Raw genomic sequence first — 71,602 nt, forward strand, 5'->3', positions numbered from 1 at the left:
TAATATATCCCCTTTATTAACACACACTCGCATTCATTTTAACATTAATATACATTATTTGTGAGTCTCACTACCCACTCATTCCTTTTTTTAATTTTATATTAAATAAATAAATACATTAACTATGTTCAAAAAATTAAATGTTGATGTGTGTGTTATAACACTTACTCACATTGATTGTAATACTATTTGAGTGTAATAACACCTACACATTAATATTAATACACATCCATATATTCATTTTAATATTAACATTCATTTTGCGAGTTCCACTATCTATTCATTAATCCTTATTTTTTATACCCACAATTAATTTGCTCATTATTTATTTATTTTTATTTAAATATATTCATTAAGAATGTTTAAAGAATTGAACATTGTTAATGTGTTGGTGTTATAACTGTAGGATCGATGCACATGAGAGAGAGGGGTGAATCATGTGTATTTAAAAATATTTCTTTATGATTTTGAAATAGAGTTCGTAGTGGAAATGTAACTAAGTGTGAAAAAGGAAGTGAGACGACAAAGGAAAACAAATACTAACACAAGTTCGTTTTACTTGGTTCAGAGCCTTCGATGACTTCTATTCCAAGACTCATACTCATTGAGTATTTTCATTGAGCAATCACTATAAACTCGAAATGATTACACAAATTTAAGTACAATGCAGTAAAATTAATATCTTCCGATAACAGAAAGAAGTAGGAGCCTGGTCATTGGTTGTCAGAGCAACCTTTTAGTGTTGTAGAAGTCTTCTCGGAGCAGTGCACGAGTACGAAAGTCGGAGTGGATGATGTTCTGAAGCTTCTGGTCGAAGTCCTTTTTATAGGCCTTTTTTAGGCACCCGGACCACCCCCCGGGTAACTCCAACGAGGTCTATCTGATCCTGAGACTTCGCTGACTTTTCCATGTTCGGGCACTTGGACTCGATCCAGACCCCCAAACCGCTGACATGTCTGCACCTCATCGAAGCTCTATCTCTGAAACTTCATCCATCTCTAGGCGTCCAAACCAGTCTGAGTGCTTGGACCTTGACTGATCCTGTCCGAACGGCTGACTCAACGGACGCTGGGCACGTGGCGCTCTCCGGTTGCTGATGTGGGTCTCCGACTGGTCGTACGAAGCTCCGGCGACCCTGCACAGAAGTCGGGCCGGGAAGGGGTTCCCAGCGGCGACCCTCCGACGCTCAAGTCAGGCAAGCAAGCGGTAAAGAAAGGGGCTCCAAAGCTTGTAGAATGCGTACCTCCGGCGAAATTTGCGACTCTTTATATAGAGCGGTGAAAGAGCCTCTACACGCCTACCGAGGCACGTACGTGTCCGCAGCTCATGCCTCGGTATGTACTTGTCAGAAAGCTTACCTGACGCCGTACTGCAACAGTCCCATCGCGCCTTCGATGGGACAACAAGACACCCCGTTGTCAGATTAGGAGTATGGCTTAGCCATATGACTTGACGGCTGTCAGAAGATGTTCCTATCCTTCATCCACCGCCCGGCCGGGACGTCCGTTCGGACGGCTTTAATTCCCTGCGCCGGCCGGCCGGAGGGCCCATTATATCCTGCCTTCTCTTAGGCCTTCCGCTCGGTCATTACTTACTGTTTTCTTGAGCGTCGGAACCCCGACCCCTGTCAGGGCGTCTTTTACTATCAGACGTTTACGGGCAAACCGATCTGCCTGCCCTCTTCTCATGTGTCCGGTCGACTCATCCTTCTTCGACGGACCACCTGGCCCTTTGACCTCCACATGGCGTTGACCCCTCGTTAGGGGGTCCCGGGCTCTTACCACCGGATCACTTGTCTTCCCCTCGAGTCTAGTCGAAGGAGGCGAAGTCCGACTGACTGGACTGCCGATCTGACTGAGCAATGATCGCTGCATTGGGCCGCTCGGCCAGGCATAAGGATGCTCGTCCGTTCGGCGGTATCTTGTCCATGCCTTTGTGTTTTCTTGGAATCCAGATCCGATGCTCTCCCCTACCACCCATCACGTGCGCTGCGCACGGTAAGGGGAGCTCATTAAATGCGGCCAGTATCCCACTGACACGTGGCGATCGTGCGTTTGTCAGCGTATGACGGTGGCGTCAATTCCGATGGGACAGCCGTCGTTTGAAATGAACGGCTGGATGACGACCTTGATATCAACGACCTGGATCGGACGGTGGAGGTTGCTCCCGGGCGGCGATATAAAGCCCACGACTCCGTTTCCGCCGCATTGTTGCTTCATCCTCCTCCGGCGCTCCTCTGCCTGTTTTTTTCTCCGGCGACCTCGCCCCTCAACTCTTCGGCAACCCCAGGCCCCCGTCGATCTTCTTTCTTGCTCGTAAGACCCTTTTTCTTGCTCCCAACGTTTTCTTCTTTCTGTTAATCGTCTCCTTCAGTCGGTTTCCATCCATTACTTGCTTGAACCTTCCCCTTTTGTCCCGCATTCCTGTCTTTCGATCATGACTAGTACTTCGCAGTCAACCGGCGGTGCTCCGGGTCTTTGGTATTTGACCATGGAAAGCCGGTTCGACGAGGAGGACGCCTTGCGCCTCACTCGAACCTATGACCTGCCGACCGACCACCAAATAGTGTTAGCCACACCGGCCGATCGGCCTCATGAACCGTCGCCCGGCACCGTTCTTTTCTTCCGAGACCAATTTCTGGCTGGACTGCGTTTTCCTCCGCACAAGTTTTTCTTACAAGTTTGCAATTATTTTCGCATTCCGCTCGGCCAGGTAGTTCCCAACTCTATTAGGCTGCTGAGCGGAGTGATAGTTTTGTTCAAACTGAACGGCATCCCCTTAGACCCAAAAATTTTCCACTACTTCTACTATCCCAAGCAGGCCGAGTGGGGTACTTTTGTTTTTCAATCTAGGATAGGTTTCGTCCTCTTCGATAGCATGCCGAGCTCCAACAAACATTGGAAGGAGCATTTCTTCTATATACGTTTTCCCGAACGGCCAACTTTTCGTACCAAGTGGCAGACGGCGATGCCGGCGCAACCGGAGCTCGGCAAATTTAGAGGCGACGCGGCCTACCTTCATGCAGCCGAACGGCTAGTTGGCCAGCGCTATCATATTGACAAGCTACTCCTCCCGGGAGTAATGCACATATTCGGCTTGTCCTCTACCACAGCCGATCTGCCCTGCAGTATGAGTAAGTTCCCTTATCTTCCCGTTTGTTTTGTTCTAACTGATTTATTTTTTGCTTCTGCAGCTGAAGTCATGTGGCGTGCCAAGGCGACTGAGAAGCTCAAGTTGAAAGCGGCTCAGATTGAGGCGGTGACGAACAAAGAGGTCGCCGAGTGGGGCCTTGGTCTAGCTGATCCGACCGGCGAAGCAAGTGAGGGGACTCAGAATGCCCCTGAAGCAGTGGCAGCTACTACCTCCCACGAGGAGGCAGCGGGCGACACAGAACCTCCTACCCAAACCGAGGTGGAGGACCGCTCGGCCGACGAGGTTCCGCTAGTCACTCGGAAGCGCCGCCGACAGGAATCTGCGTCTGCCTCCACTCCACTTGATGAACCACCGCCCGAGCGGGGCGCTGATGCTCCGGTGTTGTCCGGGACGGTTTCCCTCGAGAGCACTCCGACCCCGCATGGCTCTCCGAGGGCCAGCTCTGAGGTGCCGCCATCCAGCCCTTCTAGAACTCTGCGCCGTATCAGGCGTTTGGGCGAGCTTCCCTCCTCGTCCACCGGTAAGGCCGAAGCCTCTCAGAGCGAGCCGAGCGGCTCGAATTTAATTAAGACCGTTCTGCGCCTCCCCTCAGAGGCATACATGGCTGCTGCTGATCGGCCAGTGGTCCCCGAGCAGCAGATCACCTTGACGGGCCCTCTTGCACAAGCTTGGGAGGACGCTCGACGCCGCATAAAAGTGATGACTCCCGGGCAGCTCGGCGACAGCAACCTCCAACAGGCCACCGGGGTATGCTCTTCTTCTTTATTCGTGTAATTGAATTAAGTTGTTAACCTATTCCCCTTTGCTCGCAGAACTGGGTGGAGCAGATTGCCATTAGCAATCGGTTGGCCGAGCTGGAGGATGAACTGAGAAAACTTAAAGCCGCCGGGGACAATCAACAATCGACGGCCGCTCTGGAGAAGGCCAAAAAATCACTGGAAGCCGAACGGAAAATGGCTTCCGAGCTAGCGAGCAAGGTCGTTCGGCTTGAGGCGATGATCAAGCAATGAGATAAGGAGATCAAGACGGCGACCACCCGGAAGCTCCAGGCCATCGATGATATGGACCGGATGAAGGTGGAGATCCGAGGGCTGGAGCAACGCATCAAGGATCTGGATGCTCTGCTGGCTACCGAGAAGGAGAGCCGCTCGGCAGATCTCCAAAGATTTGATGGAGACTTGAAGGATCTCCAAGCCGCCAGCGACGCTGCCCACGCCGCGCTCAAAGAATATCAAGAGGGGGAGTCGGCCCGTTCTGACGAAGTGAGGAAGGCGTATCTCCGCTCGGAAGATTTCGGAGAGAAGTTTACCGACAAGATATCCCTCACTTTCGAAGAGGCGATCAAGGCGGCGGTGGATTACCTGAAGACCAAGGGCCACCTGCCCGCCGAGCTGGCCATCCCTCCCGAGGACCTCGAGTCCGTGATGGGCACCATCCCAGACACTCTTTTTGACTTTGACGCGTGATAAACGTTTTTTCTTTTTATGAACTTTTTTGTATTCCAGCCGTTCGGCCCAACTTATTTCTGTAGTAACTTTTTTGGTTCACCCAGTGCATAATAGATAATCTTTTCTGTTCCATCGACTTCTGTTTTGGCAAGAAATTTTTCTCTCGTCATGACTGAAGTGTTCTTTAAAACTCTTCCGCTCGGCACCACACTCGACACCACGCTCTACCAGACAAGTCGATTGTTTTTAATGTTTTTTATCATGCGACTGAGCAGCCGCTCGGCGTTCTATCGAAGTCGCTCGGCGTTTACACGCTAATATCTTTTAACTTCTACTGACCAACTTTTGCTCTGTGCCTTACCCCCAAAGGGGTTTTCCGTACACATTGGATAAGCGAGCCGCTCAGCCGTATGTTGGTCTTAACGACCAGGCTGTCGTTGATCGTATCATGTGAATGGCTATCCGCTCGAACGTTTATAGACGCCGGCTCGTCTCTCGATATTTAACGTCGGAGCTCGACGGTCTTCCGCTCGGACATTTATAGACGCCGACTCGTCTCTCGATATTTAACGTCGGAGCTCGACGGTCTTCCGCTCGGACGTTTATAGACGCCGGCTCGTCTCTCGATATTTAACGTCGGAGCTCGACGGTCTTCCGCTCGGACTTTTATAGACGCCGGCTCGTCTCTCGATATTTAACGTCGGAGCTCGACGGTCTTCCGCTCGGACGTTTATAGACGCCGCTCGTCTCTCGATATTTAACGTCGGAGCTCGACGGTCTTCCGCTCGGACGTTTATAGACGCCGGCTCGTCTCTCGATATTTAACGTCGGAGCTCGACGGTCTTCCGCTCGGACGTTTATAGACGCCGGCTCGTCTCTCGATATTTAACGTCGGAGCTCGACGGTCTTCCGCTCGGACGTTTATAGATGCCGGCTCGTCTCTCGATATTTAACGTCGGAGCTCGACGGCCTTTACGGCTAACTTCGACATTGCCGATCGGCAGAACCCTTGGCAATCCTTTGAATTAATTTTGCTTCCTGCATTACAAGGACACGAGCGACTAACATATACAAAAATGATTTGCATTCGTGCACCTTTCACCCCCGCTCGAAAAGGTTGGAGATGATTCGCACTCCACGGTCGATCTAGCTGCCGCCCGTCTTCATCCTCCAAATAATAAGCTCCCGAGCGGAGCTTTTCAATAACCTTGAAGGGGCCTGCCCAAGGAGCTTCAAGTTTGCCGACGTCGCCGACCGGCTTGACTTTCTTCCAGACAAGATCGCCGACCTGGAATGATCTGGGGATTATACGGCGGTTGTAGTTTTGCTTCATCCGTTGCCGGTATGCCATCAGCCGAACGGACGCCTTGGCTCGCTCCTCGTTGACCAAATCCAGCTCCATGTTCCTCCGTTCGGCGTTGCCATCATCATAACTCTGAATTCGGACGGACTCGATGCCGACTTCAACCGGAATAACTGCCTCGCCACCATACACCAAATGGAATGGTGTGACGCCCGTCCCTTCCTTCGGAGTCGTCCGGATGGCCCACAAGACGGCCGGCACTTCATCCGGCCAACTTCCTCCCAAATGGTCGAGCCGAGCGCGCAGAATACGAAGAATTTCCCGATTGGCTACTTCGGCTTGACCGTTGCTTTGGGGATAAGCCACGGATGTAAAGTGTTGCTCGATGCCGTAGCTCTTGCACCAATCCTCCAGCACCTTCCCTGTGAATTGCCGTCCGTTGTCGGAAATCAGTCGGCGAGGGATGCCGAACCGACAAATGATGTGTTGTCATATGAACTTTTTGACCATTTGTTCAGTGATCCTGGCTAGCGGCTCGGCCTCCACCCACTTGGAAAAATAATCTACCGCCACTAGTATAAATTTCCGCTGTCCGGTCGCCATAGGAAATGGACCAACGATATTCATTCCCCACTGGTCGAACGGACACGAGACTGTAGATGCCTTCATTTCCTCTGCCGGTCGGTGGTTGAAGTTATGGTACTTCTGACATGAAAGGCACGTTGACACGGTCCGAGCGGCGTTTGCTTGTAAAGTCGGCCAAAAGTACCCGGCCAGGAGGATCTTCTTGGCCAACGATCGTCCGCCCGGATGCCCTCCGCACGCTGCCGGTATGCCATCAGCCGAACGGACGCCTTGGCTCGCTCCTCGTCGACCAAATCCAGCTCCATGTTCCTCCGTTCGGCGTTGCCATCATCATATCTCTGAATCCGGACGGACTCGATGCCGACTTCAACCGGAATAACTGCCTCGCCACCATACACCAAATGGAATGGTGTGACGCCCGTCCCTTCCTTCGGAGTCGTCCGGATGGCCCACAGACGGCGCCAAATTGATCCTGTCCGAACGGCTGACTCAACGGACGCTGGGCACGTGGCGCTCTCCGGTTGCTGATGTGGGTCTCCGACTGGTCGTACGAAGCTCCGGCAACCCTGCACAGAAGTCGGGCCGGGAAGGGGTTCCCGGCGGCGACCCTCCGACGCTCAAGTCAGGCAAGCAAACGGTAAAGAAAGGGGCTCCAAAGCTTGTAGAATACGTACCTCCGGCGAAATCTGCGACTCTTTATATAGAGCGGTGAAAGAGCCTCTACACGCCTACCGAGGCACGTACGTGTCCGCAGCCCATGCCTCGGTATGTACTTGTCAGAAAGCTTACCTGACGCCATACTGCAACAGTCCCATCGCGCCTTCGATGGGACAACAAGACACCCCGTTGTCAGACTAGGAGTATGACTTAGCCATATGACTTGACGGCTGTCAGAAGATGTTCCTATCCGTCATCCACCGCCCGGCCGGGACGTCCGTCCGGACGGCTTTAATTCCCTGCGCCGGCCGGCCGGAGCGCCCATTATATCCTGCCTTCTCTTAGGCCTTCCGCTCGGTCATTACTTACTGTTTTCTTGAGCGTCGGAACCCCGACCCCTGTCAGGGCGTCTTTTACTATCAGACGTTTACGGGCAAACCGATCGGCCTGTCCTCTTCTCATGTGTCCGGTCGGCTCATCTTTCTTCGACGGACCACCTGGCCCTTTGACCTCCACGTGGCGTTGACCCCTCGTTAGGGGGTCCCGGGCTCTTACCACCGGATCATTGACGTATGCCGACTTATTAGAGTTTACCACCTCAACTCAGTTAGTCACATGTTCGGCCCCTTTCTGGAGCGCTTAGACCAACTCCGGCTGTCTAGAGATGATCCAAGCACCTGGTGCCCTTTTTTAGCAATATGTTTTCCTACATCAAGGTAATTAGTACAATCAAGTATAACTTACAAAACAGAGTTATCATAATATAAAATAAATTAGTTATTAATTAGATTCTGTCTTATCAAACCAGGATCTATTCATGATTCTCAGCTTAAACTTCTAAAATGGCTTAAACTGAATCAGCGCCTATAATCTCACTGGGACTCGTCCTCACTGAATCTCTCTCCTCTAGTCACTTACCTCACTTACCAGTTGCAATCATTTGACCTGCCTCTTGACCCACTAGGTTTTCTTGCCAGTTGTCAGGTATGTAAACCCAATTGGACTTGAGTCAATTGTCAGGTCTCGCAAACTCAGTTGAACTTCTAGTTAGATATCAAATCACACCTTGACCTATCTGGTATTTGTGTCAGTTATTATGTCCTAAAACCTAACTAGGCTTCAGTCTGGTGTCAAGTCCTCTAGATCCGTCAATTTCTGTACACTTGGTAAAGAGGTTAGACAAACATAATGCATAACTTTAATCTATTTATCATTCATTAAAATCTGAGTTTGACCATTAGTATTAACTGTACCAATAGTAACACACACTCAAATTGATTATAACATGATATAAGTGTTAGAACACCAACACATTAACACCAATATAGATGCTATAAGTCATAAGACACGAGATGATTAATAAACTATGACTTGGGATATTGAACCTTAGGTGACGGCTTCACAGTTAAGCCCTAAGTTACTCACATATTACATGAGTAATCACATAACATTATAATGATGTTTCAAAAGTAATAATAATAATAATAATAAATTTTAAAAATCATTCACTCTCATAATCTCTTATACCCTTACGTCATGAGTCTTCAACCCTCTTAATTTAGATAGGTGAATCTTCAAACATCCACCACTTAATCCATGCTCTATGTCATTAAATGCTCCACAATATCTTTAATTATACAAAGGGTGTCGTGCGAGTCTATATATATATATATATATATATATATATATATATATATATAATCATTAAGAGTTATCCATTTATAACCCATTAATCAAAAGGTAGGCAAAGTGAATGTTAAATTAAAATTTTAGTAGGAAATGCTAAAAGAGAAAAGTTTGAAGTTTAATAGAATAAAAATAGAATATATGAAATTAAAGTTTAATAATATTTGATGTAATGAGATAATTGTTAAGTTAAGAGATAACGAATTGTTGTAACTGAGAGTTTTAAATAGTTAGAATCATTTTTATAAAATGATGGATGCTTGAAAGAGATGTCTTACATAGAATGCAAGCAAGATAATTAAAATGTAGGAGAGCGTCAAGTGTTTTATGTGATTGTAAAGTACCTCTAAAATTAAAATTTTTTTTTTACAAAACTATAGTCAAACCTGTTATGTTATATGGAACTGAATGTTGGACTATGACTCAAGTATATAAGTAGAAGATGAGAGTTACAAAAATGAGGATGTTAAAGTGGATGTATGGACAGAATAAGAAATAAGAGTATTTGAGAGTTGTATTTATCGAGGGAAGACTATAAGAAACATGCTTAAGATTATATGAGTATATACTTAGACGATCAATCACTAATAAATGCTACAGTTAGACGACGTGAAACTATGATACACACACATCAAATGAAGAAAAAGAAGATAAAAAAAGATTTGATTAACAATAATAAAATAAAAAAAAAATTATTTAAATATAAAATGATTATATAGTAGAGGATAAATCTTAATGACCTAAAAGGATTTATATACCTGATCCCACTTAGTGAAATAAGACTGGATTGTTATTGTAATTCAAATTTATGATTTCATATATATCTACCCAAATTTTTTTATAAATTATTTTTAAAAGTATATTAAAAATGAACACATTTATAATTTAGTATTTTTTTTCATTACATCCGCTTCAATCCACCAAATAATTTATTTACTCCTCAAAACATTAAATGTAGATAAAATAACAATAAATTAGAGGGGGGTATATATATAATTTATAATTTATCCTTAATTAAATGTCATATGATAATTAAAACAAATATTTTAAAAGAAAAAATTATTTCTTAATTGTTCATTGTAAAGTGAATTTAAACCGTTTTTGAATTGATAAGGATCTTTCATGTATTTAATTATAAAATACAGAATGTTTTACTTAGATTCTTTATTTTGGGAAGTAAATAAGGAGATATTAAACGCATGCAACTCAAGTGAATAAAGTTGAAAAGAAAATATATTCTTTATTTTTCAAATGTACTCAACGACAACCAATTAAAAGGAGTATTCTCTTGATCACAAAGTCAACGGCGACCAATTTGCTTAACGGATTCGGGCTATCGGACTTCCAGGTATTTGTGTGTCGATATGTTCGCCATTTCTCCAATAATGAAGGGCGTTTTTGGGTTCTTATTTCTTTCCCAAACTCGGAACACATCTCTCTCCTTGAGCTTCGAACGCGCTCGGAACCTTCCACGACAAATGGCGGTTGCGAATCGCATGAGGCGAGAGCAGAAGCGGAACCCATCGTCCCAGATCTGACGCGCGCTTGCTCGATCTCCGCATTCCTTCTTGTGGTTGCATAGATTCGATCGGTTCGAGCTGCGATGAAATTCTTCGACGATTTGGCGCCGATGGATCACTTTCGATCCGAGGACATGAGCCTCGTTCAGCTCATCATGCCCGTCGAATCCGCTCAACTCGCCGTCTCCTACCTCGGCGAGATCGGCCTCCTCCAATTCAAAGACGTGAGCAGCCCTAAACTTCCAGATCTGATCCCGGAATCTAGCTGGATGCATTTGCCTTTATCCTTTTTTATCTTATTGTTTCGACTGGACTTTTCGTTTGAAATTTATTTTCTTTTTTCCTTCCTTGCACTGATGCGTTTGGTACTGAATATTATATGTTTCAAATTCCACCACAGATACCCCACAGGACTAACTCGACTAGAAAAGGGAAAACAATTCTCATGCAATTAAATCTCGACGAATCATTAGTTGCCAGATTGCAAACGCAAATATCGGAGATTGTTCAATAGTCGAGTGCGATCAGTTTGGGGTCTCGTATTTTGTTGTTCTAAAATTTTGATGCTGTTAACTTACGGAGCATTTGCTTTCACTTGATTATTCCTTTTTACCTTTTACAACTTCTGATAGTTTTATGTTCTTGAGAATATGGAAGACTCACGAGCAGAGTTCCTAATTCCTATTTTAAGATCATGAAGCGATCAGCAATATAACCATGTCCACTCCTGTTTTCATTGCAGATCTGCGATAACATATAGTATGACGATATACTTTTATCTGATAAGAAGCTATCTCCCTATCAACGTAGTTGAGTAGCATTTCTCTCACATCTTCTCTAACATGACTGACACTTATGCACATATACATTTATTTGTTTGTGAGTTGGTGGTCAAACCTAGTTTCTCTTCATCACTCATGTCCATTACCAATTAGATTAATTTAAAATTAAAAGCATACCCTTTTTTCAAATATTTAAAAATAAATTCGGAATTAATAAAAATTTTTAAGTATCAAAATCTAATGATTCATATATGAGAGATTGACATCGAGCTTGATCTTCCATGCAATTCAGAGTAGGGAAAGGTATCCTTTTTGACAAATCATTCATAATTTTAGGTTAACTCCTCAACTTGATTTGTTGACTTTTACAAACATCAACATTTTAGGTTACTCTCACATTCTCACTTGCTATGATGGTGACACTTATTACAAAAGGGTGTAATTTTTCCTGTTTCATATTATGTCGTGTTGACAGTTGTAAGCCAAAATATGTACTGGTGTGACTTTTTTTTATTGCAAATGCTGCTTAACATACTCCTTGAGACTTTGCATTTTTTTTACTTATGTCATACATATTAACCATAGTTGATGTGTCTATCAGCATCACTGGTCATTTTACTCAATTGGATCGTCTTAGCATTGCAAACAACCATACATAAGTTATGGATCTAGTGACATTTTGAAGCATTGTCTAATTCTCACATTATCTTGCTAATAGATAGTCCTGAATGTTGCAACCTCTATTTGCATAATTCAACTAACATTCCTCTTTTTTCTGTGCAGTTAAATGAAGAGAAAAGTCCTTTTCAGCGAACATTTGTTAATCAGGTATATACTTAATTAGACTTCTTTTAGGTTTCTTTTAATCTAACTAGTAACCCTGAATTTCATAGGAGTTGAACTGAACTGTTGGTGACTTGCAAGTGATATCATACTAAGTAAAAGTATAGCGTGCATAATATGTGTGGGAATAGCCACTTCAATCACATCGTTCATCTTGATCAGAGGAAAAATTACCAAACATCTAGCATTCCCTCATGTTTAGAACCAATGATTTTTTATTTAGAAAAAAAGAAAAATTATGACTTCACCTTATTGAATATGAATAATAAGATATAATAGCACGAAACTTTGAGTTCAATCTAAACAAATCAGTATATTATTATTATTTTTCATAACATGAGATTTTTTATCAAGATGGTAGTATGAAACAAATGTTATTTCCAATTTGTTAAGAATATAATCAATCTCCTATTATGTTATGTTTGAAATATTAAAATAAAGGTAATGTTGTTAGTTGCTGCCATTGGCTTGCCCTAGGACTAGCTGACCAGTTACCTACAGTTCTGGACTATTCATTTGGTTTAGTTACGAGTTGGCAGGAATGTAATGTCAGCACTTGGAGACCTATTGCTGTCATTCACATGATGAGTCAGGGACACAAGCATATGACATTTTTGGCATACTGATCCAGATGAACAATTTGTTGGGGTTTCAAAGTTGCAAACAAAGTCCCACGTTGAAAACACACTCATTCGTTTCAATCCTACACAGTTGGAATGAGTTAGAATAGGATCAGAAATGGTGAACATAGAAAGATTTTTTGAACTTTAATACAAGGTTAAACAGAAGAATAACCTGTCATAGTCAACATTCTAATTCTTAGAGGTTAATAGGTGTTGGGCCATAGAAGTCTACAGACTCTAAGTAAGGTTTTCTTAGTTGATCTAGACATTATTTGTTATTTCTATCAACTTTCCAGCTTTCTGCTTCATTTATCTTAGTTACTTGGCTGGAAGGCCTTTGTTCTTCCTTATTTGAAAAACTCACGTTTGGTAGGGCTAAAGTCATGATATAGTACTGTTGCATTTTATAAATTAAAATTTTGACAACACTGTTCATTGCTGGAATAACAACATTTAAAAGGTAACTAAACTATTATATTAAAATAGGATGATTTAGTTTCAAGACAATTACACATCTATTTTCCTTTTGGTGTCATATCATACTCTACCTAACCAAAGAGGCACCTTAATTACCCTGCTGCCTGCTGTGTTGTGACTTTGTCAGCACCTTAAATCCTTAATACTCTATCAGACATCATGTTGCAAGTTTCACATAGTCCACACCTTGCATCCATCAGATAGTTCACACTTTGCATCTATTAGAACTCCATACAGTGATTGATAGATGCAATTACAATGTGCAAATGATTGATGCACTTTAATATTGTGTACAGTATTTATGTGATTTCTACTTGTCTTGAAGGCTTGTGCATCTGTTCATCTTTCTTAATAGAATGGTACATTGGGAAACTTAAACGGTGTCATCCAAATGATCAGTTTGAATTTTGCAATCTAAAGGACAGTTTCCTACAAGGAGGGAAATAACTAGGATTTGAAAGGAGCTGAGGAAAAAAATATTGGAGGGAATGATTTTCCTAGTTTGTAATCCCATTGGAGGGAAGAAAAGAGGGCAGGAAAGTTAATTTGAAATTTGATTATTTATTAAATATTGATTAATTTAATAGCTTTCAAAAAATAATAATTGCTATTTTGACAAGATTTTCCTTTCAAAATTGTGCACAATATTGCTTCTACCCAATTTGGCTGGAAGAGGTCTGTTTATGTGCCAGGGAAACATTTAATAGCCGCTTCCTTTTGTCCTACCATTTCCTTGGACAAAATCAACAAGTTCATTTCCTTTTGTCAGTCCTACTGTAGGAGATACAGCTATGTTTTCTGTGCTGTGCTGAATATCTGATGGTTATTTGCTTCATTTACCATCTTATTATTGTTTTTGATACTGTTGCTTCTATTTCTTACTACTTTAGGCTATAGTAGGTTGTGCCTTTGTGCATCTGGATCAATCATTATATTCTCTGATATTAATTTTCTTCTACTCTGAAAGGTAAAGAGGTGCGGCGAGATGTCAAGAAAATTAAGGTTTTTTGCTGATCAGATAAGCAAGGCCGGCGTTACAACTTATCCAGATTCTGCTTCAGAAGAAGTGATTGACTTGGAGCAACTTGAGGTATGTTGCTTTTCTCAGTAGACTTATTGTCTTGTAATCTTTTGTTTTTCATAATCATAATGTTACTAATAACATCGATATTCTCTTGTTTTAGATAAGATTGAGCGAACATGAGGTTGAACTTCTAGAAATGAATAGAAACAGTGAGAAATTGCAACAAACATATAACGAGCTCCTTGAATTTAAGTTGGTGTTATTAAAGGTAATTTTCTAGTTACTTTCATGTATTTTGGTACAAGAATATCTTAATTTATTACTGATGATTCATGAAATAGAAATTGGAGTTTAACTATTTTCTTTCCTAAACCCATTTGCAAAGTTCTACATGTTCATTTTGTGCTTGAAATTTGTCTGTGATATCTAATTTGTCTGTGAAAATTCAAGTATTCTTATTGATTTTTTCCTCCCAGAGCCTATATTTATTTGGCCATGATATTGACTTGTGGATTTAGCTAGCCTTGCACAATGCACATCTTTAGATGTATTTATTCATGAATTTGGGTGGCTAAATCTGGATGGTAGCCTAAGCATGAGAAAAATTTATTGTATATCTATATCTTCCACTGTTCACATTTATAATCTATGAGAAAACTATAAAAAAAAAGGGCAGCCCGGTGCACGAAGGTCCCGCTATGCGGGGTCCCGGGGAAGGATCCATTGTACGCAGCCTTACCCTACTTTTTGCAAGAGGCTGTTTCTAGGATTTGAACTCGTGAGAAAACTATAAAATGTGCTAAAAAATATATTTGCTGAGGATGCTTGATATTTTTGCCTATACTGCTCAGTATGACCATCACCGTTCCTGATTCAAACAGTACAAATTTGATACGAAATTCAAAAAGAGAGAGAGTATGAAATATAATAAAAGCATTGAGCCTAACATACATGCATGGTTTAGAAAGAAAAGTTATAAGAAAGACCAATTTAGGAAGACATTCTTTAATTATCTGTTACTTGACTATATATAACTTGTATGGCATTAGGATAGAGAAATTTTGACCTAACAATATGAACATAATCTTATTTCCCATTTTCAAATATCATCCTTTCTAAGCTGTTTATATGAATGTATAAAATGTAAATTCATACAAAAATAAGTCGATATGGTTATGCGATGGAACTAGAAATTTCATATCGAGGGGGTGAAATGTATGTGTTTACATTGAGGGGAGGCGACCGTGTTGTTGCCTCCCATTCGCCTCTCTTTCACTCCCTACCGCCATCGCACCCTGCGCCATGTCTCCGTCCCTACTTATCCTGGCGTCAACTTGTATTTTGTATTGTTTCTAGTCAAGAGTCATCATTAGCTGTATTCAATTACTTAAAAATCTTTTTTTATCATTTTTATTACATTGTCTAATATTTTTGGTTTCCTCTACTCCATACACCTTTCATTCCATTAGATTCAACTCTTGTTGGTGAACAATGTATTCAATGTCTTTGAATATATCTATATCATCTCAACCTATTTTCTCTTATTTTATCATCCATTGTGGATACACTTAATTGTTCTCAAATGTTAATATTTTGATCCACCTAAAAATTTTATCTTTACTACATTTACTTATTGTTTGTGTTGTTAATGTTTCCTAACAGGTCAACACTCTAACCTATAATATAAAAATAATAATGAATTTTTTTATTTCTTATTATTTACATATTAGTATCAATAACACAAAACTAAGTACTTCACTTTATGTTAAATATCAATATATTTGTAATGTAACTCAAATGTACATCATCTAATTTTAAATATAAAGCAATATAAAATTCAATATTTTCTCGACTACACTTTCATTAATGTGTAAATCAACCATCAAATTACTCATATTCCAATCAGCCAAACAAACTCACAAATTATATCTTATTGAATACTATATCTGTTGTGGTATACCAAAGATGTTGTGAATTTCATGTTACAATAGAAAAAAATATTTCTATTCACACTAATTATTCCAATTAAATAGATTCTAGATCCATAAAATCTTATGAAACATAACAAAACACGTTTTGGTTATATTTGCTATTGGATCTCTTGGTATGATAAAAAAAAAACTTTCCATATCAAATTAGGTCAAAGTTAATTCATATGGAATTGCTTCTGGTTATGCAATTAGCCAATTACTAAAAGCTTTAGGCTTAGTGATACAGGTTTATTGAAGTATGAGGTATCCCAGTACAAATAGGAGAAATCACATTTGATGACTTTCTTATGATCATGCAAAAAACTCTTCAAAAAAAAAAAAAGAACTACGCAGTCTTGTGGGCTTTCAAGTTGCCAACTATATTCTTTGAACACAAAGGGAATTCCTCTTATACTGTTTCTTGCATTTATTGACACTAAGGAAATGCATTCTTTGAGGCATTTCCATATTTATGATAGGCTGCTTCAGTGGATCTGCACTTATGTTTTATTCCAGGCAGGTAGATTTCTTGGCTCAGCTCAAAATCATGCAGTCATGGCAGAAACTGAGTTAGTTGAAAACAACTACTCTATGAAAGATGAGGACGGGTTATCTTTGCTTGAGCAGGTTTTATTGCCTCTCCTTGTTAACTGTAGTAAGTATGTTGTTTAGTCATTTGGTTACTGAAACAAGAATATCATTAAAAGTCTATTCAGCCCGAGCCTTCAAATATGGCTGGCTTGAGATTCATCAGTGGGATTATATGCCAGTCAAAAGAGCTAACATTTGAGAGGATGCTCTTCCGGGCCACCCGGGGTAATATGTTCTTCAATCAAGCACCTGCAGGGGAGCAGGTCATGGATCCAGTGTCTGGTGAAAAGGTAAGAGTATCCTTCCCTCACTTTTTTTCTAACATAAGCCATATTGATTCTTGATACCATTTATTTTCTTAAGGATTTCAGAACATTTTAAAATTTCCTGACAAAGAAAACTAATAACCTTAAGCTCAATTTCCTTTTCCCCATGCCTCTTGACCAATGTTTATGTTTTTTTTAATGACATTAAGTATATTTGTGCTCATATTATGTAGGTACACAAGACGGTATTTGTAGTTTTCTTCTCTGGAGAGCAGGCTAAGAGCAAAATATTGAAAATCTGTCAAGCTTTTGGGGCAAGTTGCTATCCTGTACCAGAAGAGAACAACAAACAGAAACAACTGGCTCATGAGGTATGCTGTTTCCTACTCAGTTCATCATGTGATGCCATTGTGTCTTAAGACTCTTTAACTGATCATTTAGATTTCAGTATGTGCACAAGAATTTTCACATTCAGTTATTACCTCTTGCAGTGATTAAGATTTTATTCTGAAGTTTATTGAGAATATTATATGAGTTAGCAGATATTCTACAATTATGAACTAATTATGATTATCTTCTGCTTGATCTCTCTACCATGGCATATCAATACTCTCTGAAATGAATTTTCCCTTTTATCCCTCTCCTTGAAGAAATTTTAGGTTATGCATTATCTATCTGATACTTCATAATCTTCTGAGATGGTGGTAAGTTTTAAGCCTTCTATCTTCTCATTCTCTTAAACTAACGTTGTTGTGAAGTTATTTTGAAGAGTCAAGTGTTAGATAATTTTTTTTAGTATTCATGCATTTATGAAAGAATTTTAAAATAGTGGAGAATAATGTATTATATTGTTATATTGGTTGATGTTTTAATTAAATTATTTATGCCTGTATTCTGCCCTTCTCTCAAAAACTTAGATTTTCTAGTTGGTTGGTAGTCTTATAATAGATGCCAATCACACTTACTATGACATCCATTTTTGCTATATTGTAGAACATTTTTGTATCTGCAGGTAAGTCATTTAGCTGTTTGGGTTTTTGGGAACTTGTCACTATGTTTGTGCCTTTGTGGTTGAAGCAGGGGAGTTCACATCATTGCTGTGATCCATAAGAAATCTATAATAACTAATTTGATATTGTGTTTCATTATGCTCATCTAGGTTTCATTGCGCCTGTCTGAATTAGAAGTGACATTAGATGCTGGAATGCGCCATAGAAATAAGGCGTTGGCTTCAATTGGTTCTCAACTCTGGAACTGGACTATCATGGTATAACTAGTTACTATCTGATCCTTCTACTAGTTTGATTTGAATATCAGTCTTATTGATGAAATTTTTTCCAGCAATACATGTACGCATAGTGATTCATATGGACAAGATGTGCACTATTGATTTCATTCTATTTTTAGGTAAAAAAAGAAAAAGCTGTATATGACACATTGAATATGCTTAACTTTGATGTCACAAAAAAGTGCCTGGTTGGAGAAGGATGGTGCCCAACATTTGCTAAACCACAGGTGATAAATTAATCGATAGCATTATTGTCTTAGGTGAAATTATAGTATATATAAGTGTTTATATCATGGCAGGATAGTTAATATAGTGATTGTTTATAATTATTTTAAATGATCTTTTGATGCCACAGATCAAGGAGGCTTTGCATCATGCAACAATTCATAGCAATTCTCAAGTGGGGATAATATTCCATGATATGGATTCTTCTGAATCTCCCCCAACATACTTCAGAACAAATCGGTTTACAAATGCATTTCAGGAAATTGTGGATGCATATGGGTAAATAACTTGATTTTGGCTATTGGTAAATAACTTGGTTTACCAAATCATGTTGAATGGACAATGATTGCATGAATTTCAGTCAGTGAATGTCATCTGTCTTTAAGACATCATTTATGTTTCCTTCCTAAACTTAGTGAGCTAGAATATCTTCATCATCATTTAGCCTGTTAGTTTGTCCATATAAAATTTCAATTCCTACAACTATTTGAATAGGATGCTATTTACTTTGGTGTGGCTGCAACAAGTATGGCCATTTTTGAAACATTACCAGTTGTTGAAAGCTTTCAATGTCTAAGAGTATATTTCAAGTCAGTTTTTGATCAAAATAGTGCCATCACCTAATAAGAAATATCATGGAAGATTGTTTTGAATGGATTCTATAATTATTAAAAGTCTTTCTCAGGCAATGAAAAGGAAACAAGCTTGAAAATAATTAACTTGTTGGTCCTCTGTGAAGAGATTTCGCAAGAATTAACTAATAAGTTGAAGAATATTTCTTAATAAATTTTTGAAATTGCATTTCAGTAATTTCATATTTATGATAATATTTCTTGTTCATACGCAGTGTTGCTAGATTCCAAGAAGCAAATCCTGCTGTTTATTCAGTCATTACCTTTCCATTTTTATTTGCTGTGATGTTTGGTGACTGGGGCCACGGTTTATGCTTGCTGTTGGGATCGCTGGTTCTTATCCTGCATGAGAAAAAGCTAGGATCTCAGGTTGTTATCATCCTTTGACTTTTTGAGAATTTCTTTGTATGTTCTTGACTACAAATTTGTCAAGGGTTTCCAAGTTAAATGCCACTGAAGTCAGACATGGTATTTACCTTGTGAAATGTTTTGTTTTTGAATCTTTTGTAATGCATCTTCACTCTTCCTTGGAAGTTAGTTTCTTATATTCCCTATAGAATAGAAATTTGTGCCTACATGTCCTATGTATCCTGCATGAGAACATACTAAATTTGCAATCCTTTGTTATTTCATATCATAAGATGCTATAAATTTGCACTTTTATAAATGGATGGGTGAACATTTCAGCTGTCTCTATTATGATGTAATTGGTTAGAGCCATATTAGGATGGCCTAATTATCTAATACAGTTTGGCTCCGAGTTGTTCCATCCCGTGTTTAAGAAATCTTAAATCTAGATTATGAGCCTGCTTCATTAAGAATTTTGAGAAATTATTGCATTTTTTTTAGTATTGGTAGATAGAATTTGCATTATGTTCTTTGCTTCTGATGGATCCATTCTTGTAGTCTTCCTATTGTTGAGCTTCAATCTCATTATTCCATGTGCTGCACATGTTCAATGAAAAATAATAACAACAATGACAAATTGTGAACACCGACTATTTAGCCTATGATGTATAGTTCTTATTTTTGGGCTCTTCTACCATCCAAACCTACTCTAACATCCAATATTGTTAAATATTTTTTGTTTGATTTGCACTCACTTTCAATATATCGTTAATATATTCAACATTCAAATAACACTATCATGCCTTACTATTGAGTTGCGAGGTCAATTCTTTTTCTTCTATCCATGCCAGTGGTCAACATCTCTAGTCTATTTCTACTTGCCCCAGCATCTCTAGTGTATTTCTACCATCCACTTCTGCTTTTGAACCTCATTTTAGTGCTTGTTCAAGCACCACTATGAAGGGAATCATTTATGCTCTATTTACTTCGAGGTGTGGATTGGCGACTCGTGCAGGGCCACCTACGATGGCCGTACCAGGCCCCCCATGGCTGTGCAAGGCCCCGTAGTCGCGAGTGTGAGAAAAACAAAAAAAAAATGTGAAGAGGAAGGAAAGTTTGTTTCGTTTGATTTGGGCAATAAAAAAAATATAAAAAAAAATGATCCACATATGGATTATTAAATTCATCTGTCCATTATTTTATAATAGGTAAACAACGGAAAGGATGAGTAGTCCATTCTATTTCACAAAATAAATGCCAGAAACTTTTCCTCATGGAAAACTTTCCTTAGTTTTTAGTTTCATCTTTCCAAGTAAACAGGGGGTTAGTATTTTTGGTTTCTAGCCCTCATAAAAACATGGAATCCCAAGTGTAGGTAGATGGTAGATGGTTGATGGTTTTATTGGGTTAGAAATGCAAGCTTTTCTCTCCCTAAGAAATGTTGGCAAACTTTTACCTAACTTGCAACTCGTATCCTTTTAAAAAAACTTGCACATTTCTAGGTTACATAGTAATGATTTGACATCTGATTCAAAAGGACAGTGCAGAACAATTTTTAAGCGGCATTTTACAAAACCATGTAAGCAAGTTTCAGTATTACCCAAATCACGTACCCAACTTTTATAATACCCAAATCACGTACCATATTCCCGAAATATCCCTCTTTATGCACCTAGAGAACTCCAAATCACTTTAAACCAAAACCAATGTACTCCTGAAAACTTCCTTAATGTATTTATGCCCTCGAATCTAAATTTGATACCGTAAATCGAGAGTAGTGAATTTTTAAACTTACAAAAGCTTGATAAAATTTATCATAAGTTCATTATAAGGCTTAGGACAATGATACTCACTAACCAACACCACCAATGGTTTCCTAGAACTCCCTTGATTTAAAAATTATCTAACTTTTGAATTTTTGAATGATATAAGTCCATCAATTGGCTGATGGACTTTGAGAACTCCGAAGCACTTCAAACTAAAATCAATATACTCCTAAAAACCTCCGTAATATATTTGTGCCCTCGGATCTGAATTTGATAGCATAAATTGAGAGCAGTGAATTTTTGCATTAGTAGAGTAAAAGTTTGGAGATGTGCGCTGAATTTAATTCATTGCTTTCAATTTATGCTATTAAATTTAGATCCGAGAACATAAAACGTTAATGAGGTTTCTAAGAGTACATTGATTTTGGTTCGAAGTGATTTGGAGTTCTCTAAATCCACAGTCAATATCGGACGAAACTGGTTGATGGACCTATAGAGAAAGAGAAGGGGTATTTCTAGAATATAGTGCATGATTTGAGTATTATAAAAATTTGGGTAATACCGAAACTTGTTTACACAGTTCAATAAAATACCAGTTTTTAAGTATCATGGCATTTATCATCCATCAGCTAGGAAAGAAACCCAATAAGAAGTTCCACAGTTGTATATATAGTTTGTTGACTAACAAATCGTTGTGATATGATCTAAGCTCTATTGGTATGGATTTTTTAAGCTTATGCGAGCAGCATACCAAAGATTCTTCACCCATTCTTTTATCACTATCTTAATTGAGGACATTATTTGGAATTTTTTTCCTTAGGCTGTCCCCTCTGTTATAATATTGATTACCACTATTGGCATTTTCGATTCATACCCAAGGTTTGTGTATTTTTAACTAAGTCTTATTTTATTGCAATTCCATCCTCCACACACTCTCTATCCTTATCAACCCATAGGGGTGAACTAGTACGAATCTTTATTATTTGACATGCAATTTGACTATAGCTCATATTTTAATCCCATCCCTGTTGTTTCTTTATATCTCTTTTGGCGTTTAGAATAACTTCATTGGTGGGCATATCACATTATGAAAGTTTATGCTAATAATAGGAGTTTACATTATATGTGAATGATCATTTAGTACATTAATTCTTATTGTGGCATTCGCTAGAATAGAAATTCTGGATCTGGGAAATTTTAGATTCTTATTTCCTTTCTCATACAGTGTGATACACTCCCATAGTAAGCTAAAGCATTTGACCTGATAATTCCTTTCAGCTTCTTTTGTCAATTGTAATTATTTATTTTGCATGATCTATTAACTTAGAAAGCAGGTAAACTATGTTTTTGATGATTTTATGACCCACTGGTTTGGTCAATTTTTCTGTTGTAACTGTCATGATGATCTAAAATATTTTTTTTGACTGCGCATATCAACTGCTTCCCAGAAACTTGGCAGCTTTATGGAGATGGCATATGGAGGGCGCTATGTACTACTGTTGATGGCCTTATTTTCAATTTATTGTGGACTATTATACAATGAGTTCTTCTCTGTTCCCTTCTATATCTTTGGTGAATCTGCATACAAATGCCGTAATGCTGATTGCAGGTAAAGGATAAACCATTCAACTGTGCATACTATTATCTGATGATGCACAAATAGCCTTAGCTTGTCACTGCATAGTAGCCATTTGGTTCAGTGGATTTTATGTTTTTTTGCACATTATTAGAACACTGTAGTTAATATAAGACAGATGCATATTGTTAAGTTTTACAAGTATTTGTTAATATATTTGCTTGGAGATGGTAATTATGATACTATTTCTTTGCTTTACACATCCCAAGCTAGAATCTTATGCTTTCTACTATAGGCAAAGGAAAATCTTCTGAATCAAATCCTGTTAGACCCTGTGCAAGTCTAGTTTTAATGTGTCCGGATTTGAAATTCTGCACTTAGAAGAACATCATATCTGTAAGGTCTACGTGGTCCAGATCTTTATTTCTTGGGCAAATGCACCGTTTAGGTCCTTTTCTGCTTGAACACTTATATGAGTCTCCTACTTCCAAATACCTCATGTTCCTAAACATCCCCAGAGCAACAGTTTGACGAAGACACTCTACATGACTTTTATACAATAATGTGTTGGTCAACATTGTTTAAGGATTAAAAATTGGAATGGTTTATGGGGTTGATAGGAAATTTCCAAAATAAGGTCTTTGGTTTTTATAAAAAGGCAATTACTTGGGGTTTTCCCCTTATTTATCTTGAATGAACTAACAGAATATCTTGGCACCTTAATGGCTTGATTCATGATGATCTAATCCAATGACTTGTGATTCCTCAGAACAAATTGCAGTTGCATCCAATTTTGCAACTCTTAGATGTTTGGCACACTATTTGCCCCTTCATTTCTTTAAGAATGCTATCCTTCTATTACTATTGTTTGTCCTAGTATGAAAGTAGTCACTGAGATGCCACTAGAAATTTAATGCATGCATGTACCATCCGTGATTAAAATCATGAGCTATGCCGGTCGACATGGGCAAAAATTTTCATTCTGTCTGCTGACCAGCATACAAGAAGCTCCAAAGTCCCCACTACATGAGAGAAACTTAGTGGTTGCCTTCATTGTGAAAAGCTCCAAGCCTCCAAATCACTCAATCCTGGATCAACATCTTCCATAAGAAACTCTGAGCCTTTGAATCACTCAATCCTTTGGAGTCATTTCATTCCTTTAGCAGCATCTCCCTTGAGAAGCTCTGAATCATTTGCTGCGATAAGCTCCAATTCGTCCATCGCTCATCGCAGAAAGTTGTGCCAAATCTCCTCCTCTACATTGAAACCCTAGTTAAGCTTTCTCCTTTTACAATGTTGGTTCACGAGGGAGATCTAAGGTGTATTGCAGCTCAGGTTTCTCCAGCGTTGGCAACACCTCCTCTAGACAAATTCCTCGTATTCTTCTTCTTTCCCCTCCTCATTGGAGCGATTGACACCCTTTGTTGGCGCGGCTGTGATGACACACAACAATTTCGTTTTGACTAGGGACGAAAACTCTGGCTTGAAACAAGGGTTTAAAATTTGGGTACCATTGCATATGCTAGATTTTATTCTAATGTTTGACTCTTAGCAGCTTCTCTTTGTTCCATGATGATGAGGATGATGATGATGATGATGATGATAATAATAATAATAATAATAATAATCTAAGAGTTGAAACATGCCTAGAACCATATGCCACTGAAAATTACCTCTTGATTGAAGAGGTTGAGCGTGCAAAGAGGATTTGGAGCATACTTCCTGAATTTCAATGGCATAGTTGAGAGCCACGCGGCTCTGACTTAAGTTCATTATTAGGTTTCAAAATTATACATCATTCAAAAAAAGATTGTATAAGATACTGTCCACAATAGCTTGCTGGATTATCCTAGACTTATTTCTATGTTTTCTGTGTTACAACATGCATACAATGCCGCCCATTGTTAAATTCATTTGTAAGTTAGTTTATATAGCTACTGAAACTTCCACAAATTATGGTAAGAGTCAATATTAACTGATTCATTTAATACCAACATAGTTCATTCATTGCCAACTATATTGATGGTTGACACATCCTTGGCTCAAATTTCAAAATCCTATGTAGTATAGCAACTCTGTTGTTGTAGAATACTCGTGGCTCACAGAGGATTGGGCTTTTTCTCTAACTCTTAGATCTCATGCCTTCAAAAAATAATTTTCCTGATTTCTCCATATTTATGCAACTTTTTTTCTTTATATGTCTGATTTTTCTTCTTTTTTTTTCTTAACTATTGTTTCAGTGATGTGCATACTGTTGGCCTTATTAAGTACCGAGATCCATACCCATTTGGGGTGGATCCTAAATGGCGTGGGAGTCGCTCTGAATTGCCTTTTTTGAACTCACTCAAAATGAAGATGTCAATATTGCTAGGTGTATCTCAGATGAACTTAGGAATCATATTGAGTTACTTCGACGCCAAATTTCATGCAAACCCCCTCGATATACAGTATGTCATAATTATGCTTGAATATTGTCTATCTACTCTTCAACCAAGGTTCTGAAATATGAATTCCTTTACTCACTTTTCAGGTATCAGTTTATTCCGCAGATGATATTTCTCAACAGTCTCTTTGGTTATCTTGCACTTCTTATTGTCATCAAATGGTGCACAGGATCTCAAGCTGATTTGTATCATGTAATGATTTATATGTTCCTTGAACCATTTGGCAATCTTGGAGAGAATCAATTGTTTTGGGGCCAGAAAGAATTGCAGGTCACTCTTTGCATTCATCTTCTTTACAGAGAGATGGACGTGTTTTCTATGTGCTCCACAACAGAAGTTTGCTTGATTCTATATGCAGATATTATTATTGGTTCTGGCCATAATTGAAGTTTGTTTGATTCTGTATGCAGATATTATTATTGGTTCTGGTCATAATTGAAGTTTGCTTGATTCTGTATGCAGATATTATTATTGATTCTGGCCATAGTGGCAGTTCCTTGGATGCTTTTTCCAAAACCATTTATCTTGAAGAGACAACAGACAGAGGTAGAATTTTAAACTTAAGTTCACTGTGACTATTCATGGATGATCTCCGAGAAAAGTAGTTTCGGATGCTCAAGAAAACTCATTGTGAATTCTACACTCCATGACTTGATTCTTTTGTTTTTCTTCTATAATATGTTTATTTGAATAAATCTACTATTCGGTTTATTGAATTTACTTTCACATTGAGCTTACTAGTAACTTTTTTAGTTTTGTTTATTATGGAGCATGTCTGTAGCAAGCTTGTTGAATCTATATTTGCTTTTCAAGAAATTGCAGTCCAGTGCTGTTTCTATTTTACTTGATACTTTATGTTTACATATCTTATCAGTTTTGAGACTTAGCAATATCTATAATATTTAGATGATATTTACTGTGTGTGTGTGATGTCCTTGAATAGCGATTCCAAGGACGGACCTATGGCATTCTTGGAACATCTGAAATGGATGTTGATCATGAACCAGATTCAGCAAGGCATCAGCATCATGAAGATTTCAATTTCAGCGAGGTATTTGTTCATCAAATGATACATTCTATTGAGTTTGTCCTAGGTGCAGTCTCCAACACAGCATCCTACCTCCGCCTTTGGGCCCTTAGGTAAGTGTCACATTAGATAGTGTTTAAGTTCTACCAATCTAAGCCAATTGTTGTTTTACTGAGTTCACTTGTTTATATTGGCATTCAGCTTAGCACACTCAGAGTTGTCGACTGTTTTCTATGAGAAACTATTACTCCTTGCTTGGGGGTAAGTGAACAAACTTGAATAATTTAGTCTGTCGCTTGTTCCAACTCTTTCAATGGCAAACTAAATTTATCCAATCAAGTTTCAGCATGGGTTGCTTCAGTAGTCCCTTACACCACATATACTGATCTATATTTATTCTACAATTTCAACAATGCTGCTGCAAAATGTGGCCAGAATTTTCCAATGTGATTATATGACATTTAACTACCATTTGTACAGGTACGATAGCATAGTCATCCGGATAACAGGTCTTGTTGTCTTCGCTTTTGCAACAGCATTCGTTTTGCTGATGATGGAAACCCTCAGTGCGCTCCTTCATGCTTTGCGTCTTCATTGGGTTGAGTTCATGGGCAAGTTCTACCATGGCGATGGCTACAAATTCAAGCCTTTCTCCTTTAAGTTACTGGCTGATGAGGAGGATTAATAGGCGGTGCAAGATGAAATGTTTTTCTTCACTGATAAGGACATGAAAGTTTGATAGACAAAATATATCAGTACTCAATTTAATATAGCAGTGGCATGATAGCACAAATAGCTGAATGCAAGACACTTCAGATTTCGACAGCCTCCCTCATCAGTGCGATTTTTCCGCGAGCTGCTGGTTTCGATACCATAGATAGCATAGTCAATGCTCCCAAGGATTTTGTTTCAAAGTTTTTAGCCAAATAGAAATGTAGATTATGTTGAATATGAGGCCACCATTTGCCCTCGTAATGTGTTCAAATCAGCCCATATAAATGAAAATATTCCTCTTTTCTTCATGTATCTTTTTTTTTTTCTGACTGCTGTACGTTGCCATCAATTAATTTTAATATTCTATTCCTTCTCTTTTATATTTTGGGAATCGAATGGGCCCCGGGTTATTGGTTATACGTTATAAAATCATTGCAGGAGAGTTACTTTTTTAAAAAATTAACCTTACTAATCTGCAGAAAATAATTATGCTTGGTTGACTGTCTATGAATTATAAGACTGTAATGGACAATCAACGGTGACTTAGAGAAAAACAAATATTGTCAAGTCAAAGATTTAAATTTGAGGTGATTATGTTCATCTCATGGCCTTAGTCTCTATCCAAATTATATAAAAAGAAATAAATTATTAGTTGATCATCTAAGTAATTAGTTACTTAGAGATAAATTATTAGCTGATCATCTAAGTAATTAGTTACTTAGAAGTCGAAGAATTTTTTTTTTAAAAGTATGTGTCCGTCGAGAATTGATCAATATCTCATTGTAATAAATCTGTCGTCTTTTAATTAACTAGGAGGATAAGTCAAAGATTTAAGAAAAAATATAGATGACCTCTATAGTATCGATTCCACGAACATAAGGAAAATAAATATAGATATAGACATATGGTGGAATAAATGAAGTTACTTAGAATTATTTAATAGTTAATATTGAAAGGGGAGTCAATGGTGATAATTTAATGATGTTGAAAACATTAGCTTCCTCTCTTCACACATGTCCTTATCTTCCTCTCTTCAAACTACTCAACATTGTCGAGAATCTAAGTGAACAATAAAAGGAAGAGTTGGATCATAAATGTCTGATTGTCAAAAGCAATTGTTATCGAAATGTCTCATCATTCATTTCAGTTTAAGACGTGTATATAAAAAATGATTTCATAATAGGAACCATACCTTGTGGTATAAGATTCATCATTCAAGTATCCATCAAACATAGCAAAGCCTTTAATATATTCGGTTGGCATCAAACATGGCAAAGAAAGTTCCAAATTACAGACTGAAGTTAGATCGTAGTGACACTTGACCCCAAAGATGAGAATGGTCAGAGATTTAGAAGGAAGCTTGGCAATTGTACGCCCCAAAATAAATCATGAGATTAATTTATAGTTGACTATCAAATTGATTAAGAGATGAAAGAGATTTTTTTCATGAAGACATGAATACATTGGGACTAAAAAACAAAAACTCTCGACTTCTCCATGAGATCCAGGCTTCCTTTCCCTTATCTGGATGGAAACCCAGCTATCATCCTGTTCCATGTCAGAACGAATGCGCCGCGCTGCCCATGACCAGATCGGTGAGCTGAGAACAAGCTTTTGATTTGATTTTTTATTTTTTAAAGAAATAAAAAATAAAAAGAGATATCTGTTGAGAGTGGGATTTGAACCCACGCCCTTTCGGACCAGAACCTTAATCTGGCGCCTTAGACCAACTCGGCCATCTCAACGCTTTGACGATACCTGAGCAAAGATTATTTTTGTTGTGTATGCCAATTTATTGAGGTAACCTAAATAACTGCAAAATTAGAAATGAAAATCTAGCGTCAGAAAGGAAACATGTTCATTCATGGGAGAGATTTCCCTTGAGTTGGAACTTCATTGAAAAGGGGGGAAAAAATTGGTTACTTTTGTAACTATCTGGTTAAAGCAAGATTTTTATATAAAAACTATCGTCAACTATCCGATAACTAAAATAGAAAAGTAGGTTTAGCACTACTTGTTGAAACATGCTTCCAATGGGAAAATTTTTGTTACTGTGGAATTTGGGATCCTTTAGGATATTGTAATGGAGAAATTAACAATGTTTATAAATACCTTTATTTGTTTCTTGATTAGACCCCTAGCAAAGAGATGAGATTAATTATGTAAATTAGAGGAAGGGACATGAAGAAAAGAGTTGTCCTAGTTTCTTGGGATACATTAATACTCTATAAAATTAATTAAAATGTTATTTATAATATTACGTGGCATGAATAATAGCCTTATTTGTAGCTGTGATTGATTAGGATTCATAGAATTATGATTTATAACAACAACAATCAAATTTTATATCATTACGACATTACATTTAACCTAGTAGTTGGTTTTGTAGAGCATGTGTAAGTATAGTTGCACAGGGATATCGTTGAGTTGTGTTTAGCCTCATTGTTTGTTGTTTTGAGACAATGAATTTCTTTGAATTCGAGCAATACAACACTTTACCATGCCAACATGCTAATGATATATGCCATTATTGACATGATACTATCATTTTTAGATATACAGTGTATAATAGCATTGATCGGTATATCTTGATCATGAACATATAATTGTCACTGTAAATAATAACCATGATTCTAATAGTAATAATAATTAATATTAACATAATTGAACTATGTAAATCGATTAAGATGCGATGATAAGAGGTCCATCAAGTGCAAGTCAAGGACGGAGGTAGCAGATGGCGTGAGAGATCAAAGTCAAGGCCGACGTGGAGATTAAAATCAAGACGATTAACGGCAGGAAACCAACAGGCTCACCAAAGGTGGACCGAGCGGAGGTCTGCGATAGTTGCCAATCGGGCATAAAGTGTCCGATCGATAAGTGGCTTGTTCAAGTAGAATGTTCGTACAACCAAGAGCAATGGTAAAAACATCAGATGCTCATCACAAAGTAGAGGAACGCTTAGACGACCGGGCGGAAGCAATAAAATGAGCTATGAGATTACAAAAAAGAACGACGAAGGTCGATAGGGCGGGGATCCCCGACCGAGCGGACCAAATAGTGAAACTCCTCTTATATCCACTGATATCCCTTTGGGAGATAATGTCACTAACAATGAGACATGGTCAATAGACGAATCATACGATGAAAATTTCTATTGTATTGTCAGATATTTGCATATCCTGTTAAAATATGATGTCAGAGTAATTTTTTTTGACATGTCCTTTCATAGAGTTTCCATCAAAATTTTAACTTTTTGACATCCTAACCATTAAATATTATCCACTAGGCAGGATTGAGTATATAATTCCTCCTATACCATTAAATTTTATCACCTAAGATATCATTATATATATTTAAATAAATTTTATTTTAATTATTTTTATTCACCTCCACACCTCCATTTTAATATTTTCATCTATATAACTTTTTATCTTTTATTCGTGGGTTCAACCTAACATTCACCTTTTTATATATACGATATAATTATCATTTTATAAAACTTCCTTTCAAATTTTAAAAAGAAAATTAAGAGCACAGAAAACAGTTATTAATACTCTCTTTCTATTTTAATAATCCTACCGTATTTTATGCAACACTAGATAACAAAAAATGTTATTTCGCTACATTCATAACCAGATAATTTACAACACAGCTAGGTTTTCACAACGTCCTGTTACATGCCAATAATGAGTTATATATACTGTAACAAAGAATTCATAGGATGGTTGTCCCGTTCGACTAATTTCATAATTATCATGATTCTATCACTAGGACTTAAGAAGCCGTGCAAATGGCAATTATATTTCATGGAGAAAAGAAATGACTAAACTAATGTTATTTGATTTGAAATGATCCATTTAATATCTACTATCCAATCGTTAATGGAAAATATAAAATCATAAAGCATAGCATCCGCGTGAAATCGTGAATGACAGGACTAACCATGTTTGCGCCAAAATAAAACATTGCCCGTGTGCACTGAACGATATGCAAATTGCATTCTATTTATCACATCGGCTTGCATTTGTTTATGCTGCTTGGTTCAAGGCTCCTGCTCTATTTCTTTTCTCGATGCTTCCCATAATTGCTGTTCGATGCCCAGCTTGTTGAGTTCTGTCAAGCCTCTCTCAACTGCAATATTGTAATAAAGAAACCGTTTGATAAATAGAACTACTTCCATCCTACTAAGACCAACATAGGTAACTAAGCAAAAAAGTTTAGGGTCTTGTGTAATGGAAGAATGTAATTCATAGATGAAAATTGAGTGGTTATAATTCGATGGTCTTGTGTAACTACTACAACTTTGAAATTTTCATCTACGATGTCGCAATCTACCATGCTTTATGGAAAGTATCACGCAATTTAAAGGCAACAAATATAAATCGATTGATATCCTAGACATAAGAATATTATGAATAGATAGGTGGCTTTGAGAAATCAGGTGTATAAATAACCAGATGGAGATAATAGGTTAAGTTTGTCTAAACGAGGCACATGTTGAACTAGTAGAGCAAAAATAAAAATAAAGAGGAGAGAAAATATTTGACAAAAATATTAGAAGCCTCTTCATCTCTGATTGTGTTAAAAAATTTAAATTCTCTGAAGGAGTTGAGAAAGATAGGCCAGCAAGTCATTGAATGATGATATGCAGAAAAAGAGAAGTGTTATTTACCATCAATAAAATCATGAGAAATAGGAGATTGTCTAATTCGACCATGCCAAAATTGTAGCCGCTCATCAGCAATATCTTCTTCTATACCATGGTCTTTGGCTCTTCTCCAGAAATATATCAACCATGCCTACAAAAGTTAAGCTAAATTCAGAGGCTAACCAAGTCAAATTAGTAATTGAATTTGGTTTGCAAATTTTTTGAAGTCCATAAGATTTAGTCTTCTAGGCGACTCAAATTGCTCAACTAGTAAAACGGTGTTCAATGCAAGAATCCAAACTACTACGAGAATTGTTGTCAGAATAGATCTCTTATAGCATGATTCACAAGAGCTCATGATTTGTCACTCTATATCATACTGGAGCAAAAGACGAAGGCATGTTTTGTCTTCCTCCTTCCTCCTCGAGAATGTTAGAAGCCTAAAGAAGACAAAGAAGAGGGAGCCATCATCGTTTACCTCACGCTGACATTGCAATGTATCTACCTCCCGATCTGAAGTCCAAATGATGCTGAAATTTGTTAACATCAATAGACCCGCCTTTGCCTATTTGCCTCTCCATGACCTCTCTGCCTTTGCATGACGTTGAAGTTTCACCTTGATTACTCTTCCTCTCAAATGCTTGAATCACGATTTAGATCCATTCTCTCTATCACTAACACAATGACTGCCCACAATACAACTCTAGACCATTTGCACTCCCATCTATGTCCATCGAAAAAGATTCCCAAGTAGGAATTGGAACAATCAGTGAAACCTAGCAATTTCACTCCAATTTGGCTTTAATTTCTGCCCATCTCAACTGATTATCTCATGAATTTAGTTTGTAGCCTGATTAATCTAGATTTTATTAATCTTGTAAGGGTTTCTGATTTCACATTCAGAATTGGATCAGCATTGCTGATCTAACACGGCTGATCCAGATCAGAATCGACCTTCTGCCAACCATGTTTTCAACTTTAATCCTTGTCTGCCAACTACAACAATGCATGATGAGAAGCTTTCTTCCATATAGGAAGAGAAAGAGAAACCATCTATCTGACCAGGAGAAACACAATCATCAAAACCAACTAACAATCTATCATAAAGAAGTAAAGAACTGAAAAAGACCTGCTTGAAAGTGACATCTTCTATCTCCTCTTGGCTCAGTTCTGCAATAGCATCAAGTCATCAAGTTATTAGCACAATAATACATGAATTTGAAATTACATTATTCTCATATACAAGAACAGTACAGAAAGTCATTAGACTTCAAATTAGCAACGAACAAAACAATGCAGTAAGTACATATAAGAATTGTCATTACCAAATGACTCCATATACTTTGGTTCTCCAGGTGCTTTAAAATCTGTCAAAATATTTAAAGAAAAATATGAAGTGGTTTAGGTTCTCATTTCCTCTATTTTTCTAAAGACCTAAGAGCTGAGATAGCAATTTCAGAATTTAGCATTTAGATCATGAGATACACAATCCTTTTCACACGGAAAAGATATTTAGATACTCCATGGGCATAGGGATGCTCAGTAGGAAAATAGCTGTACAAATATCCACCATAAGGCAAGGGTAAAGATAAACTGAACCAACTTGATCAAATAGAAGACAAAGTGTGGCAGTAACTCAGTAGAATTGATTATTCACTAGAAGCAAAATGAAGAGTACATTTTACCATGTCCAGTAGTGTACAAACCTGACAAAAATTGACGAACAAAATTTGGTCGTTGGTGTTGAGATAATGCAAGGACAACAGCATCCTCAACCTTGAAGTTAGTAATGACAAAACATCAATAGATGGTTAACTATAAACAGCTCAAATGAAAAGACTACAAGCAAAAAGATATAGAATCTATTTGATGCAAATTCAGAAAGAACATCTTGGAAGTTGGAAGAAAAGAAAGTGTTAAAAGAACAACTTTAGCAGCAAAAGATAATACAAGACCTTCAAAGATGTTAGTTCCAATAGGCCCTTTTCAACTGAAAGCATGCTCTCTATGTTGCCTTCCCCAGTAATATCATTTGCATCACGTACAAGCTTACTTCGTTCAGATTCATGGATACCTATCAAACAACCAAAATCTGAGAAACACTAACCAACAAATTCGGGCCATGTAAAACAAGTTAAAATTACATCAGTAGGATCCTTTTAGCATATTTCTTGCCTTGGTTATATGATTCTTCCATGGACTTTTGACCAGCAGAAATAACAACCTCAAGAGGAAGTGGCGCTAATGAAGACCAATACTCATATTTTGAAACAGCAATCTCCGGGTAGAATCCTAAGATCATTATATCAGCAATAAAATCATAGGAATGAATCAAGCAGGAAGTTATTTATAGAATTCATAATGCACACAAGAAAAAGTAAGTTTTAAAAGTTTCAGATTTAAAAGGTATGAATAAGGTACTGGGGATCAATATAAGAATGAAACCTCTTTGTTCTCCACATCCTTTCATGGTTGGACTTACAGAAAAAAATTAGCAATACATGCTTGCCGACAGTGATGATCCCATGCATGTTTGACAAATGTTAATGATTGATGCATCCTTGGAGTGTTTCTCTTTGCCAATTGTCATCTAGCAAAACACCATTGGCCTACTTATGCAGAAAACAAACACAGATCATCAACTTGTAGCTCGTGACTAAATACTACAACCTGGATTGATTCACGTCTTCAAGATAGTTAAGTGTATGCCATCAAGATAATATTTAACTTAGTTAATGGCCACTACTTAAAATATTTCTCACTTTTCTTTATTCAACTATTTTACCAACATAAATATCCTACAGAACATGTCCAAAAGTAAACCATTCTATAGCTGAAGAATTGAGTATATTAGAGTCAAACATATAAGATGCAAGAGACTAAAAAACACATTAGTCAATATACTAAAAAAATGATTTAATTGATTAAAATACTACTGTTGATATAAGCCTTCAATAGAGCTCAATAAAGGAATAGAATTCACGTGATCATTCTTAAATAATTGGGGCAAATGTGGTTACACAATGATGATGATTCTTCAAAGCTCGATAAACATATTATTACAATCTTATTTTTGGAGTAACAATCCCTCCTTAATTGTAAATTATCATAGTCTATCGAAACATAAGTTGATCACAGATGACAAGTGCAAACAATTATGATGTTTTATGGGGAAATTGGAAATTTAAGATGCCAAACAAGAATCACATTATCAGGAAAACAAAATATGGAATGATAAGTATGAAACACTGTATCAACAGAAGAATAATGTGGAGAATCTAAAAAGATCCATCTAGCCTGGCTGCTATTCTGCAGGATAGAGGAAACAAGCTATACAATTGAAAGTCAAAATAAAATATATTTATAATTGCAAATACACAAACTGATTTACCATAATAAACTGCTAAGCCCCAATAGCGAGCAAGCCAACATCTCTTCAAGACAACTTGTTCCTGCAGACATCGAACATGTATATTGACATAAGATATCATTACACAAGCAACCATGATGACCACACATGCTTGCAATGATTTTCATAAGTGAAAAAATAAAAGAGATTGCCAATATTCCTATCAGGGAAAGCACACCATCTCCTCCTGGGATAAAATCACCCTTTGTGTCATTAACTGAAGAGACTTTGCTTCTAACTCAGCTTTCCTGAGCTGTTCTTTTGCGATGACAACTTCTTCCTTAGCAGACTACTCACGACATGTAAGCCAAGGAAAAAAGAATTGATTAGCAAACCATCTAGCAGCTACACATCAACTCAAGAACACCTAAAACAAGCGATGAATGAAATTGACAATAACACCTCTACTTCTTTCCTCATTGCTGCTATTTCTTCATTTTTCCCATCTTTATTTTTCCTGATAGCTTCGAGTACAGCCTGGGATGAAATAGATATTTTGAAACAGCAGAATATAACAGGCAACATACAGTGGCATATGCCTCTATCCACATGGAAGTAAATCAAATTTGATGGTCTAATCAAGATTATCAATATTTGTTCCAATGTTAAACCCATGCCTTGCTCAATAATTTTCATCAATGTTCTCTTTAGTATACTGAACTTTTTGACGTGAGAATCGTATAATAACAAGTTGTCTACAATTATAAACAAGTTATTAATCAGCTTAGCCAACATCAGTTACACTAACAGACTAACTAAACAGTTCTCGCCTAATGGTCTCATTGATTAGTGTCAGGGAACTTGATGTGGTTATATGGATCCATTTGTAAATAACATATATTACAAGGGCCTAGATGTAAGAATGCATTGGATAATCTATATGGGACTACCATGGCAATTAAGCTTTAATATTTCCCTAAAATCTACATGGTATCAGAGCCACCAAAGGTTGTCAAACTCTTTGTTATATTTGATCACAACAACATCATCAATTTCACTCTGTGTTGTTGATCCCTTCTCTCTGCAGTTTGCATTCTACTACAGCATTCTTGTGAAGCCTACAGCGTTCTTCTCCTCCATTACTGTCGACTTTGTCATCCTCCTCACAAATGATCAGGCAGAGAACTGGGTAAGCATCATAAGACTATCACTGCCACCTCATCCAGCATCTCTGGGTGGTCGATCCTTCAGCCTCTTCTCCTGAGTGATAGATTTCTTTTTCCAGTTTCTTCCCCTTTTCTACATTTTTCCTCCGGACAGCAGAAGACCCAGATCATTTTAATTAGATTGCATCCCCATGAAATCTAACCCACTAATTGATCTGATTGAATCAGATTTAGTTGGTGTTTTCATTTTAGTGCTTGCACTGTGATAAATGTGAAGGCAATCTGCTTGTTTGTGCCTTCTGTGATTTACTTTGTAGATAAAGTTTAATTGAAGCTATTTCTTAAAAATAATAGCTACATATGCGGAGAAATAACAAGTTCTGGATCCCACTCCTACTCCAAGGTATAGTGATTCATCAGATGAATGACTCCCAAATTTGCTTGTTTGTGCCTTCTGTGATTTACTTTGTAGATAAAGTTTAATTGAAGCTATTTCTTAAAAATAATAGCTACATATGCGGAGAAATAACAAGTTCTGGATCCCACTCCTACTCCAAGGTATAGTGATTCATCAGATGAATGACTCCCAAAACTCACTCCTTTCCATAGAGTCAAGAAAGCCTCAGAAGATTCTCTAACAAAAGATACATGCAAATACAAAAAGATGAGAAGAGTTATCAAGAGCTCATAGAGAATGACATTCCCTTCGATTTTCGAGCCCTTAGACGTTTAACTTGAGGACCAGATCATGCAAATTACTAGGGAATTCATGCAGTACATGTACAGAAAAAAACCATCATGGTATATAGAACCAGCTTCAATTGTTAATTTTTGAACTCACCAGTCAACTAAAACATGCTTCAGTTGACCGATCGAACTTTTTCAGACATTTGCATAGCCAATGGTCTTTTAGTCAGTCAACTAGAAAGGCTTCCAATCGACTAGAGATCCTTCCAACAGACAACTGATCACTGGTCCAGTTAATTGGAGTCAGAATAGAAGCATTATATTATTCTAACAGAGAGTTTTTAATTGCCTGTTAAGGCTCACATCAAGTCGACTGAATATACTCGGAGATATCAACTTCACTCAGCTTTTACTCTCGTAAGCCTATGCAAAGCTTGAGATCAAAGTCCAGTGCCAACTATAACCAGAAATCTATTATTCCATGGTCAGAACTCTCTATAAGTCTCTAAGCAGCCTCTACCTAGCCAGCCATACACATCATCTCTCAATGACGTTGCCTAAAATGGTGAACCCCAGAATTACAATCACTAGTAATCTCTGACAACTCACCAGCATCCAAGTCTTTATCCTGCATATTATCCTCAATGATGTTGCCTAAAGATTTTTACTCTCTAGGTCTTCAACTTTTTCGTGCTCCTCATCCTAGAGTCCACCTCACAAGGAAATTTTTATCATTCAAATGTCCATACAATTCTTCTCTAATCACCTCTGATTCCACCTTGTTTTGGACCTTTGAACCATTAAGCATAAAGCCAACCGACTTGACTACATCAAGTCACGAGCTCTGCAAGCTTCATGTGCACTCTGTCAGTTCTTTGTAAATTTGATGCATATATTAGTACCATAGAAAAACTTAACTTTAAATTTTTGTTAACCACATCAAAACAAGATGTACAAACCTGATGACTTAGGAACATCGTTGCACCAACTCCTAAGAGGTCCTAGGATCAAGTATATTTATGATAAGCTTAATCTTCATGTTATTTTTAAGTCAACCTGAGGGGAAGTGTTAGAGACTTTGATATGGTTATATGGATCTATTTGTAAATAACATATATTACAAGGGCCTAGATGTAAGATTAAATTGATGAATAATATATATATGTAGGTAGAAGGGACTTACTAAGGCAATTAAACACTAATATTTCCTTGAAATCTATAATAGCAAAGCAATATGACAGAATTTTGATGTAATGGCAATGAAGCTAATGCTATAAAGTCACCTCTCTTTGCTGGAGTGCTGCTTCCTTTCTGCCAATAATCAGCTGAAGATTATAGTTTCGACATAGAGAACTTGGTTATGATGTGAGAAAAGGCTGTTACTACCTGTTCAACAATCGTGCTTCCAAAGATACACCTTCTCCAAGGGCAGCAACCTGCAAAGACAAAATGCAAAAGGAAATTTCCATTTTTATGTATGAATATAATTGAAGATTAACCAAATGTTCAACAAAGATCTTAAAGATTGAAAATGTTCAGATATTGAATTCTGTCATTGAGGTAGCAAAAGAAGCCTAATTGTTTGGCTTACGAATTAGCATTATGCTTTATGCATTTAGGACATGCATCCTGGTGGTTGGATCGATCATGGTCTTAAGCAAAAAAACAATTGAAATTAGGTTGCTAGCATCCTAGGATCAAGGAGTTGCAAATTTGTATAGGTTGACAGACATAACAAACTAGAAAACTACAGCTAAACTCCATGAATGCTGACCTGCTTCTCAAGCTCTTTTGCCCGGGCCTCAGCTTCCTCACGTCTCTCTTCAACAAGTCGCAACTGGATGAAAAAAAAATTAGCAGTTTAATGGAACCAAAAGAACATTAAATCTTTTTCTTTTATGGTGATATTAAAGAAGCATACCTTCTCAATAATATTCTCATTTTCTTCTTGGAGCATATCTAACTGTACAATAAGCAAAATCAGTCTCCTTTCTCTTGAAGAGTTAAGTACACTTTTGAGAGTTGATTATATCAAAGAAAAACAGTATGACAATACTATGATACCTCATCCTGAAGTGAAGAAGCTTGTCGATGAATTCCTGTTCCCCTCGGGTTCAAATGTTTCATATCTGATGGAAATCTGCAATATATTTCAAACAGCTTATACATGAGTTGAAATAGTGAGAATAGGTGTCAACCCATATAGACACATGATATGGTTTGGCATGGGTCAGGCTATGTCAACATAGTCAATAGCTCAAGCAAAAGACCAATATTTCGACCTTGATACTGTTTCCAATCTCGGGCTGGAATAGTAAGGTATTGTTGCCATAGCACAAGCCAAGGATTAAAATTTTGATGGCAACACTGTTCCAATCTGAATTTGGAATAATAAAGTATAGATGTCAGCTTACACAGAAACATGATAGGAGTTGATACAGGTTATATCATATCAACCTAGTCTATTTACTTCTTGGGTGTATCCACCTATTCTTTTTAGAAGCAATATCTACATGATTATTCATTAAATAATTTCTAAGTAATTTCTACCATAGGCCCTTCAGACAACCTAATGGCCTACCTAGTAACATCAGGAATACAGTGTCTTTTTTACTTTACTTTGTCATTTGTTGGTTTTACAACCTCAAATGGTGCTAATAAGGAACTCCAGTAACATCATTTTTAGTTCCTTTTGATGTCGGCTTACGGGGGCTAGATATTGACTAAGGAGATTCAATCAGATCAGACTCAAATTCAAAATTCAATTTAATTTTAATTTGGTGCAAAACTTAGATAGGCAAATTATTAATCAGTTTGCTAAATTGCTAGAAGCATGCAGAAATTCTAGTTTCTTTATGGTTACATAGGATTCTACATAATTGTGTAGTGTCAATTGTGACTTCCTGACATGTAGTATTCTGTATCCCTCAGAAATAGTTAGTGGGAATGTCTATAAGAAGCAGAGTCAATAATTAAATATCAAAAATTGAAAATCTGATAGAATATGATAGTGCTTCTCTTTCTTTAATATTACACGATTTTGTTTTGTTTATTGATAATAATTGAATTCCATAATAATATTGCTTCTCTTTCTGTAGTATCATGCTTAGCTTATTGGTAATAGTCATTAAGTCAAACAACCACTAGATATTGGTGTCTCACCGTCTTGCCCACTATGGACAGACGGATGCCAGTATATCTCAACAGAAGTGAAACAAGACTAATTTAAAGCGGTGAGGCTATATACGTAAAACTTGGTTTTTTGTCTTGATCCATTGTCTGATACATATCAGTATCACTCATATCAGGCAATACTTACTGAAAAATATAATCCAGGGTTTAAACTATCACGAAACTGATCAATTTATATATGTATAGTCTTAGCATTCCCACTAGTGCACCAATAAATTGAATGGAATAGCCTCATGTGAACTTAATTTATCCAGGGCCATCTAATTGACACATTCGTTAACTGTATGATATCCTTATGTGATATAATGGTTAAACTAGCTAACTACTCATCTCAAAAATAGACCTATAGGAAAGGAACCGATTTGAACACTCATATTCTTAATTGAGGTTTATAAGTATCATGTTATGCTAAAGTTCTCTAATAGGAAATAGTTCGGGTTTGGTACTATGCCAAGCCAACACTCGACAACCAACACATTTTAAGGCGTGCCGAGAGTAACTCAAGTGAATTTTAATCTTACAAATCACTTCCACTTAGATTGTTTACTTAAAAATATAAGCCTATACCAATAACAATCCAATTATATTAAAAAATTTTAAGCACCAGGTCATGAAATTTTATAACAAGCATCTCAACTAATGATTTATACCTTATACCAAAATAACTATATCTATAAGACCATTAGTTATAATAGAGCATTCTAGTGATGTTGTTCTCATAATTTTGTAAGACTTAATTAAATAATGCTTCTAAGACATCTAGCCTTGGTACTTATTTCTCCACATTTTTAGTAATATACGATGGTTAATCACTAAGAGTTACACTGACATAATTAGAATGTACAAAGAGGTACAAAATATGGATATATCTCAAATTTTTCTAACTTAAATGTCATTCCTCTTTACTATTGTTAGCGCTTCAATTGGTGCTTCCTCTCTTCTACCCTAATTTCATACTGTTTCATCTCTCCTTATGAACAACAAAAGAAATAGAGGGGCATGACACATCATGGAAGGCCAATACCAATTGATTTATATCGGCACCAGAAACAAAGTGAAATTTACCCATGCCATTACATATCAGTATTGATCAACGATAAAAATAAACATGTGTCCATTATGTCAACCAATTTCGATCAACACTTAAAGTTGTGTCCTTAACCATATTGAAGCTTTCAAAAAGGAATGCAGAAATTCACCAAAATATCAAAGCATGAAGACACTCACTTTGCACCCAAAGTAAAAGGTAACCCTTCTGGTCAGTCACTTGCACACAAGGATTTTCTCTTTTTGTCTGGAAGCTTATTTAAAAAAACATAAGAAAATTTATCCACAATTTGGTACATTCCTCTCCATCATTAATTATAATTTTTGACTTCCTCAAATTGGAGAATTCATTCCTCCTCCCTGTCCTCCCATCTTCTCTCTTCTGCCCCCCTTTGATCCTTTCTAATGAGTTATTCATCAAGTCCAAGGCACGCAGAACTGATGGTGAGAAATAACTGATCGCAATGTCTAGACCATGTTAAAGAATACTACTGTGATGTACCCAACCAAATACACAATCATCAAATTATATAAAAGGTGGCAGATTGTTCAAAATTATGCAATGAAGGAGCATCATGTTCATGAATTATTTAGTTACCCTCAGAACAAGAAGTTAAATTTCTGGTGGATGAATAGAAATAGAGTTTCGAATGTCATGACATGAAAACATATGTAATATGTCAAGAAATGTCACCACCTTTTCTCGCTGCACGTGTCTACAGGAGGTTCAGTTGGTGGAATAGGTGTTTGGGTCGCAAAGGTTGTTTTACTAGGAGGCACCAAGGGCACTGGATGAACAGAAATTGATGGTCTTCCAGCTGTAGATGCACGGACTGAAGGAGTATGATCTGCAAAGTTCTGACCTAACTAATCAAAAAAAAAGAGGAAGAATTAACTGGAATTCCTAAAGAACTTTCCATTATAGAGTAAATTGATACATAATCACGAATAAGAGAAGAAAAGACTGCCTATTAACTTTTCAAAAGCTACAAGACAATGTTTAACTGGCAAGAGAGATAAAGAATCAAGATTCTGTATGCCAAAATAAATAAAAAAAGCTATTATTGTTAGGATGGGAAAGAAGTGACAAAGAAAAAATGCTCCAAATTTGAATAGGCAATAATAAAGTGACTGCCAAAAATAAATTTATTGTGAGCAAATCCCAAAAATAGTAAAAGAGACTTGGAAAAACATAAGATTAAAACATGCATGCCAGCAGTATGAGGCCAAGTCACCACATAATATATGCATTATACAAACATATATACAGAAACATGTGATATTATTTGAAAAAAAAAAAAATCTTAACAATGATTGCACAAGTTCTAATTAGATGTTACTTATTTATGTGTTTAATCAAAATAAAATACATAAAAGAAATTTACACATACAACATGGTTAACAGAATGTAAATATCAACCAAATGTTTAAATATATGTAAAAACTCATCAAATAATTCTTCCTGTATACTTATCACACTTTCTTTCTTCTTTTTTTTTTTTTGGAAATCATCTAAATTAAAAAGCTATATGTATCTACACAAGAATATTCATATTAAATCAAATGGCATATGATTATGTGGTTGCAAATGAATCACACTTTCTATAACAAAGTTATTATTTGTTTAATTCGCCAAACCTTGCAGTTTGAATCAATCAATTGTTAACTCTAAACGCTAGTGTGATAGCAGATTAGTAGGAATCACAGCGCATAAAATTGTAAAAATCATTTTTGTCAGATAGCAACTTTGTTTATTAACTTTAAGGTGCGTTTAGTTGGGAGTTATCCTTGATAACCTTGGTTATCAATCCAAGGCTATTAACGAAAACTCTGTTTGGTTTAGGTAATCGATGATTCCCGAGTAATGTTCCATGTCCGACACGTCAGCAAAAGGAGTATGCCCCGGAATCGGAAAACCTAGGTTTTTCTTGATTCCAGGGTTAACAAAAAAATGTTTACCCAAAATACCGTCAGATATTAGAAAAATATGATAAAAAAGAAAAATGTAAAAAAAAAATATATAAAATATAAAAATAAAATAAAAACTTAAAAAAAAAAGACGTAAAAAAATAAAAAAATAGAAAAAATCTAAAAATTAATAAAAAAAAATGTAAAAAACATTTAAAAATAATAAAAATAGAAAAAAACATAAAAAAAATAAAAAATTGGGGAAAAAATAATAAATAAAAAACATAAGAATAGAAAAAAAAAAAAAAGGAAAAATTTAAAAAAGCGTAAAAACATAAAAAAATTTAAAATAAAAAAATGTTAAAAAAACTTTAAAAAATAAAAAAAAACGAAAAAAAAATAAAAAAAAACACATAAAAATAAAGAAAAAAGTGGGAAAAAATAAAAAAATGTAGAGGGTAAATAATAATAATATATGATTGGTTTTATAACTGAGGGCAATATGATAAAATATTAAACTAGGTTATTCATTAAAACCTTCAAACAAACAAGTTTTTGTTGCATTACCTAGGTTGAACCAACAATATTTGGTTATATTCCCCATAACTTTGGTTATATGATTACTTGATAATCACATAACTAAGGTTACACATGATAACTTAAACCAAACACGTCCTAAAAGACATTCAAGATAATCTTCACAATCAAGATGTCAATCAGTTGCAGTTAAAATTACCCGCATAACTCAATGCACAGCTGGGATGTTGACACTGTCCTAGGCAGATGTTTAACAATGTGAATGGGGTTTAATCCGAGGGCTTGAGTAGCAATTCAGAAGCAGCTCAGATCCTCTGTCCCCATTTCTCTCTGTCCCCGTGTCCCACTGTCGATCGGACGGATCAGATTAAATCTCAAAGATGATTTGCAAATCACGAGGATACTGCACATATTTTAAAGATGCCATGATGCCTTGAGATTTAAGCTGATCCGTCCGATCGGTAGAAGGAGCCTCGTGTCCAATCAGGCTGACCAATGGCCAAGGTCCACCTGGAGGCTGAGTCCTGTGGAGTTCTAGCATATGTTAGGCACTCAGCAAAGACCTACAAAAGGGTGCCGAGGACAACATTGAAGGGAATTTTCAGAGACTTGCTATGGTGACAATAAGGTCTCCAGATGATATTCCCAAATGACAAGTTGTCGCCGTGACCACTTTGGTTCCTGCTTGTCTTCCTTGTTATTTCTATTTCAGAATAATGGGTCTTTCCATTATTTTACTCCATTCCACCTCAGTATTGAAGTGTAGATTCGACCTACAAAACAAACCCCAAGACCAAAATTCAACCCAACCCCTATTCACCTTAACCAACTAGGACGATTTCATTTTCAGAGATTCTAGCAGCTCAACCAAGACAAGTTGACTCCATAGTTACCTCGAACTAGCTCCTCTCATCTCGGCGTACCCTAGTTAACAGTCCTAATCGAGGTCTAATACAATTAGCAGATTTCACTATCCATTGTGATTTGCCCAAACAAGGTCAATTTAATATAATTAGCTCCAATATCCTAAATTCAAACTGAAAAAGAATCTGGTTGTTTCTCCAGGAAGTTGGTCTATTGCACATTTACGAATAAGAGAAATCTTCGCCTCCTTTCATAGCAACCAAATACGTCAAATCAACAAAAAGCTCACTTGGCATTCTGGAAATTACCGCGGGCGAAGGAGATCTATTCGCCCTCGCCAATAAGGAAGTCCCGCCGGCGGGCGCGCTCTCATTGCTACCTTCCGCCGGTCGGGAGGCGCCGTACCGGAACCCCATTCCCCCAGCGGACGGGATCTCATCCTCCAGCTCCTCGTCCTCTTCCTCCTCGGCGGCTGCGCTCTGCGAGGCCATGACCTGCGCGAGGCGCGCGGCGGCTGCCCTCGCCGCGACGTTCTGCGTCCGCCTCACGGCGGAGAAGCCCGATGCCGAGGGCGAGCGGCGGTGCGCGGGGGGCATCCCCGGAGACGAGGCGGCGGCGTTGTTCGGCACCCCGCTCGGCGGCCGTCCGTACACGGGGCTCCCCGCGCGCAGGCGCTCCATCGCCACCTCCCGGTTCATCGAGCCGCCTTCTCCCACCGCCGCGGAAGCGGAGAGGGCTCGAGCATGGGGAAATGTAGCGCGGCAGCGAAGCACTCGAAGCGCGGAAGGAGGGCGATGTTTGCGCTGTAGTGGATGCGGCTACCGTCGGTGAGTATAACACTAGATTAGTTGGCTGGTTCAAGTCCGACTCTGAGAGAGAGAGAGCGTGAGATCGTGACGTCATTCCGGCATTGTTTTTCTATGAAAAAAATAAATTAATTAAATCAAAATGGATATCAATATACTTTATTAAAAACTGAATAATGAAGCAACTCATTGAAAAAGAAACTCTCCATTATTCCTTCATATGAACTAGGCTAATTGATTTGGTTTAGATTACTCTGCTGTTTGGAAAGCTAATTAGTACAACAGTGGATGATTATTTATTGTTGACTTAAATGTTTGGTGAAATTGAAAGGTGTAGGTGTCAAAAAGTAGGTGATTAGCTTGTGTGTCTTTGGTGATATATTTGTTGAAAAATGATATACACAAGGAAAAAAAACTCAATGAAAACCTTAAGAATAGACATATAAAGTGATGGGGCCCACAAAAAATGAAATGGTGGGTCATGACTTTATGTGTCTATCAAGTATTAGGGAATCCACAACGCCGCGTTAAAGCGGCGTTATAACGCCACTGTTGCTTTAACGCGGCGTTGTGGAACGCCGCGTTCGTTCAAACCGCTTGAACGCGTTCAAGCAACATTGGGGTGGCCCACCCCATGCTATATTTTATTTTTTATTTTTAATAAAAATATAAACTCTAAAATTAAAAAAAAAACAGAAGACAACGGCTCATTTAAAAAACAAAAGCAACGGCTAATTAAAAAAAACGACTATTTAATTTAAAATTTTTAATAAAATGATTACTTTTTAACGGCTAGTTAACGGTTAGTTTAAAATTTTGACTATAAATATCCATCCATATGTGCACATATTTTCATTCCCACTCACTACTCTTTCAATTTCACTCTCTAAATTCTCTCCCTGTCTATTTTTTCAAGTTCCTACCATCTTATTTTTTCTATCCGAAATGGATGAAAATAATAGGGCATTTTTTTCCAATTTCTTGAATTCTACAAACAACTCGCAAGAATATTCATCTTCCCAGAATCCACAAATTCCACCAAATTATCAATACCCATATCCATTTCCCAGTATGTCGTTTCCTCCACAAAATCTTCAAAATGTCCAAGGGTTTGGAAATTATGCCCCTCGAGGTCCATATCAACCGCTTCCAGCCGAATATTGGCAAAACATGAGTCATCCATATTTCACGCCGTCGGTTGTTCATGGATATGGTACCCCGCACACAACTGGTATGTCTTTCACTCCTTCAATGTCGAATGAATCTGCAACTCCGACTTTTGTCCCGGAAACTCAACTTTCCGACCGTGAATCCCCAATTGAGGTGGTCAATTTAGAAAAGACGGTTTCAAATGCTGAGGGTACAAGAAAGCGTTCAAGTTGGACAAAGGTTGAAGACGAGGTCTTAGCGAAAAGTTTTGTCACTATCAATGATGATCCAATAATCGGCAATGATCAAAAGGCGGATGCTTTTTGGGGACGGGTTGCAAGCTACTACAATGAGAATCTTCCCCAAGGTTCAAACACCAGAAGTGCAAATGTTATACGGTCACATTGGCACAATACAATCCAAAAGAAGGTATATCGATTCAACGCAAATTACAATAGTATTTATAGTTCATATCGAAGTGGTCACAGTGATGAAGATATATTGAGGTTTGCGTATGAAAAATATCTATCTGAAAACAATGGTGTTGCATTCAATCTCGAACATGTGTGAAGAATTGTCAAAGACCGTCCAATGTTTACTCCACAGTCCGCTGATCACTTTGTGGCAACAAAGAAGACGAGGACCTCAGAGTCTGGAGCAAGCAACACCTCCTCCAACCAAGATGTGAGTATAGACCTGGATTATGAAGATACTCGTCCAATGGGGCAAAAGGCAGCAAAAAGAAAGGGGAAAGACAAAGTAAAATCGACCATGGAGGATCTGACAGTAAACTACAACAATATTATCACAAAGTTCACTGAGTACACAAGCGTGAAGAAGTCCGAAGTCGATTTGAAACAAAAACAACTTGAAGTAGAGGAGATTAAGGCAAAAGCTGTATTGTCCAAATCTGAAGCTAAGAATCGTCGCTTGAAGTTGAAGGAGTACGAAATATTGAACAAAGACACCTCGCAGATGACAAAGGAGCAGCTTATCATACATGAATGCCTATGCAAGGATATTAGGTCGTTTTCCCAATTTTATAATTTTAGGTGTTCAGTTGTAATTTCATTTTCCCAACTTTATAATTTTAGGTGTTCAGTTGTAATTTCGTTTTCCTAACTTTACAATTTCGTTTTCCTAACATTCTAATTTCGTTTTCTCACAAACATTTATTTTATTTAATAAATATATTTAAAAAATTAATATTATTTTTGAAAAATAATAAAATTTTATTTTTAAACGTAAAATTATTATTAAAAATAATAATAATTTAAATATTTTAAAACATATTTAATACATATTTATTTAATATGATATAATGTTAAAATGAGTGAGTGGACGGTGGAACCCATGAATAATGGGTATTAACGTTAAAAGGGATGTGGGTGAAAGAAGGATATTGTTATAATAAATATGTGGTAATGGACCCCATATTTTTTGATGATGTGATAGATGTTATAATACTAGAGCATTGTAGATGCTCTTAGGGAATAATATGATAGTTTAATGCTTGACTTGGCTTCACTTCAAAGATTGATTTGAACAAACGAACAACCAGATGGGCTTGCCATCATGAGCTCCATTAGTTTTGTTAGAAATTTATGGTGGGGCCAAAAGGGTGGGTGCACTGTCCATGGATTTGTACTTTTTTTTCTAAATATTGCCACAAAATTCAATGAAATATGATTCTATTAAAAACTTTATCTTATTACTATAAGTTTATTCTGTATATTTACAATTAAACTTATACTTTTATTGACATGATTATTTTTTTATTTTTTAAAATAAAAATTTTATTTTGAATCATGCACAGGCTTTGCATAGCTTAGGACCGAATCATAATTGGCCCAGCCCGGCCCGTGAGCCGAACTGCCCTTATCCCGGCTTGACGCGCAGACTGGGTCGGGCCCAACTGGCCCTCAACCCGCCTGACGGCCTAATAGATCGGGCCGGATACAGCATAGCCCACATGATTAAGTGCAGCGTGAATAAGAGGGATCTATTTAGGTTTCCCGTTCACAACGGACGAGAATAAAGCTAGCAATGCTTTGTCCTTGCCCAAATTTAACCTGGTTTACCAATTGAAGGATATTTTGATTGTCATATCAAAAAGCTTCAAGCAGAACATGTCACATGAACAATTACAAATTACAAATGCCCCATTCCTTGAATTTTTGACGCATCTTCTGTCCTACTACTTGCAAACTTAGCCAAAAAGTGTCCACAAACAAAAGGGGTAAACAAACAGCAAGACTTCAAAGCGATCACTCACGAGAGGACGTAAGGAATAGTTTGAAAGGATTATGTTTTTTACCACCCAAAAAACTCTTGAAAGGGTTACCAAGAAAAAAATTTTATTTGACCGACATGAACAGAGATAAGGAATGCAAATTGGAAAATGTAGATGGACAAGATTTCTCGCCTCCCAGAAAATTCTATACAAGAAACAGGAGCCTATTTATTTGATTGGGCAGCATGGCCCCACAGAAGAAAAGAATACCAAAGCACATGGATGTCAATTAAGAAAGCACAGTTACACTAGAGCTGGGTGATAGGCATCTTCTTTAAGAAACGACAGAAAAGGAATCAATTGCAGGTTAAATAGGAGAGAACTGCAAGACATAAAGACTACTTGGTTTTACACACCTCAAGAGTGCTCAGCTGAGAATCAAGAAGCCGACCATGAAGTTCTTAGTACAGAGCCCATGCTGCTCGTGTTTCTGCTTCATGAAGAGCACCAAGATCAAGCCCAAGGAGAAGGAAGCAAAGCAAAAATGACTGCAGCAGATTCAATTAGTTTCAAACTCATGTAAGAAGAAGCATGTTGTTGCTATTAGTTGCAAATTCTCTTTGGAAAAGTGCTTTTAACAATGTTAAGTAGTGGTGTTTGAGTATAAGGCACATGCCATTATGTTCTTTTGTCTTTCTTAGTTTGTTCATTGTTGACTGAAACACCCATCTCGTGCATCTGCTGCTCAACTGACACCAGACCAGTCTCTGCTATAAATCTGCAAAACAAATTCAGAAAACTGTTGGTCAGCTTCTTGAGAATAACATTTTCCATAAATGCCTCATATCTAAAGAAAATCAAAAGGCAATCAATGAAGAGAGAAGGTTTTAATTATACCAACAACCTAGGTAACGAGATCAAATTACCCTAAAAAGTTCATTTACATCTTTCTGTTTTCTTCTCTAGTGGACACTAATCATTAAAAGGACACGTGTAGCTTTGTAATTAAATGAAGGAACACAGTTAATGAAACTATTAGGGCAAACATTGAACAGGTTGTGTGTTATAATCTGAGCTGCACGTTGCAGATATGATTTCTCTCATCAGAACTACCACCTATATCCCATAAAGGTAATATTTCAGTTGTTAAATGACAGGTATATTATATTCCTATGTTCAACAGTTAAGTTTGGAAGTCCTAAAAACTAAATTTTGTCTACCAATATCTTGTAGGAAATGCTGAGAATCTCCTAAATAACCTTGGAAATTAGAAAACACCTTAGCATTACCCAAATTATCTAAATAAATACTTTTTCATCTATGAAAAATTTTGGGCAGATTTTCAACTTATGAGTAGAAAGTTAACTTCTCTTATTGTCATTCGTCTTACAAAGGTAACTTGCTACGTACAAAAAACATATTTGCGTATATGAATAGCCTTTAATTATGCTTCAACCGCTTCAAGAATATAGAATGATGTGAAGTACCAAATTTTCATAATGATACTAAGAGTTGAAAGTCAATACATATGTAGGATTAAATGCTATGTCCTATGATCTAATACTATAAGATTATTCCCGCCATTCTTTGGTAGGATATTGATTCTCACAGCCATGGTTATTAGTAAAGAAAAATTGGCTCAGGGAGCTACTAACCTCCTTATGTAATGAACAAAGCTAACATGACCAACACACGGTTGGTTTCCATTCACCAGTTAATATTTGATTGTGCCCTGATCAAAATGCAGTTCCACTTTTACAACTAAGAAAAATGTTGCTACAACAGAAACAAATTAATGTATCCCAACTAGTTGGGTGAGGATATATGAATCTAATTCCATTATTGAGTTCATATAAGGCTACCTAAATTATTACAACCTCTCCTAAATATATTCAGTAGAACTCTTTGGTCTGCCATTACCCATCACACCTTAAACTTGAATCAAATTTTCTATTATAAAAAAAAAAAGTAATGTTGCATTAGGAGTTTTAAACTGAACCCAGATTGCAGAATTGAGTGATCTGATGGCAAAGCTAACCCACCCTCTACCTCCAAAGAAGGTGGTAAGGCAATTTGATGTGGATTGAGGGGAAAAAATAGCAGCAATACAAACTACCATAGAATAATTTTATGGGAAATTGCATTTTGAAAATTCTGTACGATATTTAGCAAATATATCATACCAAGCAAATTTGACCTGACTCAATTTTCAAGACCTAACCATCTTAGGCTCGGCTCAAATAAGATGAAAGTTGATGCACAATGCAATTGAATGCAACAAATTAATTTGCAAAGTGTGGCATAACTATTAAGTTCAAGAATTTGACAGTGTCTTATGAAAATTTGTGAGCCCAAAAAAACCAACATACTTCATAAAGTAGTTTAGATGAAGGTTTAAAAGTCAAAATAGTAAAAGACTTCAAATCAATAGAATAAATAAGAAAGAATGAGAACTACCTGTCGATGAGTAGAAAAAGAACCACTCCTATAGTAACAAGCAAAAGAACATGGCCAACGATAATGAAATCACTTGATGAAAATGCCAAAGCAAGCATGGCTGTAAGACATAATCCAAGCAGCAAGAAGGTAACCTTGACCACAAACCATGTTGGCCCCTATATACCAGCACAAAATGGCAACAGATTGTTGAGAATCCCAAAAAAGCCAAAGCCTCACCAAGGTAGAATATATAAAAAAAGAGTTCAGTATAAACCGTGATTTAGCTTTAGAACACACATTAACACCAGAAGCTAATGCACCTAGAAGCACAGCATTTGCAGATGACACATCCGAATTATGCCTTTCCATCTTCACGACATATTGCACAATCATTTTAAAAAAAAAAGTAAGAGGATGAAAGTACCAAAGTGTATTTAAACTACCCATTTACTTACAACTAATACTGAGCATACAACACTACATCAAAGAAATACCAGTCTTGAAGCCAGGGAGGGGAGAATAAAGAACCATCAAGAAAGTTCTAAATTCCATGTTACCTAGTCATTTCACAACAATCTTCAATAAATCATCACAAAACAAGCTCTAGTTAATGTGCATGCCATAGTTGCCAAAATTTTATGATTCATAATTCATATCACATGATACATTATGAACCACATGCAAAATGGTATGATTCTTACCTATATATTTTATATGTAAAAATAAAAAGGAAAATACATTAAAAGTTAAATATAATCAATTAAAAAGTAAATATAATGCACTAAAAAAAATTAGAACCGACATATAAGAAATTTAACCAAAATCATTATAAAAGAAGAAAGAAAGCATGAATTTATGTTATGAGACAAAAGTATAAAGGTTGAGAGTCAATCCTCATAGACATGATGCCATAGAAGAAGAAAATTTTGTCATATGGAGATACAACGATAGCCAAGGTGGACTCACACATAATAATGACTAAGAATTAAAAAGTAGAATTCTTAATGAGAAAAAAAAAACTCAAAGAGTGTTCATAAAGCAAAAATTTTGCTTATTATGAGATCATATGTATTTCTATGACCAGAAGGCATAGGACTGAATCTCTCAAATAAAGACCCTAAAGGAAAGGAAGCATCTCATATTAACACTTCAAGGATCTTGATTCATACCATAATTGAAAATAGGAGGCAATCTGATCCTTTTTTTTTATATAATCCCAGGCTTCTCCCTACTAATCTTAAAGGTAGACGACCTTTCCCCCAGTTAACCTATCGGATAAATCTGGAGCACAACTTATGCACATTTATCCGACCTCTAGAATATTCGTCCCCTGAGTACTTTACCACTACACCACACCTGTGGAGGAAGGAGGCAATAAGATCCTTGAGCCCAACCATGAAAGCAACTCGAGATCAATTCTAGTGACTCATCCACCGGAATGAAGACATTGAAGCTAGTCCCAATTGAGAGAAAAATAATAATAATCCCTTGCTTAAACAAAGCTTTGAATTTGAATATAATCACCGTATTAAATTTACTAGGTATACACCGACCTCCTAGGACATTCTTTAAGTTTTATCCTTACCTACCCCCTTATGTATTTTTTTTCTTTCTAAGTGGTAAAAACAATGAACTTTTAGCATTAGACTAACCAAATGTTCTCATGGTGAGAAGGATTCTTTCTATGTGAAAAGATTGGATAGTTTTGTGGAGAAAGATTGATTCAAACTAAGCAAGGCATTTCCCTCAAAGCTAAGTTACTTAAGGGGATATATAAAATATGAGAAGAAGCATAAATGTGATGTGCAAGTCAAAATAAACCACACCAATAGTCAGGAAACTTATAGATGCTTTGACTAAAAATTTCCAAAAAAAACCTGAGAATATTTTTGAAGCAAAGGAATATTTTTATAGAAAAATGGTTCAGTAGTAAACTTATGATTAGAATCAGTTGAAATCCTCTAATACAAGCTATTCTCTTAGGAGAAACAAATTAGAGAAGCCACTTAGAAAGTCAAGTGCACTGGAATAAGATCTAAGGTAGAAAAGGCAAGAGTCAAGCAAGTAACTTTTGCAGCTTTCTTCATTACTTTAATTATCCAAATCCGAGCTTGCACAAATAACAAGATTTTTTTGTTGTTTCATTGCTAACAATGAATTTTCCTATGAATTTGAAATCTCACTTAATAATTTGTTCTGTTGCTAAATAATTACCCATCAATTACTATACTAAATTTAGTGTTTTATAAATATGACCTCTTTCTTCAGAAAGTCTTACCTTTAACAGATAACTTGTCTTGACTATAATTAAAATAAATGCAATGGCACAACTAGGAAGGCAGTCCAAACTGATTAAAAAAAAGAGTTATTCTTGGGGATAGTTTGATGAAATTTTCCACATTTTTTCGTTTCTATTTTATTTTAGCAGAACAATTTCATCTTTCTGGAAAAAAGTTCACAAAAATTGAGAACAAAAGACGAAAACTCCACAAAAAAAAAAAAAGCAAAATGATGCTGTGTTGTTGTGATAAGTTTGACAAGTGGCTCGCTTAAACATTTTTTTTATTTTGTTTTGTAGCTTAATTATCATTTAATGGCTTGAATTTTCTTGAATATTATATTCCTAATTCTTTTTTCATTACCAAGAATCAAAACTATCCTTAGTCCTAAGAATCCAGTCAAGATGATCTTAACTAATACCAAATACTGAGCAAATGCTAGAATAGGCAGTTCAACTAGCATTCAATTGTGTAAGCTTCTACAGACTTCAATACATCTAAATTGCAAGGTACAAAACTAGGGTTTTCAAGAGGTGACGAGGAAATAGCCAGGAGTTTGAAATTTTTATCACATGGCTATTATTATAACACACTATCCACCATTCATTACTATGCATTAACCTGAATAACTTATTATTCACCCATAAATGACTGTGAATTTATGCCCTATTCTATGTCCAACTATTGCTTATACTAACTGAGAAGCATAGTTACTTAATCCTGCAGAAGTGCAAAAAAGGAACATGCATCCAATCAAATCCACGACCCTAACCCAATTAGTTTAGGAAAAGATTGTGTTGCGAAGGGAAGGGTTTAGAGGAGATACCTACAATTTTGGTGTTGCGATGGAGAGAGAAGATCATTAGTTGAAGCAATAACACAGATCTTTGTCTTCCGATAGAGATGTGGACAAGGAGAAGTGGGGAAAGAGCAGAAGTGCACCTGCGAGAAGAATCGAAGGACGAGAGAACGGGATCCGACGGGGGTTGACACGCTCGTCGCGCGGTAGATGAGTGCAGCGGACCAGGTCGGCGGCGGCAGGCAGGCGTTCCTCGAAGCCTCTGATTAATTTTTATTCAGAGGTAGCTGTGTCACTGAACTAATTTAATTTTTATTCAAGAACAATTTGATATTATTAAATAAATTTAGCATTTATTTTGGAACCATTTTTCATAGAAAATAAATCTTTTTTTCAATTGATGCTCAGTTCAAATTCTCTTAGGGGTGTCAATTCGGGTGGATCGGATCGAATTGGATCGAATTGAGTTTTCTTTTTAACCCAATCCGAACCCGACACAAATCCGAGTTCAACTCAAAACACCTAAACCCGAATCCGACTAACCCGATCAATCCGAACCCGACCCATATAATCCGAAAATCTAATTCAAAATAACTTTTTGGGATTATTTTCCTTATAATTCTTCACTTTTATCTCAATACTCCAACATTATCATACAAACATAATATTAATATACATAAAAACATCTAAATTTTTAAAATAAAATTTGATTTAATCCCAAAAAAACCTACAAAACCCTATATTTAAGTCAATTCGGGTCAACCCGAACCCAACCTGACCCAACCCGAAAAATTTTTACTCTCCAACCCTTCAACCCGAACCCGAACCCGAAAATGCTCAACCCGAACCTGATTTTTTTCAGGTCGACTCGGATTGGGTCGTCGGGTCATGTTCGTTTTTGACCCCCTAATTCTCTCCTAAAATATAAAAATATGAAATATAATTTTTACATCTATTAATCAAAATTCATCCGTTAATTTATCAAAATTAAAATTAAATTTTTAAATATTATGCTTAGGGTCCCGATTTTAATGGAGCCCATGATTCTTAATTATTTAAGATTATTTTTATATATTTTTTAAAAAAAGTATCCACTTTTAATCCTAAATTATTTTAATTTTATTTATTTCAGATGATCTTGTAATTATTATTTTTAATTATGTGTGTTATTTTTTTAAAACCTAATTAACTTTTTTAATCTTTTAAAAGTATAGATCTGCAGGGATGATCTCATATCTTTTCCCATTTTCTGGGCTCTTTTTCTTCCTTTTTGGTGATTCTATATCTCTCTACTCACTCACCAATTTACTCTCAAAGAACGTCCATCTCTCTCATTGGTAATATTTATTGCTAGCTCGTTTTTCTTCGTTATCGATAAGAAAAAGAAATAAGAGTTCTTTATCCGTTCGATGCAAAATAGAATATTAATTTAAAAAAAAAAACAAATTGATTTTTTTTTCTTACATAAATAAAAATTATCGCACCATATTCTTCACATTTTTAATGAGAAAATTAGCCATAATATACTAATTTCCAAAATTTTTTATTAATTACAATATTTAATTCGTCATACTTAAATTTGAATAATTATATTCAATGTTTAAGAATAATCTGATAATATTTTTTTAAAATTTGAACTGATTAGTAGATTAGATGCTCATTCTATTTAATCAATGATGTAGTGATAAATGGATCTTATCTAGTGTGGTTAAGGGTAGAGATAACAGTCAATATAGAAGTTAAAGTTAAGACAGTCAACATTCGAGAACCAACAGACTCTTCAAAAATAGGTCGAGCGGAGGTTGACTTCAACTATCGACTTCAACATAGAAGTTAAAGTTAAGGGAGCCAGGAACACTTGACAAGAACATTAGATACTCATTACAGATCGGAGGAATGCTAGGGCGACAAGAGCGCTTGTCCGGTCGGACGAAAATGGTCTACTAAACCTAGTCACTACGGGGAAAAGTAGTAGATCAAGGACAACCGAGCGGAGAAGTCCCGACTCATTGGTCACCTCACTCGGTCGAACAGTAGGACCCTTCTCGTATCTTTTAGTATCATTTTGAGATGTAATGCCGCTAATAACAAAACATGGTAAACAGGTGAATCATATGACAAAAGCTTTTACTGTCTCATCAAGAATTTGCATGTCTTGTTAAGGTATGATGTCAGAGACACTTATCTGACATGTTCTTTCATAGGATGGTTAGAAAAATGTGCTCGTACCTTGAGAAGAGTGCACGCCACCCACCGGGGCACTATATAAGGGGGGTTCATGCACCAGCGGAGGTACACGCTATTCATTATTCATGGAAATAAGTACATATATATAAAAACTGATTTGAGAGATAAGACTCTCAAACCGAATGTCAAAACATACATCATAGCTAGGAGTTTATTCTCTACAGTCGAGGTAAAGCCCTTGATCATCACACAATTCACTTACATGATCATGCACTTAATGCAACTCACACCATCACAAACAAAAACAAAGTCAATCCAACCACCAATCACACACTCACATAATATCACACAACACCATAACATGGATTATATATGATGAATAGGTGGTGTGGCAATCAAACAATGACAACAAGCAGAATCAAGATGTGGAGCAAGTGATACTCGATCATAGCAAAGCATGGACAGGAGCAATTGCACGAACAGTGGCTTCAAAACACGGACAGCAGCACATCCATCTACAGATTCAAGCAAAGGCCACCCTGCACATCTTGGATTGGAAGAAACAGTGAACTCCAAATGGAAAGTATCCCTCCATAGATCATCGTCCTACTTTTAGCAAGTGGTCAACTATCAACAGATTTATCATGTCTTTACCATGAGCTGTTTGCTGCGGACTAGATAAATCCTTATGATGGATCTATGAACCCTCTTGGGCTTTTTGGCAAAGCCCCAGCCATCAACGGATTTGGTGTTGTCATTACCATAAGCAGTTTGCCGCGGACTAGATAAATCATTATGGTAGATCTATTCACTCTCTTGGGTTGTTTGGCAAAGCCTCAGTCATCAACAGATTTGGTACTGTCTTTACCACGAGTCATTTGCTACGGACTAGATAGATCAATTATGGTGGATCTATTCACCATCATCCTCTCTCATGCCTCACATGCAAAATCAAAGGATAAATACAAACATATACAACAAAAATATAACAAACCAATCTTCATGTGCCACCTATGTGAAATCTGGTCGATCCTCCCTTGTGCCACCGATTTAAACTTTGCTCCATCCATATCATAACTTCCATGTACACACAAGCCATGAAGCTTCAAAACCACGTATAGTAGATGAGGCTTCTTCAAAAACACGAACATCAAAAACAGTGAACTCCAAATTTTGGACAACAAGCACAATGAGCTCCAAAAAATAGCAACAACAACATTGTAGCCTCCATTTCCTTCATGTACAGTCAACATGACACCTTCTACACCAACCAATAGTGGCATTCAACTTGCAAATGATGAGCACTAAGGAGGTTCCAAGTCCACAAACCGGTAGATATGTATTTGGACCTTCTGAAATAGTCAATCCACATACGGCATAATGCCTTGGTACCAGTACCTATTTCTGGCTTCCCACATATAATAGATTGAGCTAGAGATGATTAGATGTCGGGACTTCATCTTTCTACCACCACCATTGTAATATCTCCCAAAAATTTGATGTAACTCCTCAAAGGATTTGAAGTTATGTTTGATCTCCATCCATCGCTTCACCTTGCACCAAAGTTCACAAACCGTCGAGCATTCAAAGAAGACATGTTGATTTGATTTTTCTTGTTGTTGGCACATGACACAATCCTTGTTTGTCTCATACTCCATTCTATCCTTGATCCTCAACCTCCTATGAGCTAGCATCCATAATGTAAAGCGGTGCTTTGGCATGATTTCCGGTTTCCACACCATAGATTTTTATGTTACTTCCAGCCCCCTTGGCATGAAGAAATTGTATGCATTTTTAACTCTATTTTCTATCCCAACAAATCAATCTATCATCCTCATATTTGCACTTCTAACACCATTTGAGGTTCTCAAGATCTTGTTCCGAATTTCTATAAGCCTCTTGATCAAAGGAGAGTCCGAAGCTTTGCTTTCCCATACCAAAAATTTTACACCTTTTATATAATGATGGTGTACCCAATTTATCCATAAAGAATCTGTTTTGGACTTGATATCTCATAAGATTTTGTTCAACAAAGTCTCATTCCATGCAAGTAGGTCTCTAAGGTCATATCCCCCATCTTGCTTTGGTAGACAAATTTTTTCCCAAGATATAGGAGGGCATTTGGAGGACCAAACAAACATACGGCAAAGTACTTTAATCTTATCTACAACTCCATTAGGAATTGGAAGCATTGAAAGCTAAAAGCATTCCACTCCTTGTAGAACCGTACCTATCAATTCCAATCTTTCGACATATGACAAAGTGTGTTTGGGCCAAGCATTTATCTTTTTTGTGATATTCTCTAGGAGCGGTCCATAATTAGCAATCCTCAATTTTTTCGCCGCCAATGGAATGCCCAAATATCGGAAGGGGAAAGAACCTTCTTGAAAACCCAAAAGATCAAGAATTTAGGTCTTCACTCTTGCTTCTACACCGGCCATGAAAATCTATGTTTTTTGTTGATTTGCCTTTAGTCCCGAATCATTTCCGAATAAATCCAAGCAATCTGCTAAGTGTTTGTGTAGAAGATGTATCCGCTCGGCAAAATAACATAAGATCATCCGCATAAATAAGGTGGGTGATGCCCACCTCCTTGCACTTTGGATGGAAATGAAATGATGACAATCTAGAGGTGACTTTGAGTTTTCTTGATAACACGTCAATACATAATCCAAACAATAAGGGAGAGAGAGGATCCTCTTGCCTAAGGTCTCTTTGCCCACTGAAAAAAATCATAAACTCCACTATTAAGAGAGATTAAGTAAGAGACCGTTGTGACACATTCTTTGATTCAATTGCAATATCGTTGGGGAAAATCAAAATCAACGAGTGTCGACATAAGAAAATCCCAATCCACCATGTTGAAAGCTTTTTTCAAATCAACTTTGATCATGCATCTAAGAGAAACCCTTTTCCTTGCATATTTTCGGAGCAATTCTTAAGTCAAATATATGTTGTCGTCTATGGAACGCCCCTTTATAAATGCTACTTGAGCCAGATCTAATAAGAAATCTCTAACTTTCGATAACCGGACAATAAGTATCTTGAAAATAACTTTGTAGAATACATTGCAACATAAAATCGATCTATAGTCCGCTACCCCCACCGCATGGTCTTTTTTCGACACAAGTGAGATCAAGGAGTGATTCCATTGCTTTAATAGTTTTCCATTTTAGAAAAATTCTTGCACAGTTGCAATAAAATTGTTACCAATAATATCCCAAGATGAGGTGAAGAATTTCGAACCGTAACCATCCGGACCTGGGGCTTTTCCACACTCAATATCATGCAAGGTGACTTTTATTTCTTCTAGCATTACCGACATGATTAGATTATCAGTTTACCCCAAGGTGAGCTTCCTTCCAACGATCTCACTGCTGTCCAAAAGTGTGCACGCCTCTTTCTTACCAAGTAAGCCATGAAAGTAGCCAACAAACTCTTCCACAACTTCACTTATACTTGTGGTTTGATCCCTATTGCATTTCTTGAGTGTGATGATTGCATTCCTCTTGTTGTTCCTATTTACCACATCATGAAAAAATTTTGTGCATTTATCCACACTCTTTAGGTATACATTCTTGGCCCTTTGTTGGTAGAATTGTCTTTCTACTTCGGCTAAAAGATTTGCTTTCTTCCTTATGTGAGTGTACTCTATAGGAGTTGGACCACCATCTAGAATGTGTCTTTGGACCTCCTCTAATTCTTCTTCTGCTCTCTTTGTCTTCTCGGAGATGTGCTCAAATTTATTCTTGTTTAGCTCCCTCAAGCACCTTTTCAAGCGGAACATCTTTGCCTTGAGAACATATTGAGTGTTTCCTTAGATAGGGGTTGCCCATGAGTCCTTCACTATCTTCTCAAAGTCTTCATGTAATACCCACATGTTGATAAATTTAAAAGCTCTATTCGAAGGCTGGTCTTTGGACAAAGTGTACACAATAGTACATGAATGGTCCGAGAGACACCCCGGTGCCGTAAACTCCACATATGCATCGAAATATGTCATTAATAAAAAAGAATTAACCAAAGTTCTATCTAATTTGTATTAGACCATGTAAAGTGACATCTAATGGAACAGATATCCATCAATCCACAAGTTTGTGTAAAAATCTGCATATCTTTCATCTCATGATTTGTGACAGGAGAACTATCTTTCTTTTCATCAATAGATAAGAATAAGTGAAATCATCCATAATCATCCAAACATCAGCAATATTATCTCCCAAATCTACAAGTGTCTCCCATAAAGGTCTTCTTGTGACAATTGAATGAAGGTCATAGACAAAAGTTACAAAGAAATTCTTGCTAGAGATACGACATCGAATATGACAATGTATATATTGATTTGTAGTCATAATAATATCCAAATCAACCTTATGTAAATCCCAAAGAAGTAATATATGGCGATGATTTGATAAGTTGAAATTATGTGCATACCCCATATCTGAGAACCTCCTTTGTAATATAGGACTTGATTGAGTGTTCATTGAGTTTTATTTCCATTAATGTCATAATTTGAATGTCTTTTGCTGAAGCAAATGTTGCACCCCTCCATGCTTTAGGGGCTTGTGAAAGCCCCTAATATTCCAAGATGCAACATTCATTTATGACTATTATAGGTTGCTCGCACCCGTTGTCTTGTACCAATCATAGGGGTAGGTATACTACTAGTCGTATCCCCACTCATAGATGATGTAATAGTGGGCAACAAGGAAGATGTTGATGCCTCCGATATCGTATGAATAATCTCACTTGTTGCCCTATCTTCTTGCGATGCCCTGGAGGAAGAAGTAGAGGAGGATGAGCTCCCTTCACTTGGAATTGTCGGCTTCTGGACAACTTTCGGTGGTTGCACTTGCTCGATTTCTCTAGGCACCTCGTCATTTGTTTCCACCTCTTGAGGGGGTTGTTATTGTAGCATTTGATCCTCTCCGTGGTGGGCTTTATATTCACAATTGGGAAGAATTATATCCACTGGTATAGGGTTGTTCACAACAATAATTGCAAGCTCTTGTTGATCAACCGTCACCTCAACATTTGGTCCTTGTTGCTTTGACCTCCATTGTTGGCTTGCATGGTTCTATATCTTGTTCTTGTCCTCCCGCGACATCTAGTTGATTGAGATATTGCCCTCCCATATCCTTGCACATTTATATCAGTGTAGGGGTTATTTCGCTATTGCCCAACCGGTGTAGCCTTTCCTCGGCAATTCTCCGATCGATGACCCAATTTGTTGCATGTCTAGCAAAAATCCAAGATCATTTCATATATGATTTTCAAATCCACTTGAACACCAGTAGGTAGGGTGATGGGGACTTCGTGAACACGTTCATTAATAGCTGGAATCTCTACCATAAGCCTTGCATACTCCAATCGCTCCCTTGTCCTAGTCAAATTATCGATGTACAACGGTTTGCTAATTTTCGATCCAATCTTGCTTAGCACAAATTGACTTCAACAATCCGGTGGGAGGCCATGGATTTGTATCAATGCCGACACAAAGCGTCTATCTTAATTAAATAGAAAATATTTGGACATAATCTTCAAGAATATCGGAACACCGAAGGCAAAGTAAAGTCCTCCTTGAAGAACTTTTTGGCAGTCTTCTTCTTTATCAAACTTGTACACTACCCAACCACTCTTGTGTAGGAAGAATCTGTGAGGTGTCTTCTATTGAGAACCAATGTATCGGACTCCATATTTGCCAGATGACGACCCATGAAGCATCCAACCAAGCAAAACCCCACTGCATCCTCCACATTGTCTATGTCTTCAAAACGGAAAGCTAATCTTTTTCTTTTTGCTTCGTACTGGTCTACATTCATAGCAAGCTTAGTTTGCGGTTGTTTTTTAAGAGTCCAGCCCAATCTTGCTTCTTTGGTGGTTGATCAGTCCTCTCCTGGTTCACAGCATTATTCTTTCGGTCCAGTAGAGTGGTAGGCGCCGGAGCTTGCTGTTCTTGCATCTCCAGCAAGGTCTCCCCCTCCTCCACTAGTGGTGGTGAAGGTGGAGGACTTCCTTGGGCTTGTGGTGGCTAAGGAGAAGCCTCTACACGTTGTGGGGTTGACACATCATCAGATTCCTTAGCCACATCAACATGTTCGTCCAACTCAGTAGTGTCCGGTTTGCCCACTTATCCACATGCGCTTGCCACATAGGATACTTCATTTGCCACCTCATCTTCATTTGCCAATTGTGAAGTATCTTTCATAGTAGCAAATCTATCTTTTTCGAATGACATAAGATGTGGGCCCTTGGTTAGACTCAAAGGAGAATATTTGAGACCTTTCTTTTTCTTTTCCATTTTGATGCATCCACATGGAATTATAAAACCAAAAATACAAAGCCAAAGTCAAACACAAGTCAAATGGGAGAGCAACCACTAAATTGATTTGTCGTCCAAATCAATATCAAAGCCAATTTCAAAATGTCAACCAAGACTTCCAAATCAAGAAGGCTCCAATTAATCCATGTCAAAATCAAATCGAATGCCAACAAAGATTTCTAAATAGGGGGAACCACAATTAATGCCAATAAGCTCTAAAATTAATGCTCATTAATATTGAGTAATTAGCCCAAAAGATGCCTTCTATGGAATGTGCCAGTCGGAATTTTGAAACTCCGGCGAACCATCGGTGAAGCGTAAAGCAATATGACTCTGACTGAACATAGCCTTCCTTCGAGCACCAGGACAGAGGAGGGGAAATGGGAGAGGAAGAAAATTGAAGAAAACCAAAAGAAAATATCGAAGTAGAAGAGGAGGGGAGGGGAACAGGTTTACCGGAGAGATATACGATAACGCCAATGAGATGATAACCTCTATACCGGAGAAGAAACTCCGATATAGCCAGTAGGATATCTTCTCTGCATCCTCCAACTCCACCGAGAACCTCCAGAGAAATGGCGTCAACCACAAGTGGATGACCACCACTAAGGAGAAGAGTAGAACCCGAGGAGAGTTCTCCCAAAGTCGCTAGAGAAAGGGCCTAGAAATCACTCACCTCACCGTGTGGAAGATGATTGGAAATCCTAGAGAGAAGTTGGAGTTTCTCTCACTAGGAAGCGGGCACCCATCTCTTTCACGATTCTCCCGAGAGATCTTTCACCCGCTATTCATTATTCACGCTTGTGTTTACTGTTACTCTGCTTTATTCTACTGTTCCGATGATTAACTTGAGCATCGGAGGATCAACAACGAGACTCTTTCCCTGGCACGGTACGAACATTTCCCCAATACAATCTAGTTTCATTCCAACTCAGAACATACAAGATAGCACCATTCCCATGAAAAAGGTCAAGCACACGTTCAATCAAATGAAAGATCAAAGGGCTTCTTAATTGCAAAAATGGATTTTGATTGAATTAAGAATTCTTAAAGGAAACATGAGAACTTGCAAAAAAAACAGAACTTAATCGGCAACATAGCCATGAAGTGTCTAACTACAAAATCCTTTCAAATCATGTGGAATTGGAAGACATCAAAGAGATCGAGAGTTCTAGAGGGTTTAGATAAGGATGCTCATTGCCATCCTATGTCTTCATCCTTTGCCAAGATAGGTTTTCTCATATGATCCGAATGAAAGTAGATGAGAGAAGTAGAGGACTTAAATTTGGGAGAGCAGAATGGCGAGATATAGTTTATTTGGATAAGCCTCTTAAATCAGATCAGAACCGTACTGGAAACTCTACATCATTTCTCCGATGCTTCTAAACAACACATCAATATCTACGGGTCAGAGATCATCTTTTCCAAAAAATAAAGTCTACCTGAAGTGAAGCAAATTGTATTTGGAAATGGAAAGCACAATCAGGTACTTGGAAATCTATCTGAACAAAGAAGAAATTCCAAGGAAGAAATTCTAAGAAGCAGTGCTGAGGTGCTAGCAAGATAAAAGCTAGAAAAATGGTTGGATAGTCATCCAGCTGTCTTTTGCATCTCCAAAGACATTGATAATTTTACAAGAAGTTTATTTGAGATGATTCGAGTAAAGAACCTAAGTGACATACTATCAAACGGGAAGTTTTAACATGGTAGATGGCGGATTGAATCTAAATCCAGTTGCTAAATTAGCGACTGATATATTAATATTGGTTACTAATTTACCAACCGAATTAATATCGATCACTAATTTAGCGACTGAATTTAAATTTCGTCGTTAAAATTAATGACCAAATGATCGTTTTGGATGTTAATCAGCCTTTTTCCTCAGCAGTGATAGAAATGATAGAAGTCGCATTGGCCATAGAATAATCAAAGCAAAGTAACTTAAACTCATTTTATGCCATAAATTCATCCTACTATATTATTTAAAACAACCTCTTTTAATTACATTATGCTCAATTCTCTTGGATCTCACTATCTAATACCTTAAATTTTAATTGATTTTTTAGTATGAAAATTTATAGCAGAGTTGAATGCATAAGAAGGATAAACTCACAACAGAGTAATCAATTACCAAAGCCAACATTACATCATATATGCTCAATCCTCAAATATTAACATGTTGTTAGCATCATATATGCCTGTTAGATATTCCACCTGTTATAAATATAGCAGGTGGTTAAAGAATAATTTAAAATACAAAATAGTCGTGTATCAAATGAAATTTTGATTGGTATAAATATTATTTTGATTGTTACTGATGATATGTATTGATATTTATCATTGATATTCTAATTATGTAAAGTTTTTTATAAATATTAAGTTATATCCTCTATTAAATTTATTATAACATAGTGATAAAAATTTAAAATCTGTGCTAAATTAGTGATAGACATTTTAAATCAGTAGTTAATTTAGCAACGAAATTTAATTCGATCGCTAAATTAGCGATAAAAATTTTAAATCATCTTTTATTTAGCAACTAATATTAATTAATTCGGCAACTAAATTAACGATGAAAATTTTAAATCTATCACTAAATTAGCGAACAATTTTAAATTCTAGCAACCAATACATTAATATTGGCGGCTAATTTAGACACCAAATTAATATTGACCGCTAAATATAATCATTATTTTAGGAACTCAATTTGAATTCAATCAGTACTTCTAACGATCGAATTTAAATTCTATTATTAAAATTAATGACAAAAAATTTAACAACCCATAATTTTGAATGTTAATCGGGGTTTTTTTCGTTTGCGGCACCGTAAAAGAATAACACTACAAGAAAACAGAGTTTCAGAAACAAATAACTGAAACGGAATTAAAATCTGTTTCAGATTTCACTTGTTACGGAATTAGTAATCCGTTTTAGTTAAATAAAATATATTGTACAAAACGAAATTTGAAACGAAATATAAAATTAATTTGAGACGAAATTGTAAATATCTTTTTATAAACAAAAAAAATATAAATTATAAACGAAATTTGAAACAATATAATTTCTGTAAAAAATCTGTTTAAAATTTAATAAAAATTTGAGACGAAAAAAAATTGTTTCAAATTTATAGAAATCTGAAATGGAATTTAAAATGAATTTGAAACAAAATTAAAAATACATTTTTATAAAAAAAATAAACACATATTACAAATGAAATTTGAAACAATATAATTTTTGTCAATATATATATATATATATATATATATATGTCTAACATTTAATAAAATTTGAGACAGAAAAAAAATTGTTTCAAATTTATATAAATTAGAGATAAATTTTAAGATAAAAATAAAATATATTTCAAATTTATGTAAATTAGCGATGAATCGGGCTGAACCCAACAACGACAAAAAATGCAGCTGAGTGGCGTTGGCTTGTGGGTCACTTAGTAATTGCTAATCAAGCATAGTCCGATCAGATACTATATCATTTGGGTTGCGTGGGTTTCACCGCTTCAGAGTCGCCTAAGACACATCTTGTCCAGTCAGTCGGACTTGCAGCCTCCTTCGACTAGACTTGAATGGGAGGCTTGTAATACGGCGATAAGAGATCGCCACGGTATTGGTCAAAGTCAAGACGATCAACATCAGGACTTAAGCGAGGCTCAGCTACATCAGAAGGGGAAGCGGTTCATCGGCCACTCGAAGGTTGCCTTGTCTGATCGACCATCTCAGTAAGCGAGTACAGTTAACCCGATCTGTAGGAAAATAAGATAAGCGGGCCAAGAGCCCAAGCCGAGTGGGGCACCCGTCCGGTTCGGAGAAGGGCGTTGGCATTATATACAATAAATCGATAAAATGATAAGAGAGGAAATAACGAATAATTAATGGAAGGAAAAAATCAAATAAAACACTCTATCTATCATTAAATGTGAAGTAGACAAAACAAAGACATCCTCTGTCAGTAATCAATAACATTAAATAGGAGAATATAGAAGGTCGTCCGAAAAGGTATAAAAAGGAAATGTCAAGTATGATGAAAGGTAAGAAAAATTTTTATCCTGAGTACTTATTATTTTCCTCTCTTGTTTATGTTTCTGACTTGGACGTCGGAATGACAACGCCATGGACCTTTTCTCTGATTTTGATTTTAATTTATAAAAAATGAGATCTTGATTTAATCAACGGAACTGCCACCACTCCGGTTATCCAACTTCACACTCTCGAATAAGATCACCAATTTCATTTTGATTTTGATCTAGACTGTGTTGATCAATAATGGTCTCGTACTGCACTGCCATATGTGTCAACTGGGTAGTTAATATTTATACGAGTATTTACACTAATAAATTTGAAATTTATTTTTAACAAATACAAAATATCTTATTCTAACACATTTCCTTTGGGGCGCTTCTGTATCTCGTCCGACAGATTCTGTGCCGGAGATGCATAAGAATAGGTCATATAAAGTGGGTAAGTATTAGTGAGTGAGTTTGTCGCAGACCCGGGACACGAATCTACCCGCCGACTGCCATCCTCGAGCTGGGAAGGCGAGCAGAGGGCCCCGAGGTGACAAACAGTCGAGCGTTCATGTCATAACTGAAATATTTCTATCTTGTCTAAAAAGTTGATATTTTTATTCTTCACTTATTTTATTTGCAAGGATGAATGATTTATTGATAAAAAATAGAAGATGAAGAAGAAGATTTAACCACCTCAAACACCCTTTTCAGCACAATATATTTATACTACAATTCTTAGAAAGATCAATGAAAAATCATAAATTATATAGTTTTCACAGAAACCACTACACGATTAAGTCATAAAATAAAATAATTTCAACAGAGAATTTCATGTTTAGACCCTACAAAATTGAGAAATTGAAAGGCACTTGATCAAACAATGTAGACAACAAACATGTAAATTTCTAGTAAATGCAAAAGAATCCACGGAAAAAAAGTACTTTTAGCACGCCCTGAACGAAGTTAAAGATCACATTCTATCCTCTCTTTTTCGCGGAGCACAAGTTATGATCTCATCAACCCTTAATATCATCTCGGCTGCCTCAGTTGCTGACAACAGAACAGCTTGCTTTACTTTGAATGACTCTGATATCCCTAGCTTCTCCATATCACCAACCTGAAACCCAGCCAAAAATTTCAGGAGGAAAATTTCAGTAAATAAAAAGCATCACTGGGAGAGTTTATCCTCTACTTACACCACCAGATATGACATCAATTCCAGCATTAGTTATTTCCTTGTGATGCTCAGCTCGAAGCTGAGAGATCAGCTCAGCACTGTCCAACCCAGCATTGTCCGCTATGATCGTGGGTATCGCTTGGAGTGCATGAGAGAAAGCTTCAATGGCATGAGATCTCTTTCCAGGAGTCTTGCGAGCAAGTTCGTCAACCTCCTTGGACATTATCATCTCAGGCCATCCACCACCAAACAAGACCCTACTATCATTCACTGTCTGGGACAGCACACACAGGGCATCGTGCAAGGATCTCTCCGCTTCATCAAGCACATGAGAACTAGAAATAAATCAGCAAAAAATTAACAGTCATTGTTTCTATAAGATAATGATCTCCCAAAATTTCAGCTTCTGGTGAAACAAACGTACAGATACAAAAACCTAGCAGAAATTAGATAAATCTTCCATGAAACTTAAACTTAAATCACAACTATAACATAATTCCTAAAAAAGATGGGAAGGGTGGGGACAAGAGCAGGACAAAGCAAGAATAACAATATATCAATTCTTGTATACAGAAGGATGAATGAAAGGATATGCAATGATCCATAGAAGAGGGCATAAGAAATCCAAATTACTACCTTATCGGTAAGCCCGGATGAAACCTATAACTTTATGAATATAACTGAAACAAGATAGTTTATTTGAGAATCTACCTATAAATACAATGGCAATCATAAATTAAGACTAATAATAGGTAAAGATCCATTTCCTCCAAAGATGAAAAAGTGGAGGAATGAAAAGTGAGAAAAAAATGAGTAAGGATGCAAATAAAAAAAAAGAATATTCCTTTTGTATACATCCTCTCATTTTCTCACGTTTAAAATGGTATGGACATGTACTTAGGCGACCAATAGATACCCCAATTAGACGATGTAAGACCATGACAAATCTGCATATTAAGAGGAAGATACCAACAATAAAATAGAATAAAATCAATTTAAATATAAATGATAATATAGTATTGGATCAAGTCCAATGGCATAGAAAGATACATAAATGTGACCCCATTTAGTGGGACAAAGACTTGATTGTTGTTGTATGAAAATATCTAAACCAATTTTATGCAAGGAATAAGGATGGATGAAATCACAATGAAAAATATTTAAGTTCCTAATTTTTAAATGAAAAATATATAATAGCACCAATGCATTAGCTTTTTCCATTGTTACCTTTTAATTTATTAAAAAACAAATTATGAAAATATCTTAATCAATTTAATGCAAGGAACAAGGATAGATGAAATTTTCCTATTACAATGGGAAATATTTGAATTTCTAATTTTTTAAATAATGACCATATAATAGCATAAATACGTTAACATATTTCTTGTATATTTTTATTTGATCTCATCTATTTTTTCATATCCTAAGGATATATATGGATTTTTTTCTTTTTAACCTTTTACGGTGGAAGACATTTGATTTCCTAATTTATAAATGTTAAATATATACTAACCCCATCAAATTTATATATTTCTTGTGGCTATTTCATCTATATTTTTTGTGTCAAGGTTTTCTCATTAATGCCTTATTTCGTAGGTTTGAGTTTGTCTTTAGATTTATTTATTTATTTCCATTTTATTACATGTCAATATGTTCTACCAAAAAACGTCAACACAAGCTTTTCAGTAAGTTTTAGGTTTCTTGTGCATACCAAACACTTGAGTGTAAGATTATTAATAATTTTTATGGCAATCTATCTGCATGATAATCCATATTAATACAAGATAATCTACCAATGAAGCAAACAGAAAGAAGAAAGCATGAACAACAACAAAGATGTCATTGAAATGTGGTAAACGGAAAAAGTGTACCAATTGATAATGTAGAGAACAAACATCAAAACAAGAATTAAACATGGCATCGAATCACACTAGAACAAATTAATCATGCACAGTAAACATCTACAATTTCAAGAATAATACAAACAAGAATGAAAAACCAAAACTTTATCAAAAGCAGTTAATCAGAAAGAAAAGCAGCAAAACAAATTCAAAATGCCAACAAGAAGGTTGGATTAAATGCAGTGGAAAGATAGAAAAGATCATTATACTGGTTAAGTCCAAAGACATACCTAGCACCTCTTAGAACAATTGTACATGCCTGACCCATTTCGACCCCAGAAAAATGAATCAATTTGTCTTCCCCAATCATAATTTCCTCAATGAGCTTGCAATGTCCAAGCTTAACAGACTCAGGGTTGTCAAAAGTTGATGCAATCTCACCTCCAGTCACTAAGGCTAACCGTTCAATTCCATCAAAATCTGCATGCTCAATGGCAAGAACACCGGCATCAGCAAAAAGTTCCTCAGGGAAGTTGTAAATCAACTGCCTGTTGACAAAACAGTTTATGCCATGATTAATAATCTTCTGCACTTTATCTTTCATTTTATCCTTCTCAGCTCCTTCAATCTCTGCAACTTTAGCCATAGAATCAACACGAACTCGAGCCCCATAAATTTTCACTTTATCCGTGTCCATAGCAGTGTTTGCCACAAGAATCTTTGCATTTTCAATACGTTTAGGTTGGCCAATTCCTATTTTCTTGTCGAGTATAAATCTGTCAAGAGTAACAAGAGGTTTCATGTTAAGATATAACAAGTGACGCCTCAAGATTCAAGGCTAGAAGTCTGAGATTTAAAATGTTTGTGAATATAGTACCTCGTACACAGAAGGAGCCACAAATTAAATATAAACAAGACTAAGAGCATCATACCATATAGTCAAACATACAGATATTTAATTGTGCAAAAAATAGAATAAAGCATTTTCAAGAATGCTGAAGTATATAGAAACTTTTAAAGAACATTGGAGAATCCCCAAACTGGGATGACCTTTGTTTTATGGCTAGATGCAGCATAATAAAATGCATAAAAAAGATTTTGCTAAACACCTAGTACAATTTTCTCACTTTTTACCAGAGGGGTCATTTGGAGTAGCATTAGGCCTGTCCAATCGATCGGTTAACCGGTTTATCGGTTTACCGGTTCTGGTTAATTCCGGTTTACCGTCGATTATATAGAACCGGTTAACCGACCGGTATCCTTTCCGGTTGAACTGATTTCGGTTGAACCGGTTCCGACCGGTTAACCGGTTTGAACCGAGAACCGATGGGCTGAGGCCCAATGTCCACTCCATCTGTGCCCGATTGGTTACAAGCCAAATCATGTTCGCCGTTCGATAATCGCTATACACTGCTTAACGTGAAATGAAATCCACAAACCCAACAAGTCGATATATAATAATATATATATTGGAATGAAAGAGTCAAAGAGACGATTGGATATGGATTAAAAGGGAATTTATTAATTGATTATAATTATTAATTGATATTTTAGGAAATTGAAGAGTGAGTAAGAAATAATCAAATAAATGAGAAATTACGATTTCAACTTTTCAAGTGCTGGGAGGTTGAATTGTTCTGTAATAAATCATCATAAAGCTGTATTGATTGTTGCGAACAGTGTGGGAAGCCCCGCCTCCAAACCTTCTGCTTCCCAATTTTACCGGTTTACCGGTTAAACCGGTAAAAAAAAATCCAAAACCAGAAATCAACCGGTAAACCGGTAAAAACCGGTTAACCAATTAACCGATAAACCAGAACCGGTAAGCTATCGATTTCGGTCCGATTTTCGGTTTGTCGGTTTTTTTGCACAGCCCTAAGTAGCATATTGAAAATCTCAGCCCAGATAGACCATGACAGAACTTGGATAGAAGACCCCGATGTGCTCTAGAGTATGACACTAGACTGCTTTGCAAAACTATACCGCGCGGAGATGTGCAG

General features: G+C 36.8%; 5 protein-coding genes and 1 non-coding gene across 18 annotated transcripts in view; 2 read left to right on the forward strand and 4 right to left on the reverse strand.

The window, feature by feature from the left end:
- Positions 1-10,230: 10,230 nt before the first annotated feature.
- LOC121969233 (V-type proton ATPase subunit a1-like) lies at positions 10,231-27,328 on the forward strand. Of its 8 annotated transcripts, none has more exons than XM_042519199.1 (18): positions 10,232-10,576; positions 11,918-11,962; positions 14,045-14,167; positions 14,262-14,369; positions 16,588-16,698; positions 16,779-16,952; positions 17,162-17,299; positions 18,088-18,195; positions 18,336-18,443; positions 18,572-18,720; positions 19,289-19,442; positions 22,636-22,796; positions 25,004-25,210; positions 25,294-25,477; positions 25,670-25,753; positions 26,151-26,347; positions 26,436-26,495; positions 26,715-27,328. In XM_042519199.1, exons 1-18 carry the CDS (start codon positions 10,436-10,438, stop codon positions 26,917-26,919), a joined length of 2,457 nt encoding a protein of 818 aa, XP_042375133.1. In that variant the 5' UTR covers positions 10,232-10,435; the 3' UTR covers positions 26,920-27,328. The 8 variants fall into 8 exon arrangements, 7 of the variants coding, with proteins under 7 accessions (XP_042375135.1, XP_042375133.1, XP_042375134.1 ...); XM_042519200.1 differs by having other exon boundaries at positions 16,788-16,952; XM_042519201.1 differs by lacking the exons at positions 26,436-26,495; positions 26,715-27,328 and having other exon boundaries at positions 10,231-10,576; positions 25,294-25,577; positions 26,151-26,336.
- A 1,284-nt stretch (positions 27,329-28,612) lies between these two features.
- On the reverse strand, positions 28,613-28,693 carry TRNAL-AAG. Its single transcript has one exon. It is a non-coding gene; the product is annotated as a tRNA-Leu (tRNA).
- A 2,078-nt stretch (positions 28,694-30,771) lies between these two features.
- LOC121969234 (coiled-coil domain-containing protein SCD2-like) lies at positions 30,772-45,185 on the reverse strand. 3 transcript variants are annotated; one of them, XM_042519207.1, is made up of 17 exons: positions 44,639-45,182; positions 41,738-41,903; positions 38,866-38,941; positions 38,723-38,764; positions 38,576-38,638; positions 38,188-38,237; positions 38,085-38,112; positions 35,411-35,485; positions 35,187-35,297; positions 34,991-35,051; positions 33,775-33,891; positions 33,555-33,673; positions 33,306-33,375; positions 32,925-32,966; positions 32,729-32,769; positions 31,624-31,750; positions 30,772-31,082 (listed from the first exon to the last, which is right to left on the reverse strand). In XM_042519207.1, exons 1-17 carry the CDS (start codon positions 45,045-45,047, stop codon positions 30,994-30,996), a joined length of 1,686 nt encoding a protein of 561 aa, XP_042375141.1. In that variant the 5' UTR covers positions 45,048-45,182; the 3' UTR covers positions 30,772-30,993. The 3 variants fall into 3 exon arrangements, with proteins under 3 accessions (XP_042375141.1, XP_042375142.1, XP_042375143.1); XM_042519208.1 differs by having other exon boundaries at positions 41,738-41,907; positions 44,658-45,180; XM_042519209.1 differs by lacking the exon at positions 32,925-32,966 and having other exon boundaries at positions 44,639-45,185.
- Positions 45,186-46,226: 1,041 nt separating this feature from the next.
- LOC121969100 (glutathione S-transferase T3-like) lies at positions 46,227-49,120 on the forward strand. The gene is made up of 3 exons (XM_042519025.1): positions 46,227-46,810; positions 46,877-47,329; positions 48,904-49,120. Exons 1-3 carry the CDS (start codon positions 46,227-46,229, stop codon positions 49,118-49,120), a joined length of 1,254 nt encoding a protein of 417 aa, XP_042374959.1.
- Positions 48,954-54,340, reverse strand: LOC121969235. 4 transcript variants are annotated; one of them, XM_042519213.1, is made up of 5 exons: positions 54,198-54,340; positions 51,274-51,345; positions 50,995-51,152; positions 49,214-49,315; positions 48,954-49,027 (listed from the first exon to the last, which is right to left on the reverse strand). In XM_042519213.1, the coding sequence occupies exons 2-4, from the start codon at positions 51,343-51,345 to the stop codon at positions 49,216-49,218; spliced, it is 330 nt and encodes a 109-aa protein (XP_042375147.1). In that variant the 5' UTR covers positions 54,198-54,340; the 3' UTR covers positions 48,954-49,027; positions 49,214-49,215. The 4 variants fall into 4 exon arrangements, with proteins under 4 accessions (XP_042375147.1, XP_042375144.1, XP_042375146.1 ...); XM_042519210.1 differs by having other exon boundaries at positions 48,954-49,085; XM_042519212.1 differs by lacking the exon at positions 48,954-49,027 and adding an exon at positions 51,432-51,533 and having other exon boundaries at positions 49,141-49,315; positions 54,198-54,334.
- A 13,037-nt stretch (positions 54,341-67,377) lies between these two features.
- The window catches only part of LOC121969236 (T-complex protein 1 subunit beta-like), a 10,629-nt gene continuing 6,404 nt past the window's right edge, over positions 67,378-71,602 (reverse strand). The window contains exons 9-11 of the mRNA XM_042519215.1: positions 69,893-70,378; positions 67,781-68,096; positions 67,378-67,701 (exon numbers count right to left, since the gene is read on the reverse strand). Coding sequence (XP_042375149.1) covers positions 67,555-67,701; positions 67,781-68,096; positions 69,893-70,378 — 949 coding nt within the window. The 3' untranslated portion in view covers positions 67,378-67,554. The remainder of the gene's footprint in view (positions 67,702-67,780; positions 68,097-69,892; positions 70,379-71,602) is intronic.

Source organism: Zingiber officinale, chromosome 4A (assembly GCF_018446385.1).
Source record: "Zingiber officinale cultivar Zhangliang chromosome 4A, Zo_v1.1, whole genome shotgun sequence".
Lineage (NCBI taxonomy): Eukaryota > Viridiplantae > Streptophyta > Magnoliopsida > Zingiberales > Zingiberaceae > Zingiber > Zingiber officinale.

Bases quoted from the DNA above. Each gene is read 5' to 3' on its own strand.
- LOC121969235 (XM_042519213.1), bottom strand. From the start codon at position 51,345: ATGGAAAGGCATAATTCGGATGTGTCATCTGCAAATGCTGTGCTTCTA. The intron at 51,153-51,273 runs GTGTGTTCTAAA...GCTGGTATATAG, and splicing joins CATTAGCTTCTGGTGTTAAT to GGGCCAACATGGTTTGTGGT. The intron at 49,316-50,994 runs GTAGTTCTCATT...TTTGTTTTGCAG, and splicing joins CTTTTTCTACTCATCGACAG to ATTTATAGCAGAGACTGGTC.
- LOC121969100 (XM_042519025.1), top strand. From the start codon at position 46,227: ATGTCGTTTCCTCCACAAAATCTTCAAAATGTCCAAGGGTTTGGAAAT. The intron at 46,811-46,876 runs GTTTGCGTATGA...ACATGTGTGAAG, and splicing joins AGTGATGAAGATATATTGAG to AATTGTCAAAGACCGTCCAA. The intron at 47,330-48,903 runs GTCGTTTTCCCA...AATCAATTGCAG, and splicing joins TGCCTATGCAAGGATATTAG to GTTAAATAGGAGAGAACTGC.
- LOC121969233 (XM_042519199.1), top strand. From the start codon at position 10,436: ATGAAATTCTTCGACGATTTGGCGCCGATGGATCACTTTCGATCCGAG. The intron at 18,444-18,571 runs GTGATAAATTAA...TTGATGCCACAG, and splicing joins CAACATTTGCTAAACCACAG to ATCAAGGAGGCTTTGCATCA. The intron at 22,797-25,003 runs GTAAAGGATAAA...CTATTGTTTCAG, and splicing joins TGCCGTAATGCTGATTGCAG to TGATGTGCATACTGTTGGCC.
- LOC121969234 (XM_042519207.1), bottom strand. From the start codon at position 45,047: ATGAACCGGGAGGTGGCGATGGAGCGCCTGCGCGCGGGGAGCCCCGTG. The intron at 33,376-33,554 runs GTCTTGTATTAT...ACTAACTTCAAG, and splicing joins TGGAACTAACATCTTTGAAG to GTTGAGGATGCTGTTGTCCT. The intron at 32,770-32,924 runs GTAATGACAATT...ATGCTATTGCAG, and splicing joins AAAGTATATGGAGTCATTTG to AACTGAGCCAAGAGGAGATA.